The following is a 70,547-nucleotide window of genomic DNA, read 5'->3' as shown; positions in this document are numbered from 1 at the left end:
CGCGCGATGTACGATCGCATCGCGGAGTATATCGAAGATGTCCGAACATCCCTCCGTATCGACGTCTCCGACAGCGTCTACGCTCGCTGTATGGATGAGTTGCGCTCCCTCCGCGAAGGAAGGTTTGAGCGCGTAACTCAGTCCTTGGAGAACCTGCGCGCTCTCGTCGACCAGCTACAGTCCCGTTTGGTACTGCTCGAAGAGGCGCGCATCGATTCCCCCGCCATGGACGTTGCGGGTCGACCCGCGAGTGCAAACTCCGGGGTTCGACGCGACCCGCAACCCTTCCCATCAGCCGAACAGATGGGAGCGTTCGCGCACATGGCGGCGGAGCTCAACTCAACGCGCCGCCGTGCCCGTGAGATGGAACAGACCTCGGCCGAGAGGCCGCCCGGAGCCCCCTCGAGTGGGCCCGGTGCCACTGTTCCTCCGGGCGCATCCGGAGCGCAGGAGTGGCCCCCGACTGGAGCCGTCACCAGTCGGAGGGCGGAGGACATCAAGCCGACGGCGGACGCGAACTTCGCGCCCGAGACTCAAGCCCTGCCGTATGAACCCGGAAGCATGCGGCAGTCCCGACGGGTACCGGACGAACCCGACCGTGGCCGTGGAGGAGTCGCCCGCGGATCAGGGGAACCGATTCTCCCCTTCGATCCTCGCTGGGGCGGCTACCAGCCAGCGGATCTTACCGCGCATCCCGGCCCCGTCGACGTCCGAACGTTGCCCGTCACGCCGTTCGGAACGTTGGGCCCCGCCGAACCCGGGCTCGAGCCCGTCCACACCATGATACAGGAGTTCAGCGCCGTCGCGAACTACCGCATGTATCGGTTGGACAACACCTCGAGGCTCGTTACCTCGGGTGACGCGGGACGGATCGCGAAGTACGTCCAACGCTGCCGTGGGCTCCGTCCCACGATGAAGAGCTTCGACGGTACTGACGCGATTCAGTTGCTCCCGTTTCTGAAGGATATCCGGATAACCTTCAATGCCCAGCACCTGACCGAAGGTGTGGCAATCCGTGTCTTCGCTCACTTCCTCGAGCGGGACGCGGAGCGGTTGTATACGAGTTACACCATGCGCGGCCTCCGCGCCGGCCAGCTCCACGACGACACGAGCTGGCCTGGCCTCGTCAACCAATTTATCAAACGCTACCTAACCGACGACGTGTTGGGGGAAGCGTTTGACGCTGTCGCGTCGGCGCGACAGCTTCCTCACGAAACCGAGAACACGTTCGCAGACCGGCTGGAATCCGCCGCGTTCCGATGCACGGCCGTGTTCTCAGAACAAGCTCTCGCGCATTACTTCGTGCGCGGGCTGTCCACTGCGACCCGGGCCGGAGTGGCAGAGACGATGCAAAGGTTGCCCGGACAACAGAAGACCGAACTCTCAACGATTCGCCGTATCGCAACGGCCGAGGGTACAACCTACCGCGCTCGTCGCGGGTTGCCGCTGCCGGACCCGAAGCCGGCAGCGAAGGGAGTCCGAACTCCAAGGTCGCACGGAACAAGTTCGCCGGCGACCGCCCTCCACATTGGAGAAGATGAGTGGCAGGCCGACCCTGTCCTCATCACGCAAGGCTTCGAACGGGCAGGGGGCCGACCCCCTACGCCAGCTTCTACCGGTTCGACCGGAAGCTTCGCAACGGCGTTCGCACACACGCCGAGGGCCATGGGTGGTCCGAACCACAACATGGCCGAGCTGGATATCTCCCGTCGAGAAGGAGACCGCGGGCTGCCTAACGTGCCTCGACTCACCGATGAGGAGGCACGCCACGCGGCGACTTTCGCGTCGACCGATGGCAGCGCGTACATTTGTTGGCTGTGCCGGACGTACGGCCACGCCATGTACGCGTGCCCGTTCCTGTCTCCTGAACAACGTCAGTTCACGGCGTACAGGAACTACCGCTATCAGATGGAGACGCGCCCCGGAATGCGCAATCTCATCCAGCAGTCTACGCGGGCAGACCGAGGCCCGCGTCGAGGTGACCCGAGCCGATCGGGTGGGGGCGTCCGTTTTGCCCCTCGTGAAGGCGGGTACCGATACCCGGGGACCGATCAAAGGGATCGACGTGACCCTCGTCGGCTGGATACGCGATATCCCCGTCGAGATGGGCGAGGCGACCGGGGCCGACCCCCGTTGCCCCAAGGGGTACAGAACGCCATCATGTACCTCCAAGACTGGGCTGGTGAGACGCACCCCCAGCCCACGGAAGGAGGCGGAGGGGAGCCCGTTCTCTCCGCCCCTCGAATATTGCAACGGCCGGACGTTGCAATCCAAGGCCACGAAGTATCCGATTACTTCGTAGAAGATGCCCAGTCGGAGTGGGGAAACCGTCCCCATCCGCGCGGCCAGGGGCCCGTCGACGCGCTAGCTAACGATAGCCAAGCGAATAGCACTGACAGCTCGGGTAGTTCGAAAAACCCGTAAAGACGGTTACGTTCGCGCGGTCGCGTGAACCGTCTTGTCAAACCAACCTTGACCCGCCCCTATTTGTCCCCGGCGGGGGAGGGGAATGTTTACCGATATTATTCCCCTCAACCCCGCACAAGCGCACCGAGACACCCGTAAGCTCGGTGCGAAAGGACGAAGACGCTGAGGCAACCGTGAGCCCGGCGCACATGAAGGAAGGCACTGTGGCAACCGTGAGCCAAGTGCCTAACAAGAAGCGCATCGAACGCGCCAGCGGCCCGACCCAGGGGGACCCGGGGCCGCCAGAAGAATTCAAGCCGCGTACGAACGCGACTTGTCGCGGGGACGCGGCCGACCGAAGGGCGCCCCGAGACCAAGGCCGAAGGACGCGGAAGAGAAGTCGGAACCGGCGCCGGCGGCCCAGGCGGAACGATCTCGCCGAGCCGGGCACGCCGAAGGTAGTCGACGGCGTCATTTGCCTTATGACGTCGAAGATTTACAACGTCCTCGGCTCGATAGCCACGGAGGGAAATGCCTTCAAGCCCCGCACGATCGCCGTTGATACGTGCTCAGGGTACAATCTGGTGAGGAAGGCGGACCTTCCTCCCGATTGGTCGCGGTACGTCATCCGCGACGCGCCACTGCCCCGATTGGCAGGCGCGAATAGCAACCCGCTTAAGCTCTCGGCCGTCGTACGCCTGGCCGTGCGGTTGAGGAACACGACGTTCCGAATTCCGTTCGTCGTGGCGGACCAGCTCGCCGTGCCGGTCCTCCTTGGTACGGCCTTCATCGATACACACGTACGAAGTATCGACATCGAAGCTCAACGGTTGGAGCTCCGCCAAGGTGGCTCCGTTGCCATCGTCGACGGGAAGGGGGAGCCGACTCCCCCAACCAGGCGGCACGGACGTCAGACAAGCCGGGCTGACGCACGCGAAGCCCCGCAGGCGATCCGAATCGCCCGCTGGGTTACCATTCCCGCGAGGTCGCAGGCCCGTGTGCGCGTTACTACGACGGGGAGGGGACTCGTGTTTATAGAGCCGAAGCCGTCACTCCAACACCGACATGGAGTGAGGCTGACGAACGGCGTCGTCGAGGTCCTGCCGAACCAGACCTTCGACGTCATCGTCGCGAACTTTTCGCGACAGGAAAGGCGGCTTCCGAAGCACACCGTCGTGGGATACGCGAAGCGCAACCCCCTCGCGATCTTGACGCCCGAACGTCGCATCGCCGAGGGGATCGCGCACGCGCTACACCTCACCGACTTGACCGATCAAGTCGGAACGGCAGGAGCTGGTCGACCAGGCTCCGCCCAGGGGGCAACCGTTGAGAAGAGAGGAGCCGGTACGGACGGCCGACCGGCGAAGTGTCCGCCGCCGGAAGGGGGCACCGCACCCGCCTCTGAAAAGGATCCCGAAAATCCGCCGGAGGATTGGGAAAAAGAAATCGACTTGTCATACATCGATGATGACAAGTTCCGGGGCCACGTGCTCGAGATGCTCCGTAAGCACTCGAGTCTGTGGAGCGGGGCGCTCGGAACGATCCGAGCGACCGAACACCGCATTCCCCTCGAACCGGGTACGAAGCCGATACGTTCAATGCCCTACCGAAAGGGGCCGGCTATGCGGGAGATGGTCGCCAAGGAAGTCAACAAAATGTTGAACGCAGGGGTAATCGAACCTGCGAGCACCGAGTGGGCGTCCCCCGTGGTGCTCGTACCGAAGAAAGACGGCTCTCTTCGGTTCTGCGTGGACTACCGGCGTCTCAACGCAAAGACAGCAGCGGATTCGTATCCGCTGCCCCGGATGGACGACTGCATCGATTCGCTCGGAGATGCAGCCGTCTTTACGACGTTGGACTGCAATTCCGGTTATTGGCAGATCCCCGTCGCTCCGGACGACCGGGACAAGACCACGTTCACTACGCATATGGGAACGTTTCGCCCTTTGCGTATGCCGTTCGGGCTAAAAGGGGCACCGGCCACCTTCCAACGTGCCCTCGACATCATCCTATCTGGCGTCCGATGGCAGATATGCCTCGTCTACCTGGATGATGTCATCGTGTTCTCCCGTACGCACGGAGAACACGCGAAGCATCTCGACACTGTCTTGAGCTTGTTGAGAAGCGCCGGAATCTCCCCCAAGCTCAAGAAGTGTAGCTTCTTCCAACCGAAGGTGCACTACCTGGGGCACGTCATTTCCCCAGGTAAGCTGAGCGTCGCCGAAGCGGCGGCGGACGCCTTCAAGACGTTCACCTTTCCGAGGACGTTGAGGCAGGTGCGCTCGTACCTCGGAGCGTGCAACGTCTACCGCCGCTTCGTGAAGGGGTTCGCGAAGATTGCGCGCCCATTAACGGACATGACGCGCAAGGACGCGGACCCCAACTTCGACGACCCGACCGAGCTACAACTTCAAGCGTTCGAAGCGTTGAAGGAGCGGATGATTTCCCCGCCGATCCTAGCATTGCCGCGGTACGGTCGGCCGTACATGATCGACACGGATGCTAGTGCCTACCAACTGGGCTGTACGTTGCTCCAGGAACACGAAGGCGCCAACGACTGGCGCCCCGTGGGGTATTGGTCGTACTCACTGTCCGATAGTGAGCGCAACTACAGCGCTACGGAGCGCGAATGCTTTGCCGTAGTGTGGGCCGTCCGCACACTACGGCCGTACATCGAAGGTACCAAGTTCATCGTCCGGACGGACCATGATGCCCTCCGATGGCTTATGTCCCTCACGGAGAGTTCCGGAAGGCTTACCCGGTGGCGACTGCGGTTGGCGGAATACGACTTCACCATCCAGTACCGCCCCGGGCGCGTGCACCAGGTGTCCGATGCCCTGTCACGCCTCGTGTCGCCAAGGGTCACCGACGAACCTCGCCCAGTCGTCGAAGTGGATGACGACATTCCCACCTTCGATGCGGGTACGACCGTCCGTGACATGTCGGACGAGCTCGCGGACCACGTCTGTACCGCGAGCTGCGATCACAAGGCCGTCCATGTCTTCGTGACAACAAGGAACCAAGCCAGATCGCGAAGAGGGTCGCGCGTCCGTACGCGCGACGAGCCGAGGGGCGACGACGAGGCCCCCGCTCTTGAAGGACCCACCTCGTTCTGGGAGGAGAACGACGAATTCGACGCTGTCGACATCGAGCGCGCCGAACAACCCGAAGTTGGCGCGCCCGCCTCCACGGTCGCCCCTCCGCAGGACGACCTTCCGGCCCCTCTTACGTTAGAGGAGATAGCCGAAGAGCAACGCGTGGATGACTTCTGCCAGACCGTACTGGCGCGACAGTCAGAGTCCCGGGACTCCGCGTTCTTCGAGGACCACCACGGGGTGCTCAAACGGAGACCCTGACATCGTGCAGGTCGTGGTGCCACGGACGCTACGGGCTCGGCTTCTCCAGCTCTGCCACACACCAACCATCGCGGGGCACCCGGGCCAGAACCGTATGTACTTCGCGCTCCGTCGCGAGTACTACTGGCCCCATCTCGCTGCAGATGTCGCAGCTACGGTGCGAGGGTGCCGAACATGCGCGATGAACCGTGTCAAGTTGCGGAAACACCTCAACCGTTTGAAGTTGTTTCCGGCAACACGGCCGCTTGAGAGCCTCGCCATCGACATCTTGGGACCGCTACCCAAGACGAAGGCAGGGAAACGGTTCCTTCTCGTAATTACGGACCGTTTCACCAAGCTGACTCAAGTTGTGGCACTGCGGACCGTAACCGCGTACACGGTAGCCGTCGCGTTCTGCGACGCGTGGGTATTTAAATACGGCGTCCCACGCTCGCTACTGTCGGATAACGGACCGCAGTTTAACGCGAAGTTCTTCCACAGCACGTGCCGTGTCCTGGGAGTGACCAACTTGTACACTTCGGCGTACCACCCCCAGACGAACGGGCAGGTCGAGCGGTACAACCGGACGATCGCTTCGATGTTACGCAATTACGTCGGCGAACATCAGGACGACTGGGACGTGTACGTGGGGCCGCTCACGTACGCGTACAACTCCCACGTACATCGTACGACGAGTACCACGCCCTTCGAGCTCGTCCTCAGCCGACCCCCGCCGGAGTTCTCTCTACGTAGAGCCGACGGTGACGCGCCCCCGTCCGATAGGGGCAACGCGCGCGCTGAGTTCCTCAAGACGTTGGACGACACGATCCAGAAGGCGTACGGGAGCCTGCGCCGGACGCAGGCTCGGTACAAGCGCGACTTCGATAAGCGCGTCAGACGGCTCAACGCACGTATCAAGCCAGGTAATTACGTCTACCTGAACCCCACCGATGGGGCAAAGACGTCTAACAAACTCGCGTCGCCCGCCGTTGGGCCATACCAGGTACTCGCCAACGACCGGCGAACCATCACGATCGATCGTGATCGTGTTACCGAGCGCGTTTCCGCAGACCGCTGCGTGTACGCCCCACCACCGACGGGCGCGGCGCGGGCGAGCACGACAACCCCAAGTGACCTTGCCGACAAGGTCACCAAGGGCACGCAGTACGCGGTCAAACGACTACTCCGGCATCGAGCCTTGGAGGACGGACCTACGGAGTTCCTCATCAAGTGGGCGGATTACGACACGCCCACCTGGACCGCGCGGACTCACGTCCCGGAGGAGTTGGTGTCTCGTTACGCCCAACGCCTCCGGAGACGCACCGGCAGAGACCTCGTCTCAGACGCGAACGCGGACGCTCGCGCTTAAGGAGGGGGCCCTCCACCGCTCTGCTCCGTTGCAGTTAAAGGCGGCCCCTCGCGGTATGACAGAAACCTTAAGAATGGAAGGACAGGTGTCTCGAGAGGCACCAGCGAACTCGCGAGGATGTGAAGACGTCGAGGCGCACCGGCGGTCAAGCCATCCGACAGCCGCCGCCGGCAAGAGGGAGGAGGACAGACAGTACGTACGGCAAAATAGCACACCCGCCGAACCGCCGGCAAGGTGCGGGATGCCCTGGTCTCACCAGGGCCGTCAACCCGCAGGCGAGCCGGTACACCCGACGGAAGACCGGATCATCGTCCGGTCGCTGTGCGCAGTGTACGAGGAGACGTGCGACACATGCAGACGGAGGTTATGCAGCATAGGGCCGCATTCGGTGGAGCGCGCCACAAGACAGTTGCCAAAGGGGGATCGGGCAAGAGCAACCCGATCGGAGGGTCAGTGTTATACCCCCACGGACTCGAGACACCTCGAAACAGCCACCGACGCGTGCCTCATGATACGGAAAATGACGAAAAGAGGAGAACGTTACACGTGAGCGGCGCTCGGCGATGCACGACACGCGCCAACCACGCTTGCGCCGTCACCAAATCACCGCCTCCCCCAGCTTGCGAAATTAGCAAAAAATAATTAAGGGGAGGAAATTACACTGGCACGTGCCTTGCGCGCATGGGCACGGTAGCACCTCCACCGACGACCGGTAACAAGGTGAACGACGCCGCCCCATGGGTACACACGTCCGCCCCCGGTCCGAATACCGGACGGACACCGCAACACCATACGCGCGCGCCCTTGCCCCGAGTGGCGAGGGACGCGCGACAGGTAAAGACCTCCGTTCGGCACTGCGCCCTCGCCCCCGACTGGCGAGGGGCGCGGGGCCTCAGACATACCCCGCCGCGCACGCCCTCGCCGCCGACGGCGAGAGGCCTCAAGAAGGACGAACGGCGCACGCGCAGTTCCCCCGCCACCGATGGAGGACGTCGCACGAAGAAGAAAACGTACGTCCACGCGTTCGCCCCCTCGCCCCGATGGCGGGGAGGGCACGCACAAAGAAGAATAAGTACGTCCACGCCCTCGCCCCGATGGCGAAGGCGCGTGCGCGGGCAAGAAGCCGGAGCGCGAGGAGCGCCGGAAAAAGTCCTCGGGGAGCGCCGCGGGCCGAGCTTGCGAGGCCCAGGCGCTGCCACGAGGACTTTTCCGCCGCACCGCAGCGCGAAGGCCTCGCGCCGCGCCCTCGCCACCGAGGCGAGGGCCGGCAAATATAAGGAACGTCGCTGCGCGTCGCCTCGCGCCGCGCCCTCGCCACCGAGGCGAGGGCCGGCAAATATAAGGAACGTCGCTGCGCGTCGCCTCGCGCCGCGCCCTCGCCACCGAGGCGAGGGCCGGCAAATATAAGGAACGTCGCTGCGCGTCGCCTCGCGCCGCGCCCTCGCCACCGAGGCGAGGGCCGGCAAATATAAGGAACGTCGCTGCGCGTCGCCTCGCGCCGCGCCCTCGCCCTTACGGCGAGAGGCACCATGGAGACAAACCGGCGCACGCCGTGCCCCGGCATGCCGGACGGTCCGTTCTGTCACGAGTCCTGTCGGGCCGGCCCGCTTCAAAGATCGAGGACACCAATGACGACACGCCCCCTGTCCTGGAGTCTACGACGGACCTCGTCCCCTATCTCCGGGAACGAGCCGTGAGCAGCCACGAATGAGGAGCTCACCGTGGACGCCTACGCCGCTCTCGGTCCACGACAAACGGCGAGGGATCATCAGCGGAGCGTCGCCTGAACCTCCCGCGGCTCGAAGGAAGGCGGGAGAGGGGGCGCGCAAGCGCACGCATCAGTACGAGGACAATTGCGTTTACTGTGGCAAGAGGCCAAGACAGTCCTTACCCTACCTCTGTCTCTCTTATCGACGGAGGCCCGCGGCCGCGTAGTGGACTAGCCATCCGAGCGGTTAGCGGTTAGCGTCATTCGGGGTCACGCGGGACCCCGATTCGTAGTAATGCGGAGGACAGTACCCCGGATACGAAGGGGCTTCGACGTCCACCTCCGTGAGGCTGGGCATCGCGAGGCGGACGTCCTGGGCGCCGACGCGCGCCGTCTCGTCGCGAAGATCGTAGCCCCGAGACGAAGGAGGGTCGGTCCCGTAGTTCGCATACGGGTCGCGGACTACGGGCGCGATCGGACCGCGAAGAAAAGCACTCCCCGCTGGCGAGGGCATTGACCGAGACGCACGAAGACTATTGCGCTCGCGGCGGTAGCGCTCAAGGTCGTGCCGCGCGCGTTCGTACGCCGCCCGCAGGGACGACGACTCGTGATGTAACCGCTGTAGTTCCGCCGTCCTCGCCTCCAAGTCGCGACGAAGGCCCCGCGCCTCGTCGCTCCGAGCCAGAAACCAGGCCCCTAGGGTGCTGATAACCCCACCCACGGTCCACGAACGATGGATGGCCGCACCCAGAGCTCGCGTTAATTCGGGAATGGCTGCCAGCTCCTCCTGGGGGAGTACGAGGGCGCGCACGACGCGCGCATGGACAGGTTCTTGCCTCACTAAGTCAAGAGGCGGGACAGGGAGTACGACTTGCGTGGGCGTGACGCCCTCTGAGGACCCGGGAGTATTGGAAAAGGGGGTCACAGGAAAGGGATTCGGGACGGAGCCAACGACATCCGGGCCCACCGCATCGAGGTCCTTGTAGCGCTTTCGTCGGCCACGTCGGCTTTCGGAACCGACGCCTCCCCTCTTCCCCGTATTCCCGACGACAGGGGGATTTGGGGAGGAGCGCGCGACAAAAGCATCACCGGTCGGTTCGTACGAGAGGTAGGAGCTCCGTGTCCCCGTGGTGTAGTCTAGCCACGCCCGATGGTGACGCGCGCTGACTTCCCCGGCGCGAGACATGAGCGCAACCGCGTGACCAAACGTCCACGGGACATGACCCGAGCCGTGCTCCGAAGGGTGACGGGCCACCTCGGGAAGAGTGGACGCGACCCGCCCCACGAACGTGATGACTGGGCCCGGCTGGAGAAACACCCGCGCGTGCGCATGCACCTCAGCCATAAAGCCGCAGCACACGGACCACGCCCACTCGCGTCGGTAATTGTACGCGAGCCGTGAGTGGGCTGGGTGCTGCCGATCCGCGCACGGCATAACCGAAATGTTTCAACACGGGAGGCAGTAGCGGATGTATGCCCAAGGAGGGAAAAGCGTCCACTACATCGAGGAGGAGCGGGGGGAAATCCTCGGACGACAATCCGGACGCAAAAGACGCCGAACGAACGACACGGCCGTCAGTCTCATCCCTCCCCCGATACGCAGCCCAATCGTAATGGGCGAATCCCACTCCATGAAGGCGCATAAGGGAACAGGACGATTTCTGCAGAGCGACCAACGGCTGTGTGTACGCGAACGGGCGAGGGGAGACGTACAGCGCGGACACTTCGGGTAGTAAGAATCGTCGCGGATCGAACTGCCCCGGACCGGCCAGGTACGAACCCATCCGGTCCACGTACGTCACCTCGGCGACACTGTACGCAAACGAACGATCGCCGGGCAACTCGTCGGGCAGCTGGTATCCGGAACCGCCGCCCTCCTCCATCAGCCGATTCAAGGACGCGGACGCCTCCTCGGCGCCACCAGTCTCGTAGACCTTCAGGACACGGGCTAAGTCCGGTCGAAGCCATGCCCGCGCCACCACCTCCTCGATAGCCACCCCCGAGCGACCCTGACGCCGCCACGGGTACTGGAGGTCGCTGACGGGAAGCAGCGCTAGGTCTACCGATGGCGACCCCAACCACTGGGTCGTGGACTCGCCCTCCCCATTTCCCACGTCGGCAACAGCTGTTGCCCTGGGGTAGGGCATGGTCGACCGTGCTGGGGACCGGCGAGTCGGACGAGCGGTTCCCTCCGAACCTAGGGCCGCTGGCACTGGCGCAGCAGCCGTGTCCCGCGCAATCGCGCCCGCTGTAGCAGGACGTACAGCACCACCAGCGGACGACGCTTGGGCAGGCCGAAAAGACAAGACGGGTCTCCCGGAATCTGAGGCCGGGGTCACGAGCTCGACAGAGACAGTAGACGACCGGCTCCTCGTCCTTTGAAAAGGCGGGCGTGTCGTAGTCTCTGCGACGCTCTCGGTACCGCCGGACGCCACGACGGTCGACGGCGACCCCGCCAATACCACAGGAGCAGAGGCCACGGCCGGAGGTCCGGGCACGGCCGCCGCGACGACAAGCGGCGGCAACGGCAACGGCGGCGGAGATGGGCCCGGAGTTGGGTCGCCCATGCCTATACCAGGGGACGCGGAGAGTCGAGCGAAGAGGACGGTGCTGGACGAGCAAATGGGAGCGGCAGGGAAGCGAACAAGTGGAAAGCGGCGAGCCACACGGGCAAAGCGAGAGCAGCGACACGGGGAGTGAAGGGGGCACAGGTCACCACGGAGGGACACGAGCGAGTGTGACCACCGTCGGGACAGGACAGGCGGAAGAGAAGGAACACGATCTACAAGCCCAGGAGTGAACGCGGACGTTCACCCTTGAGAGGGGGGTGATGTGGAATAACCCCAAACGGGAGTTCGGAAATTAGATTAGGATTAGATCAGCGACAGTAAGGCACGAGCCTTACAGCTACGCGCGCACACACGTGTCCTCCACGTGTACGGGACGCGTACTACACGTGGACTGTCAGCCCCGACGGCTGACAGCGTTACAGTGTCGGTCGACCGGCACTACTGTAGAGTTATGATAGACTACAATGTACATTAAATATGAGCGGACCGCCGGCGGTGGAGGACGACAAGCACGGACTTGTCAAGGATCCTCCACCTTGGTCCGCCCGCTTACTTTTAGGTACTTCCGTCCGTTTTACCTAGAAGCAGCACCGCGCGCGGGTTGAGGACGCGCGTAGCACGCCCTCGAGCCGGCTCCGCCTCCGCCCGTCGGTACTGGAACGTCACCCAGTACCGCTCCGGGGCGTCGAGGCGTAGAACCGCTCGCGCGTGCGCGCGTCCTCCCCGATCCCGCTCTACCACCGCTACCTCGAGCCCGTGCTCGGTACCGTGGGTGGGCCGTGCTTCTGTCTTCCCGCCGATCGGGGTCTTTCCGAACTGTCAGTACTCACCCCCCTCGTCGTTGGGGGTGATTATACTACAGGGATAACACAGATAGATTCAACACATACCCTTGTTTACCATTTTACTTTCGTGCCTGCTTACCGATCTCTATCAGAAGCATCAACATCAATAATGTCAACCACCGTTTCATTATTTTTTAAGCCTTGAACGTTCCTTATATCTTTGCCACTCGTTTAGATTTTCAAAAACAACGTCGAGATAGTTTTGCCCAGGACAAGATCCTGTGTCACTTCCTTGCCGGAAATTAACACAAATTCTTGTGATGACATTCTGACTTTCTTCATTAGACAGCTCAAAATCCCAATTAGGGCATGGAATGCTGGCATTGCATTTCAACTTTCATTGTCAGATATCTAAGCTTTCCCATCTGTACAAGTAAGGAAATACGCTCTTCTAGATATGTTTCCCATGTCTTAGGGACTGGTCGCCATTTTTGCACTATCCCTGGGGCTCCTTGTGATGCAGTCGGAGTCCTGATGTATTGACAATACTCACTGCTGATTTGTTTGCAATGAGAAGAACAAATGCCGTGCGAAACGCTTGGCAGACTGCTTTGTAAAGGCACTAACATCCCTTTATTCCCTCCTTTCGGAAAGATGCTGCTCAAACGTTTCACTATTTCCGTGGCTTGTCCTACTAAATGAAGATGGTACCAGCGCACTATTTGAATCCGAGGCCTTTGTATCACCGCTTTGCATGATTTTCCTGTTCTCCAGAAAGGGAACGCCCCCATCCTATTTTTCGTTAGCTTTGAAGCGATAAACCATTTTATTTAATTCCTGACGACTTTTCGGACCGCAGATTACATGCAGAACGCCATTCTCACTTGTTTCAAGCATGAAAATATCGAGAGAACTATGATATTGCAGGCTCTCTGTCATTATTCTTAAACAAACATCGTACATGACACACGAACGGAGACCATCTCACAATCCCACTGACAAAATTCTTTGGAAGCCACTTGGTCTCCTTCACGTCCATCACGGAATATGTTTGTGACTTGTCATGAAATGATGATGACAGTGTATGAATTCTAACATCAAAAGGAAAATATGAGACTCTGGTCTTCTTTTTGGAAAGTATGTGGATCAGTAAGATTAATGACTTCCTCTAGCTCATTCGCTGTTCCGGAATTGTTAATGATCATCTTGTTCGATCCGCAAAAAGCTGACTTTACAAATCAGTGAGACTACAAGTTTCTGAAGATAGGGATTCAAATGTAAATCTTCTCCGCATCTAAGTAGTTCTCGTAACCAAAAAACATATTAAAATGCTCTCAATGAAACGGCTACAATTAACCAAGAACCACAAAACGTAATGTCACAGGTGAGTACATGAACTGTCTATTCTACGGTCAAGAGTTCAGACTCAGAATGAGAATTCTCTCAAAGCAAATGCATACTGCGCATGCTTCGAGATCATCATCATTCCCCTTAGCCGCCTCTTAGGGGCTCCTTAGCGTCGGAGAAGGTACTGTACTGTGCCTACGTAATGTATTCTCATTTTAAGTTTGGAGTACCAAAAAAATGGGACTCGAAACTCATTATGAGATTCGAACCCCCCAAAAAAGAGACTCGAAACTCAAAATGAGAATTGCGTCGAGGCATGGCCAGGGGGGCGCTTCAGGGGCGGAGCAGGTACTGTACTGGGCATATGTACAGTATTCTCATTTTGAGTTTCGAGTACGAAAAAAATGGGACTCGAAACTCATTATGAGTTTCGAACCCCCAAAAAAGGGGACTCGAAACTCAAAATGAGAATGGCGTCGAGGCATGGCCAAGGGGGCGCTTCCGGGGCGGAGCAGGTACTGTACTGTGCATACGTACAGTGTTCTCATTTTGAGTTTCGAGTACCAAAAAAACCGGACTCGAAACTCAAAATGAGTTGGGACCACTCCCATGCAATTGACTCTGAGTACTTGCAAACCCCCAGACCCAGACGTCCTAGACCCAGACGTCCTAGACCCACCTCCTAGGGTATGCTTATCCATTCCATACGCGGTCATCCACCGCTCTGACAGTCTACCCTCTCCTCCGTCGCCTCCCAACTCACCCCCGCCATGGAGCGCTTCGCCCATCCCTTTCGACATTATCCCGATCTCTCCTCTTCTAGCTCCTCCTCGACCTGGCTTCCTCCCAAGCGTGCCGCCTCACGTTTGGCATTTCCCCTCCCGTCCCACTTGTCCTCACGCCCGGCAACGGCAAAGCGTCCCATTCGCTCACCTTCCGCCTCTGCGCCACACCCAACTCCGATCTCAACTCTATCGACCTCAACTCACCCATCATCATCTCTTCTAACCGCACACTGCGTGCCACCGTATTTATCTACCCCGAATTCGTCTCCATCGCTACATCCCTGTGCTCCAGTTTTTTGATGCCCAAATCATTTTTCGCTCCAATTTGGGCACGGCAGATCTAACCTTTTCAGTCTCCCCCGATTGCATGTAAACCTTCCCAGTTTTTATAGCGGGCGCCGCCGCGGTCTCCTTGCCAAGCCGCGCTCGCATCACCGCTCCAGACTCTGCCCCGCTCGTCCTTGCTCTGCCTCGCTATGAACCTGCCAAGGCCTTTCTGTCTGTCACCGTTGTGTCGCCGAGCAGCGATAGAGTCACGGGTGTACGACGCCGCCAAGCTTGTTACAGTCGACGTCACTAAGGACCTACCAGATGTTCAACATTTGGTAGGTCCTTAGTGACGAGGCGAACGACAACTTGTCGGTCGCCTCGCCAGCGAGCAACGCCCTACCGCCCGTAGAAACTTGCTCATCCAAGCGAACACTGATCAGTCTGACGCCCCAAGACCGCCGTTCCAGTTTGGCTTTGTGCTCCGTGCCACCTCGACCAACACGTCCACTTCAATTTTTGATGACCTGAGGCGCGAAGGAAATCTATTAACGTACATAGGTAGTTCGGCCTTGCTCCTTCAGTTGGGCAAGTGTTTCACAGAGAGTCTGGGTCGACCCGAAAATGGTACAGCCGAGGAAGACGACCCCGGCAGTTTTGAAGTCGTTTTGAAGGGTGTTACCAGATTCGCGCGAGAACCTGAACCTCTCCGCAAACTCGACCAGTCTTCCGTGGAGAGCTTGCTTGCTGCTGCACTCAATGCTATGCTTCCACAAGCCGTCGTCGGCGTAGAATACTGGAATCAAGTGAGGCGAGGGGTTAATTTAATGATTTTCAAAGTGCTGGAGTCATGCAATCGGATTATTGCTATACACAACCATGATTAATCTTCTACTCGAGAATATCAAGGAAATGCAGCAGCACTCGGGGTCTGCACGAATGTCACGTTCACTGGCAAAGTCGTCCATATGTATCAAGTCGATCGCGAAAGTACCGGAGCGGGGGCTCGCAGATTGTAGGATGGACGCGCTGCTCAGAGATATTCATCTACTTTAGTGGAAAGTCCTGTGCGCAGAGATGGGAACCCACCCGCGGAAGACCAAATCTTTGCGATGCGGATATGGAAGACGGTTGTGAATGCGATAATTGACGTAATGAGAAAGGATATTCGTTCCCATATCAGTTTAATTCCCCAAGCGGAAGGTTCGCAGTTGGTTCACGACATTGATATGACTCCAGGTGGCCGGGATGAATCTTTGGAAAGCAGTGAAGCTGCACAGCAACTTGGGTCGGTGGGTGATCGAAAGGACAGCGGAGCTGTGATCACATGGTGTCCTTCGAACATCGACAAGGGTATGAAGTCAGATTCAATTCTACAGCAATTACAAAATGAGCTTGAAAGAAGCGGTGTTATTGCGTTGGATGCGCACTTGGCACAGTACGATCAAGACATGCAGGTCTTTGTCAGGAACGGATTGGATATATTGAGTCGCGAGGAGTCTCAAAGGGACATTGTAAGTAGACCCGACAGAGGAACATCGCAACAAGCCTTTGGCAACGGCTACAGGGATGCTTCGGTTCCAATTCGTCCCTCCATTCCGGGGGCGATAGGAGACATGGAAATGCCGTCCGCTGGTGACATTTCAGGGCATAGCGCTGGGCAGGTATATCTTAAACGGCTCCAGGAAATACAGTTACGCTACGGTCTGCAAACAGGAGATCGTACTCAGGTGGATGGTGCTGCAGGAACGGAAAAGGAAAACGGAACTGTGGAGAGAGTACTGTCTGCGGAAGACACAAGGGACAAGGCATCGACGTTGCGGGAACGTATGGCGCGGATACGGCAGTTGCAAAGTTCTTCCAAAGACTGATTTTGGAGGACTAGATTGGTCTAGTAGGTAGCTTTTAGTGCCTTCGCGCTTTGGCTAAAGATGGAGAAACGGCCAACAGTTTCGGTTACGGGATTCCGTCCATGTGCTTCATTTACAAGAACGAGAGCCTCCGGCTTCGAACGATAGTAGCCTTCGTGTGTAAGGACAAGCAGGTGCCGTTTTGGCAAAGGCTACTTTTTCTTCTTGAAGACATTATCTAGCTGCTTCTTCGCCCACTCCACAAAAGGTAGTGCCATCTCCTTCGAGACCAGCTTCGTCGGCTGCTCATCGAGGCCGATAGCCGTGACCCTGTACCCAAACTCGAGCTGCTTTGTGTATTTTTCAGCTGCGGGTACATGCGAACGGCACTTTGAACAAACTTGTCCCCGCCCTTACCGTACACCGTCTGTGCAATGCCCTTGTCCAATGCGTTGGCATACATGCCCTTTGCGAAGCCGCCCTTGAGTGCATTGACGAGATTTTTGGAGCGATCATCGTCTTGGACGGCGCCCATTGGATACCAAAGCTTCGCGCGCGGGGTACGGACAAAGATGGCGAAGACAGGGGTGCCGTCCTCGGGAAGCGACATCTGGTCTTGCGCGCGGCGCGGTTGCAGCGGCTGGCGGGAGCGGCCTTTCTTCATCTGGATTGGGGTGTAGGTCGGGCGGGCGCGGGCAGGGAGCGAGGTTAGTGAGATGAGGGCGCGGCCAGCGAAGTGCGAGCATTTTGAAGATGCCGTTGTTGGATGCGGTCTATGGGTGAAGCGGGCCGCAGCGCTGGCAGCGCTACGATACAAAGCCTGGTGTTGACATAGTTGTTGTCAGGAAGGGGGAGGGCGGGGGGAACAAGGGAAGGCGGTCTTGGAGAAAGAGAGAAGTGTGCCGCTGCGCAAGTGTGCCGCTGCGCAAGAGTGGCTGGAAAGTGATGGCGATGGGCTCCCAAAGGTAACGGCGTGATGGTCATCTGGCGAAAAAAGATAGGTGAGGGTGTGTCTTAACAAGCGCGTTCTTGCCCGTGCTTGCCCGTGCTTGCCCGAAAAGAAACACTGAGAGCGGGGAGATACGGTGACCGCAGCGATGACCTTGGCGGGTGCCTCTTCGCAGGCAAGCCTCTTCTGTATGGCCAAGTGGACGAACCGCTGATGCCAGGGAGTATCTCTGATATCTCGTGTCGCTTCATGCTGTAAGGGTGAGATTACAGTGAATGACTGTTGTTGGTGGATAAGTCTGCAACGTACAGTACAGAGCTAGGGATCCCCGGGATTGCCAGCGGATCAATTCGTGCTCATCCTCCTTTTCCATTGTTTCGTTTCGTCTCCTCACGAAGGAGCCCAGGTCACGTTCCTTGCGGCCCGTGAAACCGAAACATGAACCTTACCTCGTCTCCATCTGGAGCATCAACCTTCGACCGCTCCGTCAAACCATGACAACAACAAGCACTCAAACTCCAACCGCTCCGTCGCATTCCGACGATGAAGCCGTCCTAATCTCCAAAGCCCAAACAATCCTAGCCGCGCGCGGCGCCGCCTCCATCCTAGAAGAGCTCTCCCGCCCCGTCATCGGCTCCTTCCCGCCGGCCCTGCTCCCCTACCTCTCCACCGCGGCCCTGGAAGCTCAGGGCCTGTCTGCCCCCGTCTTCCGCCCCTTCCACTCTTTCCTCCAATCCCCCATCACCTTCTCCACTTCCTGCGTCTCCCTGGACCGCCTTCTCAGGGGCGGAATCCCGCTCGGCACCGCCTCCATCGTCGAGCTCAGCGGCGTCGCCGGCGCGGGCAAAACCCAGATTCTCCTTCAGCTCTCGCTCATGGCCGGCGCCCCGGTCGAGCACGGCGGCGCTGCCACCGGCGCCATCGTTGCCTTCACGGAAGGGACGCCCCACATCGCCCGCATGCACCAGATCGAGGCTCACCTTTGCGACGCCCGCGGCCTACCCGCGGGCACACTACTGAAAAAACTCGTGGTCGAGCAAGTCCAAAATTACAAAATGCCATTCAACATGACGATCCGGCAGTTGGTCGACTGAGCGTATTCCGTCAGCCTTCCTTCCCCTTCTTGCATCACTGTCCCAAGCGCGCCGGAAAGGATACGAGAATCGCTCCTTGTGCGTGGCGGTATTCTCTCTATGTTCGTAGTAGCTAAGTGCGCATCTCGTAGCGACTTGGCCTTATGAAACAGGAGGTATTTGTATGGTATAATCAAAGCGTAGGCCCCTCGGCGAGCGCAGAGGGACGCTTGTCGGCCGATTGGGAACCATCCTGGGTTGGCAAAATTCACAGCCTCGGCGATATTAAAACCGCAGTTGAATCCATCATGATAAGCATGAGGTGCTGTCAATACAAAGGAACCTGGCTTGTGCTGAATACGATCTCATTCAATCCCTCAGCTTTTCAGTTCCCTCTGATCGAAGATGGTTGTGTTGCACATCAGAGATCTTTGTGCAGGAGGCTAGTCCTAGGCTAACCGACCATTGAAAACATTCCCGGCAGCACATGTCTCGAAGGTCTCTGCGTATTTCTGGGGTATAGCGTACCCAGTCTTGTCAGCGCTTCCGCTGTGAAGGTGGGAAACTGAATTCAAAAAGGCCTCCGTGTGCCAACAAAATCGCGTAAACATGTGACCGACGTAGAACATTGAATGGTTCACACCTGGCATACGCAGCATGTGACTCAAAAGACCCTCCATGTTGAGATTGCCGACATGGCCCTTGGGGCCGAGAAAGTCGGCAAAAGAGGTTTCTACTTTTCGCTTTCGTTTCTTGCATTGCTGTGTAGAGGGCTTTCCAATATTCGAACGCTATCTCTCATCATCATCGATCGTGTCTTCTGTTTTGGCTGGGGCGCCGGTCACAGTGGCTTCAGCCTTGGAGACTTCCTTCTTGCCTCCCGGTACAGGGTTCTTCTCCTTTTTAATAGTACGATCGGAATCATCCATGCCGTACCATTTCATAAATGACTCGCCCTTGTATGCCCCCTCACCCTCTTCGTCAACACCGTAATTCATCCCTATTAAATTCCCATCAATGCCCTTGTGTAGAATCTCCCAGATGAACCGGTCCAACAAAGCGCGGTTCCTTGTCCAATCCTCCTCTGCTTCCTCTTCAATAAGACGCAGTGCCTCCTTTTTCACACGCTTGACATGAACGAGAGCCTTTCGCATACGCCATTACCACCTCGCCGACCCTCTTCACCATCCCGACAAAACCCATGCCCGGCCCCCTTGACCACCACGACCAGCCTGCCGCTCACCTTTCCGACCTCCCACGCGCCCTCTACGGGAATCGTGTCATCCATCACCCCATGTGCAACCAGCACCTCCCCGTCAGCGCCTCCACACTCCACCACCTCCCTCTTCCCGGTTTCCTCCTTGCCGACCTCGAACCGTACGTTCTTCCTCTCACCGCCCCTGGCATCGCTCGCGCTGGACCTCATCGCCGCCCTCTCCAATTGCCCATGGGGCGCACCGCCTCTTCCCCAAACCTCCCCCTGATGCCCCTCCCCATCTCCAACCACGCTCACCACCTTCACCACACTCACGTACTCACGCGCGCATATCAACGCAGCGCTGGTCCCGTTGCAGTTCCCGACGAGCCCGCCCACGCACAGCCCCGAGCCACCCAGCCCCACGCGGCGGAGCCGTGTCACCACCGCGCGAACTTTGTCCCTCTCTGGCCCGTACACCGCGTATCGGCACCGCCCCTGAGACTCCCGGTTTCTCGCGAAGTCGAACCAAGCCACGCGTGCCCCGCCGCCATCTGCGCCAAGACGTCTGCCTCCAGCGTCGTCACGAACGCGCCGCGCTTGCTCGATGCGAACTCGTGACAAAGCAGCACTACCCCGGCCCCCGGCGCCAGCGCCGTGCGGAGCTGAGCAGCCGGCACAGGCGCTCCGCGCGCTTGTTCCCCTGGAGAAACGGCGTCTTGGTCTCTATGCGCGCGGGCGTGCTACGTCGGGGGAATGGCGCTCGCCGAGCGGAGCCGGTCGGACCGATTTTTTCATCGTAATTCGAAACACTTTGCTTTGCTTGTCGCGTTGTGAGGAAGCCGTAGACGAAGCCTGAGAGCCGGGAAGTATTAGAACGGGAGTTGGCTTCAAATGCCACGAGGGGATTGCACGATTTGGCTGAGAAACTGCAGCGGCGTGACCGAATGGCGCAGGATTGAGGAGGTGACAGGCAGTGGCCGCCCGAAGGAATGTGCTGCTCCCAAATATGGACCAGATTGTATCGCCTTTCCAGATAGCTCGACGCTAAAAAGTGGAGTTGGGCTCTCACTCGGTATGTTCACTTTAGCAGTCAGGCAAATTGTGCGATTCTCATCCTTGCGTGGCCCCATTGGCGTGCTTCGAACGCTTGTCTGCAAAGACTTCTGTACGTTTGAAAGAGCGCCTTCCATGGCGTGTTTTGGCACGGAATTCTGTGGTCGCTGGGTGCAATTTGGCACGGATTTCTGTGGTCCCTGTGTGCAATGAAAGGCAGCGTCATGCTTGCGGAGCCCTAGGGCTTGTGGTCGTTGGTTGTAGGCAAAAGCGGCGTCAGGCTTGTAAAGCCCTGGTGACTCCCTCTTCGATTGCGACTGTTTCGTGGGCACCAGGGTCAATCCGTTGACGACAGCTGGGAGCCCGTGTTTGGTTGTTGGTAGCTCGGGGATGGGCGCGTTCGGGAAAGCCCCCAGGCTCAACCTTGAAGCCGTGTGAGGAATGTTGGGTGTGGAACGGGGGACGGGCGGCAAGTGGGGTCCCGCTCTTATCGGCTGACCATTCTGCGGCTCTTGACCAAGACGTTGCTGTCGTACTTGTGGGACTGGGGATGGTAATGGTATTTGTAGGTGAATTCGTAAGAAGAGCGGTTGCTGCGCGGGGACTTGATGTGGTACAGGAATGGAGCAGGCGATGGGAGCGTGGGACTGCGGAGCAACAACTTGGGTGAGGATGTCTTGCCCTGCTGTTTGAAGTTTCGTTTTGGGAGGGAACGCAGACTGTGGCTGTGACGTGGTCTGCGGACTCTCGCTTGCGGCGATAATAACACTTGGCAGCGCGGCTGACTGTACTTGTGCCGTAACGGGCACGGCTGCGACTGTCGTGCTAGAACCGGCATGGGCCGCCACAGGGGCCCGGGTGGCAGTGGGTGCGTGTGGTGAATTGGGGGTCACGGCAGTCGGTGGCTCCGCAGAGGTAGCAACAGACTAGCCGACGGGGCCACCGTCTGAGGGATGGCCGACGAAGTCGATAACGGCGTTGCCAGAAGACACGACAGTCGGGGCATCGTTCGCGTCGTGGCCGTCACAACAATTGACGGGGAGATATCTCCAGGCATGCGCAGCAGCTCTGCCCCTCTTCAAGACTTGTCTGACGACGACGACGCCGTCCTTTTCATCGCCCAATTGCGCTTGCATGTGCTGGCGCTTGCTGTCAGAGGGAGTGCAGGCATGTAGTCGTGGTCTGGCGGCCCCAAGGCGACGAAGGGAGCCTCCGAGAGATACTGTACTAATCACATGTACTGTACCCTTCGGGTACAGTATTCTCATTTTGAGATTGGAACCCCAGAAAAGGGGACTCCAAACTCATAATGAGTTTCGAGTCCCTTTTTTTGGGGGTTCGAAACTCATAATGAGTTTCGAGTCCCGTTTTTTTGGTACTCGAAACTCAAAATGAGAATACTGTACGTATGCGCAGTGCAGTACCTGCTCCACCCCTGAAGCGCCCCCTGGCCATGCCTCGCGGCAATTCTCATTTTGAGTTTCGAGTCCCTCTATTTTGGTACTCAAAGCTCAAAAATGAGACTTTGAACAATAGCGCGTTAGGTAAAGCATGCTCATAATAGGAGCATGCCTTACATACAGCGCGATTTTCATAGGGTTTGCACACAGCGAACAAACAAATTTACTACTATTCGGTATGTTAGAAATACACTTCTGCGTTCATGATACGCATAGTTTCGATATCCTTGTAACTAGTTTCTCCAGTCGCATCGCAGCTAATCGTTCGTGCATTCAAAGGCATATTTCAGCGGATATTTGATCTTGTCAAATTCAAAATAAGGGTCAAGCTATTTTATCGTTTAAGTGATCATTGCTTACTTCCACTTAATAGAAAAATCGGCATGGCGTCCTTCACATGCAATCTACTTGCGATGTGTGGCGCCCCCAACGGCGACGTTTTGTTTCACTGGGGAATCGAAATTTGGAGAGGGATTGAAACGTAGCCGTGCTTATATATTATCTGCTGCAGCAGCTGTGCGCACGAAGATATTTCGCTTCTACGGTTTGCCAGATTTGAAAAGGCAGTGACTTCGGCTACGAAGGGCGATTGCGCTTCAAAAACGCAGGGGGTGACTGGCGGACCTTCGGATCGTTATTGGCGTCACCTTGGACACCATGTTCAAGCCCAAAGATGTTCCCGCTCGCTGTCGGTGATGACGATCCTTAAACGTGACCCACTCCGTCGCTCGAACCGAAAGCCCCAGCGGGCTCATCCGCAGCTTGAGAAGTCCGCATTCGCAAGAACAGTGCCTATAGCCCCGCGAGAGACAGATTGCCTCTTGGCTGTGGATCCGTTGAGTGGTAGTCCCTGTCCTCTCTACGCCGGCGCACGCAGATCGTTATTCCTTTTTCCCTCTGCACCTGTTGATGAAACACAATTCGGAGGCTAAAAAAGTCAGTTCAAGTATCAGATCCGGGATTGTCGCTCTAGAAACGAGACGGAGAGCGATACATACCACAACACCCAAATTCTGGACAACAACAGTCGTGAAAGTGGATGAGAACGATCGCGCGACGACACCAAAAGGGACAATTTGCAAATTGCTTCCGGGAGTCCCGTCTCGTTTTCTGTCATGAGGGTCAGCGCCCGATAACAAAAATATTCGGGTTTGCTTTTATATGTATGCTAAAAATCTAACTTTTCGCAGCAATACGAGAGGAGTGTTCCGGTTTCGCGCGCTTTTTTCCGTAAGTAAAGGTTAACCTGGTTGCGAGTTAATGTTTACTCGGTAAAATTCTGGAGTAAACATTTACTGGCAACGTTCAACTCGACATCGAGTGAATGTTAACCTGCTTGCGAGTAAATGTTTACTCGGTAAAATTCTGGAGTAAACATTTACTGGCAACGTTCAACTCGACATCGAGTGAATGTTAACCTGCTTGCGAGTAAATGTTTACTCGGGAATTTTACGGAGTAAACATTTACTGGCAACGTTCAACTCGACATCGAGTGAATGTTAACCTGCTTGCGAGTAAATGTTTACTCGGGAATTTTACGGAGTAAACATTTACTGTAAGTGGCGTTATAACTGTAAGCTGTCTTTTGTTTTAATTTAACGTCTCTTTACTTACACCATCGGTGTATGCCGGTGTATGCCGTTTGTTTAACATAATGTGTACCTTATCATATACCTTACATCTTTATTTACAACAGAGCTAAGACCCTGTTAAGACACACCCTCAGGGTGTGTCTTAACATGCCCCGTTTACGGCGCACTGTCTGGCGCCGTTACGCGCGGCGGTGCACCTTGGCCCGTGTCGGAGATATTTTTCAAAATATTTTGCATGTCCGATCTTTTTGTCACTGTCCGACAATTGCAGCACCCCCCCCCCCCCCTTTACGTACAGTGCTGGCCAAAATGATAGGGACACAGGCTATTCGCACTGTGGCATCCCCCTTTTGCTCCAATGATAAATGAGACGAGGCTCTGCACACGTATTGGGAGAGCTAAACGTGATAGAAAAAACGGTTTTATAGAACAAAAAACAGCTTCGGAACTATAGGGCAAAACGTGTTTACGGCATGGCCATAATGATAGGGACAAGACCTCTACCCCATTATCTGGACCCCATGTATGCGCAATACTCACCTCAGTACTTTGTAGCACCTCCCTTGGTAAGATAACAGTCCCTGCAGCGTCGTTGCATGGACCCCAAAAGAGATTTCAGTGTGTCCGTTGTGATGTTATCCCAGGCTTCCCAAACGGCCTCTTTAAGCTCTTCGACGTTGTCAAATTGACGACAACCAGCGTATACAGCACGTGCTAACAGACCCCAGAGATTCTCTATAGGATTGAAGTCCGGGGACTTTGCCGGCCAGTCCATAACCGGCACCTCTTCCTCCTCAAAAAACTGCCTGACCCTATGTGCCCTGTGAATAGAAGCTCCGTCATGCATGTATAGCCATCCTGCGTCCAGCTCCTGATCAATGAACGGTAGCAAATAACTTTCTAATGTCTGTATGTAGTCCTCTGCGTTCTGATTTCCTTCGAGCAACACCAATTCGCATTTCTTCGTCCCACAAAAAGCCCCCCAAAACATGACAGAATTCCCACCTCCTTGCCTTCTCGAGAATATGCGCTTGTCCTTCCTCAGGTCGTGCCAATAGAAGGCGAAGCCATCTGGTCCGTCGAGATTGAACTTTTTCTCGTCGGACCAGATGACTTTATACCAATCTGCAGGACACCATGTCAGCTTCTCGCTCGCAAAATTTTCACGAGCGACGAGATGACGGGGCAGCATCATTGGAGCCGACACCATCTTCTTGAATTGGAAGTTCGGGTCGTTGTGCAGCGTGCGGCGGATTGACCGTGAGGCAACAGAGAGTCCCAGCTCCTGACGAAGCGTGTTAGAGCCTTTTGTTTCATTTGAAGCAGCCCGAAGTAACCTTCTCTTGTCGGTCGGAGATAGCTTTTGCGGTCTTCCTGGCGATTTTTTTCTCCCATATTCCAACGGCGCGCGCAGGAAGTTAGAAACTACGTTCTTGGAGCGCTGCACACGAGCAGCGATGTCTCGAATGGTTCTACCGCCTTGAGAAAGACCAGCGATAAGCCCCCTTTCGTGCTCGCTCAGGACTTTGCCTCTTCCCATTTCTCCAAGCTACCAACCGTCTGTTTTCTGCACAACCGTCTGCAAATCCCTCGAGTGTAGCCTTAGCATGGCCTTTACGCCTTTCGGCGGAACGCAGTTTGCGTTTTGCACCAAAATGCGAGTTAGTTCCTGGTGTCCCTATCATTATGGCCATGCCGTAAACACGTTTTTGCGTTATAGCTCCAAGGCTTTTTTTTATTCTATAAAACCGTCTTTTCCATCACGTTTAGCTCGCCCAATACGTATACAGAGCCTCTTCTCTTTTATCATTGGAGCAAAAGGGGGCTGCCACAGTGCGAATAGCCTGTGTCCCTATCATTTTGGCTAGCACTGTACGTAACACTCCTTTCATACCGTACAGCACAATCTGTGCAATTCCCCTTCTTGGTACGCAGAGATATCGGGACGAAAACCATACTTGCCGTTGATGATGCGGGACATGACAGCTTGAGCAGGAGGTTTGGAAAGGGAAAACTGTACTGAGGCCCACTTCGCAAGGGCGCTTTGTGACGTCTGCTCCTTGCTCTTTTTGCGCCGTTGGAACTCTGCACACATTTGTTGCTTTTGGGCGAGGTTAAGCTCAGAGCGCTTCATCGACGATTGTCGCTTGACGGGGGCAGATGGCTACGGTGCTGACAACACGCAATGTTTGCGATCAGAGGAGATTTATTGGGGGAGGACCAACAGGAGTATATGCTAGAAAGATGTTTTTGTCGAGAACGATGATAATTGCGAAGCCTCAGACGGGGATTGGAATTTATTGAGCAGATTGTGAAGGGATCGATCAAGAATGAACGGTTATGGGGTAATTTGTGCCTTGGCCGCTCAAAAGTAACCTTAAAATACGTTTTTAAGTAGGAGGGGTCTGTATGATATGCTTATTTCACATTGAACGCGATATCCAATTGAGGAATAATCCACAGACATTGTTTTTTGGTAAAAAGTTGTAAGGTACGGAGTACGTCGCTCGACTTTTTATCCGTTTACGGAGGATATCCATATGGAGAATGATCCTTATCGGGAGGGTTCACTGTACAGAATTCAGGATCTGCAGTATGATCTGAATCATGCAATCGATGAATCTCCTCTCCGGTCATTGACAACCCTCTTTCACACTTCCCTGTATAGCTACTCTGCCCGGTCTGGCCATCTTTGCGTATGTTTTTGGCATTCATAGTTCGGCAAAAGCCTGTCCCAATTCCGCAAAGAACTTGCTTGAATGAGATGAGGGCATTTGTTTCACCGTCGTGGCGTTTCCCATGCTCTTTCGGTAACCGCAGGGCCGCGATTTGCTCTCGACGACCATCATCCGGAAGAATTCGCCACCCTCCTCGATGTTGCTCCAGGGCCATGCAAAGCACGACATATGCCGAAGACCTTCGCACACTGGCAAACGACATAGATCCTTCGTCCACAGATGCTCTCACATCGTCTGTGAATGAAATGATGCAGGCTGGAGACCGACCATCGCAACAACAGCTCGAGGCAATGGTAATCCATTTAGCCGATGCTCGAGGGATGGCGCGTTTGGGGCTGGTGGAGGCGTTCGGTAAAATTGGAAGTGTAGCTGTCCCGCCGCTGTTGGAGGGTCTGTCATGTTGCCCAAATCCCGTTGTGCGGCGAAGTTGTGGGAAAGCGCTGGCGAAGATTGGAGATTCTACAGCGACTGGCCCGCTCCTCCTTGCATTGGTGCACGATGAGGATACTGTCGCAAGGTCGTCTGCAGCAGGGGCGTTGGCGAGGATGGGCAGTGTGGCAGTAACTCAATTGCTTGACTTAATTTCAAACCCGGATGTTGGCATGACAGCCAAGGGGCACGCGGCGTGGGCGATAGCGTACATGCAAGGGGATGCCAGCGAAACGTTGTTTGAAAGTCTACGCCATCCGAATACAGACGTCCGCATAGCTGTCGTTTCTGCGTTAGGTGCCGTTGCCATTGGAGACGCACTTCCAATGATGGGAGCTACTTCAGATGACGACTGGAGCGAAGGCGACGCAGAAAAGGCCGGGATGAGGGAGCGCGCCTTAAAAGCCATCAGCCTTGCTCTTAACGACGAGAGTCCGGAGGTGCGTGCAGAAGCTGCCACTGCCTTGGCCAATGCCGGTTGTGTAAATGAGGTGAAGAGGATAGCGATCATGCTCACAGATGACGACAGCGAGCTGCGTCGATGCGCAGCATTAGCTCTCATGAAACTCGGCGATATATCCGTGATTGAGCATCTTAGAGAACGGGAAATGGACAAGTCTGAAGTAGATTCCGTCAGAAGCGTAGCAAGGTTAGCTGCGAATACGCTGGAGCGGTCTACAATCGATGATGACTGGGCTTAGACACTACAACAAGTCGTTCTCTTTTCAGGAGACACTTGCCATGGGAGTACTTCAACGAGATATCGCTGCCCTCAGGGCACAGTTGAAGAAGGAACGCATTTATCGGCACATGTGTTTACTCAAGCTTCGTAGACTCTGTAAGGGCGCGGTAGTTCAGGACCTGGCTCAGGCGACACATCGACTTCGGAATGAGCCGTCTAGGGACAAGGTCCTGACTGTTGACTACCAGTCTTGAGCGCGGCTGAAAAGGTCGCGGTAGAATCTCACATTCAGTATTGGGGATGCAAACAGCAGCAATCGCATGCCGGCTGTTATGCCCCATAAAGACTTTTTAGATCTTTTGGGTCCGTTTTTTTCCCGCTTCCTCGTCAGCTTGCCGGATGATGCGTTCCGCAAACAAAAAACGTGCACCTTCCTCCTCCTTCACTGGTTCTGTATCGCGATTTCTTAGAATCATTCCAGTATCGCAAATCGCATCGGAATCAAGCAGACCTATGCGTCCTAGCTCAGTGAGATGTCGCAAAAATGTAACCTCGAGATTGAACTTCTGAATGATACGCCGGTATTCTTAATGGCTCGCACAATACATATTCGCAATGTCAGCTAATGTCTTCCGTCCGAAATGCAGCAAGCCAACCGCACAATGGGGTGCAAACCTGGAAATAATTGAAAACAGAACTTACTCTTAGCAAAAGCGTTGCAAGCCGGGGCCACCCTGTGATCAGCGTACGCGTGATAATCCATGACCAAAAACTGATTCCATAGATTCATCAACAGCTTTTCAACCGGGAGAGTGTCCTCAAACTCTTCGACTTCATCGTCAGCGAGGTGCAGTCTCCACTCATATTCCTCCTCCCTGTCCTCATCCGAATCATCTTCAGCCTGAAACTCTTCCAGAGAAACCGGATGCTGCAAAATTGAATGCCACAACCTCTTCTCCTTCACAGCGTGTGCCGCATTCTTGTAAGCGGGAGTAGCCTTCTCTACTTTCACGGATGCGCTCCGAGTTTTCGTCGGTTTTGTCTTGCTTCTACTTTGCTGGGCTGGTACTGAACGGCTGGAAGGCTTCCTTAGTTCCTCAGGCATCTTTGCATCCTCGGTTCTCTTCGCATCCACTGGGATTTTAGCGTCTTCAGACTTCGGCGTCGTTGTGACACACGCTCGAGACGGGCGCTGCCGCTTGGGTGTCTGTAACTCGTCGTATGACGAAGATGTTCGCTTGGTCTTTGCTCTAGTAGAAGAAGATTTTTTTAGTCGACGGCCATACTTGGCTGGGTTGATGTAAACATCATCTTCTCCTGCCTCAGTAATTAGGTCGGCAGACGTTGACGACAGTCTCGATGGATCATCCCGCAAGCTCATCTGTAATACACAATCATACATGCCAGTTGGTTAACTCTCCTATGCCCGCTTGTCTCATGTCAAGGGCTAGTGTCGCACTTATCAAAGTGCGCGCCGTCCTCGCATGTGAACTCTACTACATTCTCCACGGAATGCAATTTTGGTGACATAGATATACGTACATATACAATGGTTTCGGTGTGTGACTTTGAGCCCGTGGGTTTCTTCTTCTCGAATTCGTACTTGAAGCGGCCGTGACAGGTCTGGAGATGTTGCATGAGTTCAGTGTCATCAGCAAAGCGATAGACACGTCGGGCGCACCAAAGGCATCGCATCTTTGAGATTTTCCTCCACCAATTGATGCTGTCATCCGCTGCAACGTAACGAACTGTAGGAAGTGCTTGCACATTTGTACGCCTGGGACTAGGAACATCGCGCCGCAATGTACGATACAGAAAAGGAGCGGAGCGGGTGAAACGCCAGGTTAAGGTGGAGTATAGACTGAGACAAGCCTTTGAGAATGTTAGATGGCGGGTGAGTAATGTATCAAGCAAACGAAAGCATGGTTGGCAGTTCGTGCATATAGCCTACCGTAAATTCCGCTTTCGCGTCGTTCGTGGGCGGGTCCACACTGCGTCTGCTCTGGCGACGCGATGATGACTCCGCCATCGCCACGACACGCGAGGAGTCAGTTGCGAAGATGTGGTGGGGAGTGTAGCAGAGAGACTTGAAAACGATTTAGGCCGTTTCGCTCCACCAGGGATCAGAGATGATTGTCTTATTTACGTGTAGTGGTGATAAATTTGTATGATACAGTAGGTTCCCCTCAATAGTTCGCCCCCGTGCCAGGACCCACAGATACGAACTATTGGCAGAACGAACTATTATGCTCGCCTTGCTGATGTCAGCCTAAAGCTGTCAACAGTTTTAGGGAGGGCGGTGGCGACCACAACAGTCTAGACCAGTACACGTGTACCCGTGTGAGAAGGCGTGACATCGTCCGAAAAGCGAACTTTTTGACCAAGCGAACTATTGGCTTGCGAACTATTGAGGAGCCCCTCCCCCCCCCCCTGTACCTGTATTTTTATATGCGCGCCAGAAAGTACGGTAAAGGGGGGGCACCCCAATTTTTGAACAGTGACCTAATGTTTTAAACACCAATATTATTCGAAAAAAGTGTCATTTTCCGGGCCCGGGCCCGCAAAAGACCAATCTCCTGGAGCTATCACGTCTCCATGTTGTAAACGACGTGGATCAATTTCAAAACAAATATGTCAATTAGTTTCAGCAATGACTTCTACTCTACTGTCAAGAAAATCAAAGAAAGGGCGGACAAACTTGAGCTGCTATTAGAGCATCTCCACCGCATGGGCAAATTGTTTCTATATTTGGACACTTGTCAGGCTCCCACATGGGCATTCGTTTTGCGCATTCCGTTTGCGAAAGTACCACAAATCGCCGTTGCGCAAATCGCGTCGCGGTCTCCACCGCGCACTGCGTCGCACCCGCCCCCGATCCGCGCCCAGACTTCCCGCGCCCCGACTTCTGGGCCGCCCCCCACCCCGACCAGCAGGACACAAAGCCGAGGTCCAGTTCGTCGACGCTGACCTCTTCCACCCAGACTTGTCCTCGCCGCCCGAAGCGTACCCGGCCGCGTCGCTACTCACGCCTTTGCCAGATGGTCGAGTTCAGTTAGCCCCCATCCACGCCCGCGGACTCCCATAATAAATGAGTGTTAACGCGTGCACAATGTCTGCATGCGGGTGGATGCGGGCATGTGCAGTGCGAGCATAGACCGTCCACTGCGCATTTAGCATGCTCAGACGTTTTGGGCGGGTCAGGTGTACCCGTGGCTTCCCGCGTTCTTGCTGTTTCGGTGTCTAAAAGTAACAAAAAATCAGCCCGTTCAAGCAGAGGATTGTTGCCAAAAAATGGGATTTGTGAGGGTGACCCCACCGCCAACAAAATTTCTGTCCTAAAATTCCAACCACTAAAGTTTGGACCGATGGACTAAAGTTCGGACCGATGGTAGAAATTTTGAACCCCACCGCGCCACCATTTGTCCTAAAGTTTAGAATTTGGGAGGGATTCTTTTCCAAACCAAAATTGTTTGGTCGAGATTTTTGTCCAAAGCGCCGTTTGGGCGAGCTTCGTTCTATAGTAACGGTACAGAAAACATCTGAATTTCATGTGCTTACGGCTCTACCAAAGCTCTTCCAAATGGCATTGGGGCTGTTTTGACTGAAGTCCCATCAGTAGTGTGGGACGCAAAAAGGAGTGTTGTGCAGCCTTCGCTCGTGGACATTTCCCATCTTCTCCCTCCTTCTCGTCTTCTGAGAAGTGCAGGCAATGGCTGAGGTGGTTACTAGGACTGATGACTCGGCAGTAAGAGTGAGGAAAAAGAGTAAGGGACTGGGGTGGTCAGACGAGGAGAATCTTGCCCTGTGCGTTGCTGAGAGCGCAGTTCCAGAGTCCATAATAGGAATTCAAAGCGTGGTGTACTTGCCGAGTTGATAATTCCCAAACAGGAGCCTACATATTATGGAGAGCGGGCAAGTGACGAGCAAGAGTTGCCGCCAATTGTGGAACAGACGCGTGCAGTAGCTTGCTTCTTTGCGCCAAATGTATTTCTACGACATACTTGTAGCCTAATTGGGGTGACCCTGAATATGAATAGATGTATCGTGTTACAGGCGCGATGGGGTTCATCTCTGAATCACCACCTCCCCCAAACCGCGGCTTGATTAAAAGATAGTAGATCCAATTACCGGAGGACAACTGTCTGCTTTTTGCGATTTTGGGCAAGGCGCGGTGGGGTCACCCTGACGTGACGCGCCACAAAATCAAAAAATATGTGTGCCGTCAAGACACAAATCCTATTTATCATACGATTTGTGAAACAGATTTGTGTGCAGATTTGCGCGGTGGAGACCAAACTCATGCCTGAGTCGCCATATTTTAGAAATGGCCACAATTTGCCTGCGCGGTGGAGATGCTCTTAGAGAGTTTTTGAAGCCGAAGTGGTGACTAAAAAATCGTTATTTCGCACACGTGGCAGGACAGCTGTTCTATAGCGACAAAAATTTTGCGTTCCTTAGTCACAAGTCGCAATACTGTATCAATTAAAATAGCGAATTTAAAAAGGACGCCATATGGAAGGGTACCTTACACCTCGTGTCCACCTCTCGTTCCCCCGCCAAAAATTGCATCTAGCAAACCCATTGAGCCGCGAGACCCATCATACCTACAGAGGAAACCCTCACGCGCCTGCCCGTCTTGTTCCAGAACACTATCTGTGGTACGGGCGTTGCCTCCCTTCCCCTTCAAATGGCAACGTTGCCGTCCACACCTTCCCCACAACAACTTTCACCGACTAGACCCTCTCTTCCCATTCAAATCCAACTAGAAACAAACCCGCAACGACCACCTCCGCCATCATCACCTCACTACATCCCTTTCTCACCCGTATTCACATCCCCCATCACCATCATCGCCCTCACCCGTTCTGTCCTCCTCCGCCACATGTGCTCCCACCCGAGCGCCCCTCCCGGCGGCAACGGGCAGGTCACAAAGCGGTTCAGGTTTACTGAACAGCTCTACATTGGTCTTCTGAAAGCTATGATGGTTGTGGCCCCTATACCGGAAGTCCTGGAGACAGCGGAGGTCGGAATAAATGTTGAAGTTGAACGACATACAACTTACAGCGATCGTCAATCTTATGAGTTTGGTTAGATCTATGCGAAGTAGTCGGCGCTTGCGGGCAAAATAAAATAATATAGAGCGTGTGCGACATGCTACCATGGACAGGCGAAGGCGCCTTGTGGTCGAGCGCATTTTGGCTGCAATAGCTCGTTTGTTGTACGATTTTTGACGCATTGTGGGTTTGGGCGACGAAGATATGGGGAGAGGGCTGTAGCACTCAGTAAGAGGTTGGAAGGGGTTCAGTTAGTCACGACTTTGCAATGGTTCAAAAAATCTCCGTCCGCGCAAACCTCGCTAAATGTGACAAAGAATTGCCAATCGGATAGCCACCACAATTTACCAATTTTTTGTTTTCAAAAACTCTCTATTCCAATTCTTGGAACGTGCTTAAGGGTTTTTGTATTGCATAGGTAAATGATACGCTTTCATGAAGTCCTATACGTCCACCAACGGAGCTGTCCAAAGTCTCGGGACTCCACAACTGATTTTTTGGCATGAAAGGCGCTACAGCTGCATGTCGTAATCAACAAAACGTTCACAATGCACTTTCCGTTGTCCGTGCTGGCGCAACGTACCGTTACGCAGCTTCTAAATTCCATGTCCCTATATCTACGCTTTATTACCGGGTAATGCGGGATTGACCGCTTCTCAGTCGCACAACCGTCTTTCCAGGACGGCTTCCAGCTTTCATTGAGAATGAAGAACAATTTGTTGTAGACAGGCTCTGTCGGTACGCAGAACTAGGAGTGACTCTCAGACGCCAACATGTGCAAGAAGCTGTATGCCAACTTGCATCCTCTCTAAAATGCTACTATCGTTTGTACACGCACGTCTTGGAGCAAAATTTTTACGTTTGTTTATCAAGCGTCATGGTGACAAACTCAAACTCGGCCTTCCTGTACGTCAAGAAGCTGCTCGATATGCAGCATGTAACGCAAGAACTTTAACCAAGCGCTTTGCAACGTTGGAGAAAGTAATCAAGGACAGCAATATTCAGGCAAAGTGCATATGAATCTCGACGAAACTGGTGCAACTCCCGGGAGAGACTGCAATGGTGTGTCTGATAGTCATTTTTATCTGACGAGTGCAGGGGAAATGGATGAGAAAGTGGTTCATTTTTTAGATTTGAATCGTCTCACGATGATGACCGCTGTAAGTGCTGCCTGAGATGCCATGAAGCCCTTGTTTGTATTTAAGGGAAAGTGTCTGTCTTATCATCAAGTCGTGAGAGATGGTAATATGACGACAGAAAGTGTAGCTGACGTCCTCCCACAACAAGTATTCCTGTCGTGCCGTCAAAAAATGGAGGTGTCAACAGAGAGATAATCTACAACTGGGCTGTTCAGTTTGTCGATCATGTGCGAACGATCACTGTAGGCAGCCTGCAGGTACTTCTATTCTATGACGGATATCATTCGCACGTGTCTTTGAAGGTTCTCAATTTTCTACATCACAACAATGTAATAGTGTACACTTTACTAGAACATACGTCTGGAAAGACACAGCTACTAGATGTCGTACTTTTCGCGCCTTTCAAGAAGCATCTTAGAGATTCGATGACTTTCGTGGCTTCGCGTGGCGGCATGGACTATTTCGACATGTTTGACTTTTGCGGTATGCTGCTACATGCGTATGGAAAAGCTTTCAGCAGGCAGGACATTGTAATCTCCTTCCGTAAAACAGGAATCTGGCCAATGAATCCAACGCAGCTGCTCTGTGTTCCGTTGCTGGCAGGATACAACAATTTGGAAGAAGTAATGGATGTGAACAGGCAGTGCGATCTAATGGAAAAGAAATGAATGGACATATGGGTCAGTATTGTAGTACAATTCCGTACCACGACCCCCGGGGAGATGATAACCGCGCGGGAGGGCGGGTGCTACTGTAGCGAGCGGGCGTACACGCGCCCGCCACCGTGTACAGAAGTACCCCAAGGGTCCGGCGTGGGACAGCCGGTAGCAGCGGTCGTGGCGACAGGTCACACGTGGTACAACCGTCGTGGGACAGCCGGTAACAGCGGGCGTGGCCACGGGTAACACGTGGTACAACCGTCGGCCGGGATCGTGGCCACGGGCACTCGTGAATAATCCGTACGGTGGCTAACTAGTAAGTAGTAGTTAATGGCACAAATTAAGTAATTGTGTACAGTTGCTGGTACACAGTAAGTGGCAGCTAATGTAGCGGGACAGGTTTCCTGGCGTCCCACTTAGGGGTTAAGACCGGGGAAACCTGCCCGTCCCAGTCAAGAGGAGGCAGATTCGCCTCCCTTCCCTTTACGGCTAATTGCCATCCTGTTCCGGTTTCCCATTTAGTCTCAAGCTTCTAACCCGTGACCGGCCGTCCGGTTATAAAACCACCGTCTGGCTGCGCGTCACCGGCCACGTGAGCCTTCCCTCTTTTCGAGTCCATCCGCACGGTTTGCATTCGCGCGTGAGTAACCCAGCGGCGCGCGCTCCCTTACCTCTAACCCCCCTCGTCTCCGAGTGGTCGGGACGAAGGTAGTTATACCACATTTTCGTACTCTTGTGGAGAGTATAACTACAGAGGTTGAGCCCGCACTGGATCACCAGCGCGAGAAATTACCGATCGGATTGAAAGAGGTCGAATATCACCGCGTCGATCGCCAGTGATCATCGACGATAAACCGTGCGGATTCCGCCAGAGAAGATACCGCCTCCGGGCGAGCAAGTACCTGGAGTGGCAGAGGCGCACAGCGCCCCCGGATCGACAATCCGGAAGCCCTGCTACGCCCGCCGTCTACCAGGGGCCAGAGGACCCCTTCCGTTTCGGACATTTCCGCCGGGCTACCGGCTGGCGGGGGGAACCGCGTACAAGTACTGTACGACGCGTTACTCCCGCGACTACAAACCTGGATGGAGGATTTCCTCGCTGCGGAATTACCTCAGGTCGTCAAGGTTTGCCTCGACTGAACGGCACCAAGACTGGTGGCGGAGCATGTGGACACCGCGTTTCGCGCCCTTCTAGACTAGAAGATCGCCCCCATTGTACCCGACAAGGTGGTGGCAGCGCTCGCAGCGGAGGAGGACGAATCTCCGACCGCATTGGCTCTAAAGAGAGCTATTAGCTCCGCCGTGGCCATCCTTCTGGCCACTACATTTACCGAAACAGGAGGCGCGGTACCGCCGCCGGCACCGTGCCGTGATACCGTTCCGGACTCAAGCTTTAATATCGCTGATCCGATCGGCGCCGTACCGGGGATTGATAGGATGGACCCTCACCCGGAGGGCAGAGCCATCTATCTCCCAACCGTTCACGGTGCTACAGGGAGGACCACAGAAAATGTCCTGCGCATACTCGCCGGTACGGGCGACCCCCGCGGGACAGACAACCGCCTGGGGCTCCCAGAGACAGAGAATCGAGACCCGCACCGGTTGAGCAGACGTGCACCCGGCACGCACAGGACCAAAGCGGAATACACCCGGTATTCCGACGCAGAAGACCCCCGTCACAGGACGGACGAAAACCACGACGAACGCCGCTGGCGATATCGCGATAACCGCGAGGCACGCCACGGGCGATACCGCGATGCCGGAGGGGGAGGATACCCCTCCGGTGATGACCAATCTGGTTCGGAAGACTCTCGCAGGCGGGGCCACTGGGCACGCCGCGATAGAAGCCGAGACCGGCACCGGCACGACCCGTCCGACTCGGAAGACTACCACACCGAGTCGGATGGGGAGCGTCGTCGCTCGAGCAGACACCACCGGGCTGCCCCGAAGAGCGACGAGCGACGGCCCACGGTAGTCAGGCCCCTGAATGACCTGTTTACCAAGGCCGTCAACTACAAGACCTACCGCCTGGAACGGCGCAACGAATCTACTGTAACGCGGCACATTAACCGTTACCGGAAAAACTGGACGTGCTGATGAGGTCCCACACGTTCAGCAGTCAAGATCCGATTGCGGTATTGGGATTCCTCGCACGCCTCAAGATGGCGTGCAACCACAACGGGATTACCGAGGGAGCCGCCGTGTGGTGCTTCCAATCCTACCTGACCGGGCAGGCTCACGCTTTACTCCAGTCCTGTCTCAATGGAAACACCATGGCGGTTGACGTGGAGTGGCGCGAGCTGCTCCGAACATACCCGCAGGTGGTCAACTTTCTGTTGCGCACCTATGCTACCGAGGAGGTAATCTCCGAAGCGGTTGGGGATGTGACCTCCTTCCGTCAGAGTTCAAACATGACGGAGGAGGTCTACAGTAACCACCTCTGGGACAAGGCACTCCCCTGCGGTACGGTATTCTCCGACAGGCGGCTGAAGTCCCTGTTCGTCGAGGGGTTACTGCCCGCCACGTGCTCGCAGGTCCATAATTACCTCGCCACGCACCCAGATGTGGATTACCAATCCGTCGCTCGCTATGCACAAGCGATCGGGGCGGCCCATCGTGCTTCCCGTCGACAAGGGATGTCAGCCATGGCGCACCGAGAGCCGTCCGGAGCGGCCAGAAGATTTGACCGCACCGCAAGGACGAGGCCCGTGCTGTCGGTTGAGTCGACATCCGGCATCCCGACGGCCGGGAGATTTGCTGAAGAAGCAACACTGGCCGTGACGGACCAAACCGCCACGCCGACCTCGACGAGCTCGCCGCGGACCACTTATTATCCGTCGCGGGCAGCGTCGACGGCGAGCGCCCCGGTTGCGCCTGCCAACTCTGGCGACGTGCGCACAGAACCGTACGGGAGACAGGGACAGGATCCATGCGTCCGGTTCTCCGGCGGGAGGTTTCCCGGACCGCCACCGTGCCGGTTCTGCCTCGAAACCACGCACCGACAAGAGGAGTGCCCCGTCGTTGCCGATGCGGGCCCGCGGGCCAAGCTTCTGGAGGCACGAGAGGCCAACTACCAGACGCTACGCATCCGGCAAGGCCTCCTCCCGGGATCGCCGTTCAACCGCCAGGGGCCATCCGCTTGGCGAAACCAGTGTCAAACGGCCCCCGCGGGCGTCAACGTGGTCGAGGAACCGCACCCCGACCATGCTGAAGACCACGTCGCGAAAGCCGCGGATGAAACCCGCGAGGACTTGCTGCTGACGGGGGAAGCCGGGGAGGACGCGTAGAGGCGACGACGTCTCTCCCCGTGCCCAGCCTCAGAAGCTTAGCCACTCCCCATCCGGCTGCGCCAGTGGAAGCGCAGCCAGGTAACTGAACGGAAGTCCAGGCCTTCTGCTTCTTCAAGAAGCAGAATTACAAGATCTCCGCTACAGTTGGTCAGAAGCAGGCGTTGATGGTCCCCATCACGCCAGTGCTTGATTCAGGAGCAGGCCGGAACCTCATCCATTTACAGTGTGTTGCCGAGTCGTGGCGACCATCGATGAAACCGGTTCTGAGTCCAGCGCTCATCGACGCGTCAAACCGAGCGATGAAGGCGCTAGGGTAAATCCCCTTGCTCGTCCGATCGGTGAGTTTGTGGCACGCGTCCCGTTCCTGGTAGTCAGGAGCCTCTCCGTGGACTGTATCCTCGGTACGACCTTTCTGGATCCCCAAGTCAAGGCGATCCTTCCACCGCAACGGAAGGTCCTGTTCCGCGACGCGCCACCCGTGCGTTAGTGGGAACAGCCTCCTCGAGGCAGGACCGCAAGATGGCTTCGAGGAGCACCGCGCAACAACTACCACCGTCGGATTAACCCGAACGGAGGCAAGTGGCGTTCCCCGCCAACACACCGTCACGGAAGATTCGCCTCGTCAGAGGGGTGACAATTCCCCCGATGACCTAGGCCATGGTGAGGGTCGCCACGCCGGTGGGGGGATTATGTTTTTTACAGAACTCCACAAAAACCGCGCACAAGAATTTGACCCTCATGGCACAGGGGGTCATGGATGTTGTCCCCGAAAACCCGTTCTCGGTAATGCTCAGCAATTTTGGGCACCGCTCGGTTCACATCCCGAAGCATACCGTAGTCAGACTGGCTCTTCCGTCGCCCACTCACATCCTGACCCTTGTCAAGTCGGCCGCGGAAGCGGCCGAGGCTAAGGAGGGGGGAGGGATATTGAATTCCAACCCCTCGACAGCAAAGGATGGCGCCGAAAAAGCCGCCGACAACCGTACGGACAAAGGGCGGTGCTAAACAAGCCACGCCGCCCAAGGCGCCCCTCGGGGTGGTTGGAACGGATGAACCCGAAGACACGGCCGCCCCTGAGGAGGACCCCGACGCCTGGCAGGAGGACGTCCGCATCGGTGCTGAGGACGAGGAGGTACGCTCGGGGGTCCTCAAGGTACTGTCCGAATTCAAGGGGATGTGGACCGGCCAGCTGGGAAAAATCGGGGCCACGAAGCACTGCATTGAGCTCAAGCCCGGTTCTCGCCCGATTTACCAGGCGCCGTATCTCGCCGGACCAACCGCACGGGAAAATGAAAAAACGGAGATCGACCGTATACTCTGGGCAGGGGTAATCGAACCCGCCACGGCCGAATGGGCAAGCCCGGTGGTATTCGTCCCTAAAAAGGATGGTACTATGCGGTTCTGTGTCGACTACAGAAAGCTCAACGCAGTCACTGTTCTGGATTCCTATCCGTTGCCGAGGATGGACGAGTGCATCGATTCCCTCGTCGATGCTACTGCCTTTATCAAACTGGATTCAACAGCGGGTATTGGCAAATAGAAATCGCCGAGGAGGACCGCGACAAGACGACGTTCGCGTCGCACTGCGGGTTGTAACGTTTCCTCCGCATGCCGTTCTGTTTGAAGAATTCCTACGCTACCTTCCAGCGGGCCGTCGACATTATACTGTCGCGTGTAAAATGGGAAACCGCACTGGTCTACCTGAATGATTTGATCATCTACTCCAAGACCGTAAGGGAACACTTCGCGCACGTCCGCAAGGTTTTGCGCCTACTGCGGGACGCGGGCGTGTCGCTGAAGTTGTCGAAGTGCGCCTTCTTCGACACGTCGGTCACCTACCTGGGGCACGTGATCCGACTAGGTAGGTTGGAAGTCGAGCGCCGCAACGTGATCGCCATCGAGCGCGCTCGACCTCCCCAGAACCAGACGGGATTTCGATCTTTCTTAGGAATGTGCAACGTGTACCGTCGGTTCGTGAAGGGCTTCGCAAAAATAGCAGCTCCGCTAAGCCGGAATACGGGAAAAATCAACCCTTGGAGTTCGAGGTTCTTACCGATGAGGAATACGAGGCGTTCGTAGAACTCAAGAAGCGCCTCGTGTCCCCACCGATCCTCGCTCTACCCCGTTACGAAAAAAATACACCGTGGATACGGACGCTTACGCGTACCAGGTCGGCTGTGCCCTGTTACAGGAGCAGCCGAGCAGTGACCGCCTACAAATCGGATATTGGAGTCGGGCTCTAACCGACGACGAGAATAATTACACCACCACTGAGAAAGAATGACTTGCTGTCGTGTGGAGCATCCTCACGCTTCGACCATATCTGTATGGGAACACGTCTGACCTCCGTACGGATCATGAGGCCCTCCGATGGGTCCTCAACCTGGTGGATAGCTCCGGCCGGCTAGCGCGCTGTCGTCTCCGCCTTGCCGAGTACGATTACGACGTACAGTACCGACCGGGTATTAAGCACCAACTCGCGGATGGTGTGTCACGACTCTGAGTTGACGGCGCAACCTCCGAACCGATTGACTACGAGGTCCCGTGTTTCGCGATACAATGGCCAGAAGAGGAGCATAACCCCCTCCAAGGTACTGTCAACTGGGAAACCCTCGTTGACCCGTGGAAGCTGAGCACGCGTTCGCAGTTACATCCGAAGAACGAGATGTCTCATCCGTGACAGTAGAAGAATTCCTTCCGGAACAGGCCGACGACCCCCTCTGTAGGGCGGCCGCCGAGACCGTAGGGAACCCCGACTCACGCTACGACGTCGACCGATACGGGTTTCTCGTCCGCAAGTCCCCCCTTGACGGGACCCTCCAGCGGGTTGTACCGAAACGACTCAGGGCGAAGATATTGTACCTCGCCCATCATCCCCGCCTGGCAGGACACCCAGGCGGTACGAGGATGTATTAGACCTTCCGGCGAGAATATTATTGCCCTCATATGGCCAATAACGCCTTCGGTACCGTACGGAATTGCGCGTCGTGCTCCGCCACCCGGGGAACCCTGGTGCGGCACCAGAAGGACCTCAAGCTGTTCCCAGCGGCAGGGCCGCTGGATTTCGTCTCAATGGACCTGCTGGATCCTTTACCGAAGACGGCGCACGGGAATCGCCACGTGCTCGTCATGACCGACCGGTTTACGAAGCTGACGCGCATCATTCCGTTACGGGCAACCACTGCGTCGGTTGTGGCAAACGCCTTCCTGGAAAATTGGGTCTACGTATACGGCGCACCTCGTTACGTGCCAACCGATAACTGTAGCATAAACACGACTAAACGGATAGGGGTGTATGCTTAGTCCTGGAAGACCCGTACGTACGAGAAGACGGGGGAAGTCGGATCAGCTAACGAAACCGGAGCACGGGCCCGGGTAGCGTGGTAGAGCGGGATCGGGGGGAGGACGCGCATAAGTGCGGGCCGATCTACGCCTCGACGCTCCGGAGCAGCGCTGGGTTACGTTCCAGCGCTGACGGGCGGAGGTGGATCTAGGCTCGCTGGCGTGCTCGCGCGTCCTCCACCCGCGCTCTGTCTCGCCTTAAGGTAGTTAACGGAAGCTTCCTTAGGATAAGCTGGAAGTCAAACCTAGGCGGTAGGTCGTGGACAAGTCCGTGCTTGTCCCCCTACGCTGCCGCGGGTCCGCTCCGTTATTTAATGTACAATTAGTCTATCGTAACTTAGTACAGTACGTACTGTACTATGCGGCACTACTGTAGTCGGCCCTGTCAATCGACGGGGCTGACTGTATACGTGTCGTACACGTATAGTACACGTGGGGGCGCGTGCCCCCGTACACATGTGGTACCGGCTGTCTGTAAGGTTCGTGACTTACAGAGCCGGATCCAATTTCTAATCTAATTCTTTTGTAGTTATACTACACCACCCCCCCTCCAGCGTGGACGTGCGCGTCTACATGTGCTTGAGGGGAACGGAAATGTCCGAGCTTGTAGTCGTGTCGAGCTCTCCGCGCACCTCTCGCGATCGCGTCCCATCGTCACGGCCCTCTTTTCCCGGACGCTGGCCTATGCGGGTGTTGGCCGGTCCCCTTCTCTTCTCCACCTCCCGTGCTGACCCTTATTTCCGCTTGACCCCTCTTCGCGTGTGATTTCTCTGATTATCGTATGCGCAACCGGGTCTGTCGGCTCCCCCCTCCGTGTCCGCATGGCAGGTTCCCCGCCGAGTTCGGCCCTAGCGGGTACAGACCCCTTGCGCGGTGAGCCGTCTCGCCTCGCAATCGTTACGCCGGCTATCGAAGGGCCGGTCCGTCCGCAACGGTCCGCTGCAAGGCAAGAGGCATCCTCGCTCCAAGACGCGTCGATTGCACCCGTGGTCTCCTCTCTTCCGCCGCTTCAGCAAGGGCGGCGATCCAGTGAGACTACGTTGTCCATGGAGTTGTGTGCCGCCCCTGCAGCGGCTTCCGTCGCCGCTGCACAGTCCAACACGCCGGTGGCCGGGGTGGTCGAAGGCGGGGTTTCGGGTGACTCGTACGGAGGGACGTCACCAGCCCGGCACGAGTCCGGAGACGTGGGGGTGAAGCGGAGTGGTGAGGCCCCGTCCTTAGGGCGCGGGAGCGCGGCGTACGAGCCCGCGGAGAGGTCGTATGGCGCTTATGGGAGCTGTCGGCGCCCCGGGGCACCGCCCGAGGCGTCTCGGGATATCGGTTGTATAGCCCAAGAAGCCGCGGCAACCACGACGCAGTGGCTGGGCGTACCCCTCGAGCGGTCGACGCCACTTCCTCTTGGTCGTCTAAGGTACGCATGGCGTCGTTACGCTCGATCAGGGATCACCGTCGGTGAGATCCTCTCGTAGGGTCGGGTACGTCCCGACCTGTTGCGTATCCGTCTCATATACGCGGAGGGCCTGACCGAAGAGGCCTCGCTTGCCTTGGGACGTTTGCTGGCCGAGGGGATCGGTGCCCCATACCAGCTACCCGATGAAATCCCCAGTGACAGAACATTCGTATACAGTATAGAAGAGGCGGAGTATGTTGATCGCGTGGCGACGAATATGTTCCACCCCGGCCCCGGGGTCCTCAACGGTTTGTACTTGCGGATGTGGCGGGACTGTACGTGAGCCCCGGCCATATGCGTACTCGAGAACGCGTGCGGCACTGCAGAAGTCTCCTGTTCCTTAATGAGACTCCATTCGATTGCCCTATCCCCGCATGATTGGTTTGCTTATCGCCAAGCGGGCGAGGCGGACAGCCGCGTTTTGCGGTCGGCGTCATTCGAACGTGGGTTGTCGACGGACGACTTCCCTGAGTTACCCAAGTCGATACGGGAGGCTTTTCCTTCCTTGGGAGTACACGTCTTACTCCCCTATGCCCTCAAGCATTTCGGCTATGCTTGCTCGGACCGACACCACCCCGCTCACGAGGTCCTCCTCTATAACGTGGAGCGGGAGTGGGCTTGGTCGGTCGGAAACGCTTTTATGAACGAAGTTTCCATCAACGGGAGGGTCTTCGTACAGCCCGGTTCCGTACTCTCTTTTCTTGGCAGGGTCGCTTCGGAGCTCCCTGACGTCGCGTTGCATCCACTTGAACACGGTACGCAGCACGTGTCGTGGTCCTACGCCTTTGTCCTGGACCTGATGCACCGCTCCTTGGACGTGCCGGAACGCAACCACCGTCCCTGGACGGACTATACGACCAACGTGCGCAGCACGGTTCTAGCATACGACCGTCGTGCGGACGCCTTCGTGGCACGCCCCAATCCGCCCGCCAGCGGGACGTACCGCGGCGGGGCGGGAGTTCGATCGGCTGTGCGGGAAGCCCGGAGGAAACGTTACAGGGACTTAGATGGCGCGCCGACCACCCTCTTACTCGTGGGGGCGAACCCCTTACACGCCCCTACCACGTCCGATGCGATTCAAGGCGTCAAGGTGGGGTCTCCCATTCCGTCACTTCCTCCTCTCAACATCCCCGGCGGCGCCTCACTTCAGCATTTCACATTAACAAGAGAAGAAATCAGGGCTGTCCCTGATCTCGTGCAGGCCTTGAGAAGCTCGGTGGATCGAACTTGGCGCGTACGTAGCCTCCTCAATACGCTGTCGGGTTGGTATCTGGCTCGTAGCGCGGAGGCCTGCCGTCTTGGGGCTGAACGCGGCGCCTTTTCTTCTCAGCTACGTCAGCTGCAGAGTGAACTGGGGGATTTACGGGAGTCCTCCCTTCGTCAGGAGAGCGCTTTGGAACATGTGGTTACTGAGCGAGATCGCTACCGTCGTGAGCGAGACACTCTCCGATCTCTCTCTCTGCTCCGTCAGCCACGCACCCTTCGTCAGGTTCCGTGCCACGTCCGAGGATTCCGGACCCTTATGAGGGGAGGGGGTACGTTCCCCCTGCGATCGGCGGGAGTTTTGCACCCGTAGCTCCCCCGCGCCCTTGGCCTCTTCACGTCGAGGTGGCGATGCCCCTCGCGATGAGGTAGCGACGGAGACGCCTCGTCATCCTAGCTACTGTCCTCTGGGTACTTATGGATCCGAGCTTGGCGCGCCTCCTACCGGCTCTAATGGTTGAGCCGGGGGTCCGCGCCCTCCGTGCCGTCCTCGATCCAATTCCCTTCTTCGTAATAAAGCCAATAGGGCCGTCCGGTTCCTTCGTAAAACACTCTGAGCTCGTCCGACCAGCTGGTATTGAGCAGTTCTCGCCCCTCCCGACGGGTGAGGTTCGCCCGAAGTCGCGTACAGGACGTAACGTTCGCACGGCGGGGCACTCAAGCGCGCGGGCACGGGCCCACGTCCCAAGGAGGGGGTAATTTTTGCTATAATTTTAGCATGCGGCGGAGGCGGACTGACGCTGCAGTGCAACAAGCCCTATAGGGCCCGTGCTCCCTGTCTTGCGCGTGAGCGGCGTACAGTAAAGGGGGGTGCCCCAATTATTGAACAGTACCCTAATGTTCGAAACATCCATTTTAATTGAAAAAAGTGTCATTTTCCGGGCCCGGGCCAGCAGAAGACCTCTCTCCTCACCCTATTATACCTCAATGCGGTAAACGACGTGGATCAATTTAAAAACAAATGTGCTCATTGGCTTCAGTGGTGTCTGGTACCCTATTGTCAAGAACGTCACAGAAAGGGCGGCAAATTCGAGCTGATATTCGGATTCATGTCTCGAAGACACGAAGTTACCGCTCTTTTCTGCACCGAGCTTAAGTTCATGATCCATATGCTTTCATGCATTAAGTCCTTTGCGCCTGCTAACGGCGCATTCCCACGTCTCGAGACTCCGCACCCTCTCTCCTGCCATGAAGGGCGCCACAGCTGCACGTCGCAATCAACGGAACATTGAACATGCACTGTCTGCGGTCCGGGCTGGCTCAACGTACCGCTATGCAGCTGCGAAACACCGTATACCCATGACCACACTTTATTATCGAGCAATGCAAGACGGGCCGCTTCTCAATCGCACCAAAATCGGCCCAGGACGACGCCCGGCATTGACAGAGTTCGAAGAACAACTTGTTGTAGAAATGATATGTCGGTACGCAGAACAAGGACTACGGCTCCGACGCCAGCATGTTCAGGAAGCTGTTAGTCAACTCATCAGTCGCATGCCCTCCTCTCGAAAAATGCTGCCACTTTTTGTCAATGCACGTCCTGGCCCGAAATGTTTGCGCCTTTTTATCAAACGTCATGGTGATAAACTGAAATTGGGGCGTCCATTACGTCAAGAGGCAGTTCGGTATGCGGCGTGTAACGCAATGACTTTGACAAATCATTTCGCAACGTTAGAGAAAAAATTATCAAGAACAACAACATTCAGGCGAGGTGCGTATGGAACCTCGACGAAACTGGGGCAACTCCGGCAAGAGATTGCAAGGGGGTTTCTGATGCTAATTTTTATTTGACTCGTGCAGGGACAAGGGATGCAAAAGTTGGGTATTTTGTGAATGTCAATCGTGTCACGATGATGCCCGCAATATGTGCAAATGGACATGCCATGAAGCCCTTGTTCGTATTCAAGGGAAGTCGCTTACCTTTTCGTCAGGTTGTGCGAGATGGGATTACTACGACTGGTAGTGTAGCAGACTTCTTACCATCCGAATCCCTCCTGGCGTGTCGTCAAGAAAATGGGGGAGTCAATAATGAGACATTCTACAACTGGGCCATTCACTTTGTGCAACATGTCCAACAGCACACGCCAAACGGTCATAAGACACTGCTAATCTTTGACGGGTATCGTTCCCATATGTCGCTTAAGGTCATCAATTATTTACATCATAACAACGTAATCGTTTACGCACTACCAGCGCATACCAGTGGAAAGACACAGCCACTAGATGTCGTTCTGTTCTCGCCTTTCAAAAAGTATCTTAGGGATTCAATGGATTTGGTGGTGTCGCGCGACAGCATAGACAAATTTGACGTATTCGACTTTTGCGGCATGCTGCGACATGCCTACGAAAAATCGTTCAGCAGGAAAAACATCATCACTTCTTTCCGTAAGTCAGGGATCTGGCCAATGAATCCGAGGCAGCTTCTGTCTGCTCCCAGGCCAGCAGGGCGTGATAATTTGGAAGAGGTAATGGACGTGGAACGGATGTGTCGGCTAATGGAGGCAAAGCGGATGGAGATAAGGGACACTGTCATCGGGGCCAACGCCAAGATTTTACATTCTGGCTATCTAGACACTACAGAGGGCCTCGTTCTGACGTCAGCCAATGCTTTGGCACTGGCGCAAGAAAAGTGGGCTCGTGTCGCTTTGAAGAAAGTAGTTTCTGAGGAGAGAGGAAATCGCGGAGCCATGGATCGTGCCCGGCGGAGTACTAAGAGCAAGAAGGAATTTGACCGCTGCCGCAGTGCGGCGTTGCAGCGAAGGGCTCGCTTGGCAGGATTATCTGTAGAAGCGTTCAATGCGAACGTTCGTTCAATCGAAGAGAGACGTGCAGTTGCGCGCAGGCGCACTTTGAACAAGAAGGCAATTGGGATTCGGAGGCAGTTTGAGCCGTTTCTCGGTTTGCAGCAGGCTTAAACTGGTGACGTGGCAGTCGATTTTTTTACATACAGTGTCCGTTTTTGATATAACATTTTTTGTTTGTTCGATCTTTGGGGCACATTTGACACGTAGAAAACCTGTGATTGCCTGCGTGTCCGTGACAACTTTGTAGCTTTCTGTGTCATCGGCGGCATTGCGGTGCAACGTTGTGGTGAAGAACACACCGCACGGAGTCCGTAGAAAAAAAGATCGTCAAACCGAGCTCAGGAGGGTCTTTTTTTAATTAAATAAGTTCGTTTTGTTCAATAATTGGGGCACCCCCCCCTTTACCTGTGCGCTTGCTAAAATCACCTCCCAAATTTTGGACAATTTTCCCGCGAAAATAATTTCCGCAAAAATTAAATCACCCTCCGTGATTGGTGCGCTGTCATACGCCTCCCATTATTTTGAGTGTACAGTAGCGGACTGGCGCTGCAGTGCAACGAGCCCTATAGGGCCCGTGCTCCCGGCCGTTCGTCCGAACCCTCCATCTCTCGCCTACGCGTACTCTCACGTACCGGCGCGCATCTCTCGCGTACCGGCGCGCATCTTCGAGCCCATTGTGCGAGTCCTCTCGGTGAGGGCTTCGTCTGCGTTCTTGCCACTAACAGAGACTGCTCTTTCGTTCCTTCGGATATTACGTGAACCATTCCGCCCTAGGTCGTCGTCGCCTGCCATGTTTTCGTAAGACAGTACGTACTGTCTAGTCCCTATGCACGCAGGGACAAGCGAAGCGCCTTGGTCTCCGTGGCGTCCTTCGTACTGCATCCTCCTTCGACGGTTGTGGAGTGAAGTTCGTAACCCTGACCTTGCTTGTCAATACGTATTAACTTTCTTTTGATACGCCTCGCGTTTGTCGGCGATCGTCCGTGGGCCTATCCTTCCTTACGTTCCTTGTCTTCCAATTGCGAGAGACTTATATAACCGTAACTAAACGTTTTCGTTTACCCGAAACGGTTGCGTTTAGCCGTGCCGGAACGGTTGAGGGCCCCTTCCTCAAGACTGAACGTCCGCGTTCAGGTCCGAAGTGAGGTCCCTACCGGTGCGCGCTCGAAGTCGTTTCGCGTAGCGAGACACGAGGTCTTCTGGGACGTGAGTCCGCGTGGTCCAGGTGGGCGTGTCGTAATCCGCCCACTTGATGAGGAACTCCATAGTTCCATCCTCCATGACCCGGTGCTTGAGCAGCCGTTCTACGGCGAACTGCGTCCCCTCCCTGACCTTGACGGCAAGGTCACTGAGTGTAGTCGTGCTCGCCCGAGGCTCGTTCGCCGGTGGGGGTGAGTACACGCAGCGGTCTGCGGAGACGCGCTCGGTCACACCATCGCGGTCGATCGTGATGGTGCGTTTGTCATTCGCGAGCACTCGTTACGGTCCGACTGCCGGTGATGCGAGTTTGTTCGACGTCTTCCCCCCATCGGAGGGGTTCAGGTACACATAATTCCCGGGCTTAAGACGTGCGTTAATTCTTCGAACGCGCTTGTCGAAGTCGCGTTTGTATCGTGCTTGGGTCCGACGCAAGCTTCCGTAGGCTTTTTGTATCGTATCGTCCAGCGTTTTTAGGAACTCAGCTCGCTGATTCCCCCTGTCGACAGGGGGAACGCCATCGTCGACTATTCGAAGGGAGAACTCTGGCGGTGGTCTGCTGAGTACGAGCTCGAAGGGCGTCGTCCGTGTCGTGCGATGTACGTGGGAATTGTACGCATACGTGAGCGGCCCCACGTACACGTCCCGGTCATCTTGGTGCTCGCCTACGTAGTTGCGCAGCATTGAGGCGATCGTCCGGTTGTATCGCTCGACTTGTCCGTTCGTCTGCGGATGGTATGCCGACTTATATTGGTTTCTAATCCCCAGAACCCGGCACGTGCTGCGGAAGAACTTGTTGTTGAACTGCGGTCCGTTATCCGACAGTAACGTGCGCGGGACGCCGTACTTAAATACCTAGGCGTCGCAGAACGCGGCTGCGGCGGCGTATGCGGTAATCGTACGTAACGCGACGACCTGCGTAAGCTTAGTGAAGCGGTCGGTAATTACGAGCAGGAACCGTTTTTCTGCCTTCGTCTTGGGGGGCGGACCCAGAATGTCGATAGCCAGGCTCTCGAGCGGCCGAGTTTCCGGGAACAACCTCAAATGTTTGAGGTGTTTCCGCAACTTAACCCAGTTCATCGCGCACGTCCGACACCCCGCACCGTAGCGGTGACATCTGCGGCGAGATGGGGCCAGTAGTACTCGCGACGTAGCGCGTAGTACATACGGTTCTGCCCTGGGTGTCCCGCGATGGCCGGGTTGTGGCACATGCGAAGGAGCCTGGCGCGGAACGTCGGAGGTACCACCACCTGTACGACATCAGGGTCGAAGGGGTGTCTCCGCTTGAGCACCCCTTGGTGGTCCTCGAAGAACGTGGAGTCCCGGGACTCTGACTTTCGTGCCAAAACGGTTTGGCAGAAGTCATCCACGCGTTGCTCCTCGGCGATCTCCTCTAACGTAAGAGGGGCCGGTAGGTCGTCCTGTGGAGGAGCGACCGTGGAGGCGGGCGCCCCGACGTCGGGTTCCTCGGCGTGCTCGAGATCAACGGCGTCGAACTCGTCGTTCTCCTCCCAGAACAGACTCGGTCCTTGGAGAGCGGGGGCTTCGTCGACGCCCCTTGGTTCGTCCCGCATTCGGACGCGCGACGTTCTTCGTGGTCCAGCTTGGCTTGGCATCGTCGCGAAGACGTGTTCGACCTCGTGGTCTCAATTTTCGGTACAGACGTGCTCCTCGAGCTCGTTCGATACGTTTCGAACGATCGTACCCGCGTCGAAGGTGGGAATGTCGTCATCCACTTCGACGGGCGGGCGGGGGTCGCCGGCGACTCTTAGCGACACGAGGCGTGACAAGGCGTTCGGTACTTGGTTCACGCGCCCGGGGCGGTACTGGATAGTGAAATCGTATTCAGCCAGACGTAGCCGCCACCGGGTGAGCCTTCCAGAACTTTCCGTGAGGGACATGAGCCACCTCAGCGCGTCGTGATCCGTCCGGACGGTGAACTTCGTGCCTTCAACGTACGGTCGTAGTGTGCGGACGGCCCACACTACGGCAAAGCACTCACGCTCCGTAGCGCTGTAGTTACGCTCACTATCGGACAGTGAGTACGATCAATACCCAACGGATCGCCAATCGTTTGGCTGGTCGTGCTCTTGGAGCAACGTACAGCCCAACTGGTAGTCGCTCGCATCCGTGTCGATCATGTACGGACGGCCATACCGCGGAGGGGCGAGGATCGGCGGAGCGATCATGGACTTTTTGAGGTTCTCGAACGCCTCCCGTTGCGCCTCCATAGGGTTGTAGAAGTCAGGATCCGAACCCTTACGCGTCATGTCGGTCAGAGGACGGGCTATCTTCGCGAACCCCTTAACGAATCGGCTGTATACGTTTCACGACCCGAGGAACGAGCGCACTTGCGTCAGCGTCCTCACGAACGTGAAAGTCTTGAAGGCGTCGGCCGCCGTTTCGGCCACACTTAACTTACCTGGGGAAATGACGTGCCCCAGGTAGTGTAACTTCGGTTGAAAGAAGCTACACTTCTTGAGCTTGAGGGAGATTCCAGCACTCCACAGCAAGCCCAAGACAATGTCGAGATGCTTCGCGTGTTCTCCATGCGTACGTGAGAACACGATGACATCATCCAAGTACACGAGGCATATTTGCCAACGTACGCCAGATAGGATGATGTCGAGTGCGCGTTGGAAGGTGGCCCGTGCCCCTTTTAGCCCGAACGGCATGCGCAAGTGGCGAAACGTGCCCATGTGCGTAGTAAACGTGGTCTTATCCCGGTCCTCCGGAGCGACCCGGATCTGCCAATTACCGGAATTGCAGTCCGACGTGGAAAAGACGGCTGCGTCTCCAAGCGAGTCGATGCAGTCGTCCATCCGAGGCAGCGGATACGAATCCGCTGCAGTCTTCGCGTTGAAACGCCGGTAGTCCACGCAGAACCGAAGAGATCCGTCTTTCTTCGGTACGAGCACCACCGGAGACGCCCACTCAGTGCTCGCAGGTTCGATAACCGCTGCGTTCAACATCTTGTTGACCTCCTTCGCGACCATTTCGCGCATCGCAGGCCCCTTACGGTAAGGCATCGAACGTAGCGGCTTCGTAACCGGTTCGAGGGGAATGCGGTGTTCCGTCGCTCGTATAGTTCCGAGCGCACCGCTCCACAGGCTCGAGTGGTTACGGAACATCTCGAGTGCGTGGCCACGGAGCTTGTCATCGTCGATGTATGACAAGTCGATTTCTTTTTCCTAATCCATCGGTGGATTGTCGGGATCCTTTTTCTGCGGAGGTACAGTACCCCCCGCCGTCGTTTGGACTTGATGTGGCCTTTCGTCCGTGACCACCTCTTTCTTCACAACGGTCGTTCGTTCGTCGGAGCTCGGTCGTCCAGCTCCTGCCTTCCCGACTTGATCGGTCAAGTCGGTCAGGTGTAGCGCGTGCGCGATCCCCTCGGCGACCCTCCGTTCGGGCGTGAGAATCTCGAGGGGGTTGCGCCTCGCGTATCCCACGGCGGTGTGCTTCGGAAGCCGTCTTTCCCGTCGCGAAAACTTCGCGACGATGACGGCGAAGGTCTGATTCGGCAGAACCTCGACGACGCCATTCGTCAACCTCACTCCATGTCTGTGTTGGAGTGAGGGCTTTGGTTCCAGGAACACGAGGCCCTTCCCCGCGGTGGTGACGCGCACTCGGGCTTGCGACAACGCGGGGATGGTAACCCAGCGGGCGATTCGGATCGCCTGCGGGGCCTCATCCCATACATCCGGCCGGCTCGTTTGGCGTTCGTGTCGTCTTGTAGGGGGAGTCGGCTCCCCCTTTCCGTCAACGATGGCTACGGAGCCACCGTGTCGAAGTTCGAGCTTCTGTCCGTCGATGTCGATGCTACGTACGTGAGTATCGATGAACGCTGTGCCGAGAAGAACGGGAACGGCAAGCTGTTCCGCCACCACGAACGGTATGCGGAACGTCGTGTTCCGCAAACGAACTGCAAGGCGGACGACCACCGTAAGTCGAAGCGAGTTACTGTTCGCGCCAGCCAGTCGGGGTAATGGCGCGTCCCGTATTACGAAGCGGGTCCAGTCGGGAGGGAGGTCGGCCTTCCTCACTAAGTTGTAGCCCGAACACGTATCGACGGCGATCGTGTGGGGCTTGAACGCGTTACCTTCGGTGGCCACGGAGCCAAGGACGATATATATCTTGGACGTCATGAGGCATACGATGCCGTCGACCATGTCGGGCGCGACCCGTTCGGCGAGATCGTTCCGCCGAGGTCGTTGCCTTCGGTTCTGACCCCTCCTGCGTTTCCCTCTGCCCGAGTCGTGGGGCGTCCGCGTCTCAGTGATACCCCCTCGGTGCTTGAGTCCGTACGTGGCGGACATTTCGTCGGCTCCCTTCGCCTCACAGGAGTCTGGAGGTCGACCGGTTCTTTTCGTTCGTCCATACTCCCGTCCTTTTTGACCCATCACCGGGACTACGGGCGTCCCAGTGCTGTCCTCTTCTAACGTCGGGCTTACAGAGGCCTCGACGTTCGCTCCCCCCTGTATCAGCATTGCAGGGGCTTTCGTGCTCGCTTCCGGTGGCGAGGAGTGTATTATCGGACAATACCCCCCGTGACCTAGGCGAGCACGTGGGGACCGGTCGAGTTCGTGGGGACCGGTCGAGTTCGTGGGGACAAGACGGCTCACGCGACTGCGTGGACGTAACCGTCTTTGCCCTTTTTTCGAACTACCGGTGCTATCGGAGCTACCTTCCTGGCTATCGGCGGCCAGGTCTTCTTCCGGTCCTCGGCTGCGTGGGTTGGGACGTCCTACCCACTGCGGTACTACCTCATCGGCGAAGTATTCGGGTACTTCTAGACCTTGACCTGCGACGTCCGGACGTCGCACGATATGGGGGAAGGGGAGAACCAGCTCTCCTTCGTGACCCGTGGGTAGGGGACGCGGATCCTCTACCCAATCTTGCAGGTACATGATCGCATTCTGTACCTGTTGAGGTAACCGAGAACGGTCTCGGTCCCCTCTCCCTCCTTGACGGAGATACCTTGTGTCCGACGGGCCGTAATCCGGTCGATCACGACGATCGAGTTCGTTACGACGATACCCGCCTCCGCGTGGGGCGAAGCGTGTGCCCCTACCCGAACGATTCGGGAAACCTTGACGCGGGGGACGGCCCTCGCCGACCGACTGCCGGAGGAGGTTACGCGCACTGGGGCGTGTCTCCATCTGGTAGCGGTAGTTCCTGTACGCCGTGAACATAAGGTGTTCCGGCGACAGGAATGGGCAGGCGTACATGGCGTGTCCGTACGTACGGCACAGCCAGCACATGTACGCGCTGCCATCCGTTGAGGCGAAGGTCGCGGCGAGGCGGGCTTCCTCATCGGTGAGGAGGGCACCCGAGGGGCTCCGCCTCCTGCATCTCGGTTCGAGATGTCGAGCTCTGCGACCCGGGGGTCCGTACCCCTTGCCACTCTTGGGGTGGGCGCGAAGGCGGTCGCATAACTCGATGTCGTTCCGGTCGACATGGGCGTGGGAGGTCGTCCTCCCACGGGCCCCGTTCCTTGCGTAATGAGGACAGGGTCAGCCTGCCACTCATCCCCCCGATGTGGAGAGTCGAGGCGGGCGAACTTGTTACAGCGGACTTCGTAGTCCTGCCAGCCCTCCCTGCCGGTTTTGTATCCGGCAGGGGTAAACCGCGCTGAGCGCGGTACGTCGTGCCTTCCGCCGTGGCGATACGGCAGATGGTTAGAAGATCGGTCTTCTGGCGGCTCGGGAGCCTCTGAACAGTCTCGGAGACTGCGGCACGGGTCGCAGGAGCGAGTCCCCGCACGAAGTAGTACGCGAGGAACTGTTCGGAGAACACTGCCGTGCACCGGAACGCGGCAGTTTCGAGCCGGTCCGCAAAGGTGCTCTCCGTTTCGTGGGGTTTCTGTCGCGCCGTAGCGACATCGTCGTACGCTTCACTTAACACGTCGTCCGTGAGGTATCGTTTTGGGAATTGATTCAGGAGCCCCGGCCAGCTCATGTCGTCGTGGAGCTGACCGGCGCGGAGGCCACGCATCGTATAACTCGTATACAGGCGCTCCGCGTCGCGCTCTAAGAACTGCGCGAGGACTCGTACCGCGACACCTTCCGTGAAGGGTTGCGAGTTGAAGGTTATCTGGATATCCTTCAAGAATGGCAGTAGCTGGATCGGGTCCGTACCGTCGAAGCTACGCATCGTGGGACGGATCCCACGACAGCGTTTTACGTACTTCGCGATCCGTCCCGCATCACCCGAGGTAACGAGCCTCGAGGTGTTATCCAAGCGGTACATACGATAGTCAGCGACGGCGCTGAACTCTTGGATCGTCGTATGTACCGGCTCGAGTCCGGGTTCAGCCGGACCCAGCATGCCGATCGGGGTAACGGGTAGCGTACGGACGTCTACCGGACCGGGTCGCGCGGTGTGGTCCACCGGCGGGTAGCCGCCCCAGCGGGGATCGACGGAGAACATGGGTTCTCCGGATCCGCGAGCGGCTACTCCACGGTCCGGGTCGTTACGATACGGCACCCGTCCCGTCTCCCACATGTTTCCGGGGGCATGTGGCAGAGCTTGGGACTCGGACGCGACGTTGGCGTCCATCGGAAGTCGTCTTTCTCCTGCGTCCCGACTGAGGTCGGCCACAGTTGGGCGCCATTCTTGCGGGGCGGCAGAGTCCGGAGGTACAGCACCACCGGGCCCTCTCGAAGGGGCACTGGGCAGCCTTGCGGCCATGGTACGTTCCAGGTCACGGGCACGCTGCCGCGTGGACTCCAGCTCAGCGGTGAGGTGCGCGAGGGCACCAAGTTGCTCCGCCGAGGGGGGCTGACGAGCGTCAGGACGTCTCGACGAGGTCGGCCTCGTGGGACGACCTTCCCCATACGTAGCGGGGTTCTGGAGACGCGAGTCTTCGACGAGCACCAGTCGCGAGTGCAACTGGTCGACCAGTGCTCGGAGATTCTCCAGCGACTGGGTGACGCGGTCGAACCTCCCCTCGCGGATGGATCGGAGCTCATCCTTGCAGCGCGAGTAGACGGCGTCCGTAACCTCGATGCGGAGGGAAGTACGGACTTCCTCTATGTAGTATGCGATGCGGTCGAACATCGCCGCCGCTTGTCCTTCGGGGGACTCAGGCGACGGTTCGCGGTCTCGGAGACCACCGTCGCCGTCGCCGAACGGCGGTGATGGGGCGTGCATAGCGGCCGCCCTCGGATCCGCTGGTTCGGAGCGGGTCGAGGGGGCGTATTCTTGACTCATCTCGGCGCGTACGGACGCGGAGGAAAAGAAAAGTCTTCTCGGAAAGATGTCGGGTTCTTCCAGGTGGGTAGACCACTGTAGCATAAACACCCCTAAACGGATAGGGGTGTATGCTTAGTCCTGGAAGACCCGTACGTACGAGAAGACGGGGGAAGTCGGACCAGCTAACGAAACCGGAGCACGGGCCCGGGTAGCGTGGTAGAGCGAGATCGGGTGGAGGACGCGCATAAGCGCGGGCCGATCTACGCCTCGACGCCCCGGAGCAGCGCTGGGTTACGTTCCAGCGCTGACGGGCGGAGGTGGATCTAGGCTCGCTCGCGTGCTCGCGCGTCCTGTACCCGCGCTCGGTCTCGCCTTAAGGTAGCTAACGGAAGCTTCCTTAGGATAAGCTGGAAGTCAGACCTAGGCGGTAGGTCGTGGACAAGTCCGTGCTTGTCCCCCTTCGCCGTCGCCGGTCCGCTCCGTTATTTAATGTACAATTAGTCTATCGTAACTTAGTACAGTACGTACTGTACTATGCGGCACTACTGTAGTCGGCCCTGTCAGCCGACGGGGCTGACTGTATACGTGTCGTACACGTATAGTACACGTGGGGGCGCGTGCCCCCGTACACATGTGGAACCGGCTGTCTGTAAGGTTCGTTCCTTACAGAGCCGGATCCAATTTCTAATCTAATTCTTTTGTAGTTATACTACAATAACGGACCACAATTTGCCCCCAAGTTCTTCGACGCGGTGTGCGCCTTGCTGGGGGTGAGGCACTACCTGACGACCGCCTATCACTCCCAGACAAATGGGAGAACTGAACGGTTCAATCGCACCCTGGTGCAGCGCCTCCGACACTATGTCGAAGAACATCAGAGGGACTGGGACGAGTACATCCAGCCCCTGATCTTCGCGTATAACACGCAGGTCCACCGGTCCACGGAGACAGCCCCGTTCGACCTGGTGCTGACGCGACCACCGTCTGGATTGCCACTGCCCGGTACTGTACCGCAGGACGCCGGATCCCACACGGAAGACCCGCAGACCCCAGTACAGTACAAGCGCGCAACATTGCGGAAGCTCTGGGATGCCCTCGAGCGCACGCCGGTGAAACTAACCGTGGCGCAGAGGCGGTACAAAACCGACTTCGACAAGAAGGTGCGCTTCCGTCCGGTCATCGCAGTGGGAGACTTTGTGTATGTGGACCGTCCACCGCGACTTTTTACGAGCACCGAACGGGGAGACCTGCCAAGTGACGGAGGAGGACCCTCCGTCCAGCTTTTACCGAAGACGGAAGGTCCGTTTCGGGTACGAGCCGCCACGGAGACCACAGTGGTCCTCGACCAAGACGGGTCTCAAACTGCGTGAGCATGGATCGGGTAACCAAGATGCCGCGGGGACCCCGCGACGCCACTGTGGCCGTACCGACGACGGACCCGCCGGCGGGAACAACCGAACCGCCAGCGAAATACGTGGTTGATCACCTGGTCGCCAACCGGGAGGCCCGCTGCGGCAGCCAGTACAAGGTCCGCTGGTACGGTTACACACCAGCGGACGATACTTGGGAACCCGCCGAAGGCCTCTTGTCACCCTTCATCGACCGCTTCTGGCGCGCGCGGGCAACTGCACGTCACCGCCAAAACCGCACCGGATGGATCCGCCGCGGATGGGATGGACCCGCCGACGGGGTGACCCGACGCGGCCTTGGTCAAGGAAACCCTCGGGCGGGATACGTCTCACCCCCCCTCGGGGTGGATAAAAATTGTAGCCCCCTTCCGAGCCCAGGATAACACCCGGGAGACCAAACCTAACGGGGGGGTACCGCCGAAGAAATACTGTCATGGCGAGCCCTCGCCGGGGGCTCAACAGCGGCGTGAACCACGGCCGAGCGAATGGCAGGACCGTTCCCCGGCGTATGCGGCCAGCAGAGCGGCGGTGGCGGATCGAGACGCCTCCGATTTAGGAGAACACCCAATCGGAGCGCGTCAAAACGCCCAAAGAGCCACCCGCCGCAAGGAAAACACTGGCAGAAATTACGAGGAGAAAGGCCGACCTTCCCCGCGAGCCGCTGGCGGGGATGCACACCGGGTATTGCGGGGAGAACGGAAGCCCGGCCCCGCAATGATCCATCACGACGACCAGGCGGTCCCTCGCCCCGCGAGACGCGACGCGGGCCGGCCCTTAAGACCGACAGGGAAGCTCGGGGAAAAACTCGCAGCGGTACCCACGACCCAGCCGCCGCGACGATCTCACCGCCGCGGAAGACCCCGGGTTGGCGTGCCACAGGCCGCCCCTAAGCGCTAACCCGCTATTGCATAGCGCGCGGGTGACCGCGCGTTACCGCTGCCCCGCCTCGGATTAAACCGGCGAAAGGGCCCTGGACGACAAGGAGGCGACTCCAGTCACGGGCTTTAATTAAGCCCAAAAGGGGGCCACGTTTTTCCTCCTAGAAGGGTGGGAAAAAAGCGTAGCCCCCTCCCGTTAACAGCATTGCACTCCCCGGGTCCGCCCGCGTCCGGGCGTGCCACGTTGGAAAATCAGCCCATATGGACCGTCAGGGAGGTTTGGGGACGGGGACAGTCACGCCCCACCTCGACCAGAGCGGGATACAGCACCACCGTTATTTGGAAACTCCCGTTTCCAAAAGGATGGCCCCTTTTTAAATACGTGGGAAGGGGGTATCGTACCTCCGCACAGGGGGGTACCGTGCTCCCGTGCCGGGGTGAAGCCCCGCGGCGAACGCGGACTGGCCACGACCGCCGTAGGGATCACGTTGGGACAACAGCGGGTTCCTCTACCGCAATCCGCAGGGCCGACGGACTACAGCATCGATATCGGCGAGAAGGGAAGAAATTCGGGGAAACCCGTAGGGGCCAGGAGAAGAAGAACGCGAACGCGAGCGACAAGGTCAAGGAAGGAGCCAGGAGAAGAAGGACTGCTTTACTGAGATGAAGGTACTTGGTCCCTGGAGGCCGTTCGCTACTCTCCCCGCCTCCGTTACCGGCCGTAGTCGCGACGCTGGCGCTTGGCGGAGGGCTCCGTCCCCTGCGTCGTGCCCGCGGGGTCGACATCGACCGAACCGTACGGTCTCTTGGCAGCCACATGCTCGCTCAACACCGCGAGGTGGTCCTGAGCAGCATGGATACGCGCCATCGTCTCACTACGCCGAAGGTCCCCGCCGGTGTCGCGCTGGCGGATAGCGAATTGGAGGCCCGCCACCCGCGCCTTGAGCTGGGTCACCTCAACCAGCCAAGCGCTCGCGGACGTCGAACCCGCTGCGAGGGTGAGCGGTACGGGTACACTCGCATATCCGCACTCCACTTGCAGAGCGCGCAGGGCAGCCTGAGCGTCCGGAACCGTAGCGGGAGGCTCTCCATCCAGCCCACCCTTCGGGGCTCCATCAGCCACCACGGAAGGGGTCTGAGTCCCCGTCCCGGTCCTATCGCTGACGGGGAAAGCGGCGGAGTCTGGTGCCGTCACGGGCTCCTCCTCCATGGCTCGCGGAGAACCCGCAGACACCGGCACGTACACTTCGGGCGGCGTCGACGGACCGACTGGAGGACCCTCCGTGGTTCCGGTTGTACCCGGAATCGGCGAGGAGCCGCCATAACCGGCAACGACTCGGTTGAGGGGTCGACGGGGGCCCTGGCGGAGGTGACCGCCGCGCCCCACCCGTCGCCCGAAGAAATGACGTCGCCGTATGACGCGGTGTCCACGTCCGGCAGGGGCTCGTACCAGTTGGCGGCCTACGCCGAGTTTCCATCCCAATGCAGCATCCGCAAGGAGCACCCGCGGGCCCAACTGTACCAGACGCAGTTGCCCCGCTCGGGGAGGGACCAGTCCAACCGTTCGGAGAAGTCGAGGATGGCCTCGGCGCCAACCGGGTCGAAGGACGTGCCCTCGAAGATGTTCGCCACCCCGACCGACCGGAAGAGCTGCAAAAGCCCCGGCGATAACCGGAAGACCGAGCCCCGCTCGCCGGGGTCATTCGCATTCCGGCTCGCCAAGCGGGGGTCCGGGCACCTCGTGAAGAACGGGAGGCCGTCCCGGGCAGCGTGAAGGAAACACAGCAACGCCAGGACGGGCCCACTCGGACAGTATAATCGCGTCGATCAGCCGGCGAGTCTCCGGCGACGCCTCCCGACCGAACGGACGCACCAGCATCCAGCGTGCGGTGACGTACGCTAGCGCGCTGGGCGTGGGGACGCAGATGTACTGTGGATCCTCGAGGTCACTCCATCCACCCGGGAGGGCTGGGTATAACCGACCCCGGGCCGACAGGGGGACCGCGAAGAATTCCGTCGTAGGCCACATGTGGAAATCAGCATCCGCGGGGCACCACCGCCGTTGGCCCTCCTTGGCGGAATTCTCACCCCACCGAATGCGGTGGGCCACACTGTACCACCGGTCGAACGGGCGGGGGAAGGCCCCACCTGAGGGACGTGAGGCCTGTAGTTCGTATCCTCTCCGAACTGCTCGAAGAGGCCGAACAACCGGGCGTGGTATTGCTCCTCACCCGCACAGCGGATATACTGGAGATGCGAGCGGGAGTCGGCTATCGCCCGATGCGGCACGTGGAGCCAACGAGTCCTCCATGCAGCCGTGCGGTTTTCTTGACGAACACGACCGCGAGGGGAGGGCGTGCGGATGCCCCTCCGCCTCGGTATGGCCTCAAACCGGGCGGAGTCCGGGAAAGCCGTACCGATGTAAGCGTCGACGGTCATCAGCGGTTGGCCGTGCGAGGGGTTCCGACCACCCCGTGACGCCCGGTGGTCCAAGTCGTTCCATGTCAACATGGACCGGACGGTGCGCATCTCAGCGCGGATCCAGCCCGTCAGCGGCGTCGCCGCCACCTCGGGTGTAACCGCGTACAGATCAAGGCCGCGCCGGCCGAGTTCCTCCTTCGGTTGCCGGGTGTCGCACAGCTGTGACCCAGTCGGGAGACCGCCTCAGTACGGTCATCTCTCCGACCTGGGGAGCCGGGGCTGATCTTAGGGGACGCGGCAAGGGCCCGCGCTCGTCGGGGGAAGGACCCCGAGTCGGGAGGCGGCCGGTACTGGCGGGCTGCGCTGGGCGGTCAGAGGGACCTGTAGCGAGTTGGTCCCCGGCGCTCGAAGACCGCGCCGGATGGAAAGAAAGCGCCGGCGCGGGTGCCGCCGAGGGAGGCCGCTCGCGTGGGGGCTGTCCCTGCTCCGCGCGGTGATCCGCCATCTGTTTGGCCGGAGGAAAAAGGGGAGAAGATGCGTGAGGGAGAGCGTAGATAACGTTGATTATGGAGTGAGTCGTGGGGTGTGCTTTGGAGTGAGTTGAGGGTGCGTTGTGGGGGAAAAGGGAAGCGTGAGGAAACCCGCAACCGCACCGGAGGAATCGCCACGGTTAAATACCAAAAACTTCATAGGCTCCCCTATGGAGTCGACCGCAGCACGACCGCGCTCCCGCAGTCGGCCCGGGGTTTTCCGTACGGTGGGCGCCCCCGGCAAGCCAGTCATTGCAGACATTGGCCGCGACGGGGACGTGTTGCGAAGTAAGGAAGGGGGTCTGTAGTACAATTCCGTACCACGACCCCCCGGGGAGATGATAACCGCGCGTGACGGCGGGTGCTACCGTAGCGCGCGGGCGTACATGCGCCCGCCACCGTGTACAGTAGTACCCCAAGGGTCCGGCGTGGGACAGCCGGTAGCAGCGGTCGTGGCGACAGGTCACACGTGGTACAACCGTCGTGGGACAGCCGGTAACAGCGGGCGTGGCCACGGGTAACACGTGGTACAACCGTCGGCCAGGATCGTGGCCACAGGCACTCGTGTATAATCCGTACGGTGGTTAACTAGTAAGTAGTAGTTAATGGCACAAATTAAGTAATTGTGTACAGTAGCTGGTACACAGTAAGTGGCAGCTAATGTAGCGGGACAGGTGTCCTGGCGTCCCACTTAGGGGTTAAGACCGGGGAAACCTGCCCGTCCCAGTAAAGAGGAGGCAGACTCGCCTCCCTTCCCTTTACGGCTAATTGCCATCCTGTTCCGGTTTCCCTTTTAGTCTCAGGCTTCTAACCCGTGACCGGCCGTCCGGTTATAACGCCACCGTCTGGCTGAGCGTCATCGGCCACGTGAGCCTTCCCTCTTTTCGAGTCCATCCGCACGGTTTGCATTCGCGCGTGGGTAACCCAGCGGCGCGCGCTCCCTTACCTCTAACCCCCCTCGTCTCCGAGTGGTCGGGACGAAGGTATTTATACCACAAGTATCATCGGGGCCTACGCAAAGATTTTACATCCTGGCTATTTGGATACTACAGAAGGCCTTATATTGCCCTCTGCCAATGCTCTTGCGTTAGCGCAAGAAAATCGGGCTGCGGACGTGTCGAAGAAAGTATTTGAAGAGGGGAAAGAGCAAACCGTTTGGCTGTGGAGCGTGCCCGTCGGAATGCCAAAGCAAAGCTGAATTTGACTGCCGCCGTTATGCAGCGCTGCGTCGAAGGGCTTGCATCGCAGGACTATCTGTCGAGGCTTTCGAAGTGAGCGTTCGTTCGATCGAAGAGAGACGTGCAGTTGCGCGCAGGCGCATCTCGATGAAGAAGGCAATCAGAGTTCAGAGGCAGTTCAATGCTTCTTTCCGTTCGCAGATGCCATGAACTGGTGACGTGGCAGTCGATTTCCATTCATATATTGGCTGTTTTTGATATATATTTTTTTGTTTGTTCGATCTTTAGGGCGATTTGTACACGTCGAAATTTCGTGATTGCTCTCGCGTCCGCGGCGACTTGGTACTTTTCTGTGTCCATAACGGCATTGTTGTGCAATTGTGTGGTAAATAACATATCGTACTGAGTTCGTGCGTAGAATTATACCTCACACCGAGCTCAGGAAGATCTCTTTTAATTAAATACTGTAGTGCAATGTGGCAATGTGTCTGGCAGGCCGCGAACACAGTCTGACGGTCAAACAAAAGAAGAAAAACAGCAACAGAAACAACCACTGCCGATTGCACGCGCTACGGAGCGTTCGAGACTCCCTTTCCCCTTGTGTGGGCTTGCGGCCCACAGTAGCTCAACTCCGACGGGGGGCTAAGGAAAGATGCCCGGCCCGGGAGGATAATGGTGGTAGAGACTTGTGAAGACTTGAGTGCTCGGCGAGTGCGGGTTGGGGTTGTCTACGAGAATGTAACCGCGGTTCGCTGGGTTGTAAGGCCAATGCTCGACGAGCGTCTTCAGCACCTTGGGTATAATTCAAGGTCTTCGACGGGGGCTTGTTCAGCACTACCCGACGGGATCGTAACCGTGTAGCAACGCTACTACCGACGTGTTGCCCGATGGCTAAAACACCCTCACCAGCGCGATCGCGATCGCGGTTGGTGGTACCAACTCTGTCTTATACAGTAAGACCTTCGACGGAGGCGTCGTTGCAACAGCCTTCCTACGGAACTTGGAACAGTAGCAGCGCTACACAACGTGTTGCCCGATGGCTAAACACCTACACCGGATCGGTCGCAACCAATGCCGATGGCACCAACAGATAGAAAGGATAGAGGCAGAAATAGAAATGGATAGGGAATAGAGATAGAAATAGGATGGTAAAGGATAAGGAAAAGGAATGGGACCCCGAGCAATAGAGGATGTCGTTAGCATCGTAGAAGTGAAGCCCGTCGCGTGAACGGAAGCCGTCTTCGACGAAGGCGAGATCTAACTCTGGCAATTCGGGTTAATTTTACTCACTTGGGTTGGTAACTGGACTATGCTATCCCCGCCGGGGCGAGTACAGTGGCTCCCGGCTCTAGATTCTAGATCTAATTTGTAAATAGAATTAAATAATTAAAATAATCGTGCGCATCGTTGCACACGTGTGTCCTCCAGCCCGGACCACAGTATCCAATTATTTTCCTTTTCTCACTTCCTTTCACCCCCCTACTCGAGACGGGTATTGCACTACATATCCCCCTTCTGGGCGCTCTTGCGCATCGGCTTCACTCCCTTGCTTCCCAACTTCTTTTTCCCTTCCGACCGACGGTTGCCGCGTACGGAAGAGCAAGACGAAAATATGCCCCGTTCTCCGTCGGAGCGCTCGGACGAGAGCCCCGCTCGTAAGCGTCCGATTGTAGGCTTTTCTCGCAAGCCTAATATGTCCAGGGGCCTTCCATCCATACCCCGTCTACCCCCTGTTATTTTCAACTTCCTCCTCTTCTTTCTGCGTACCTTCACTGCGGTCGTGTTATTTCGGAGCCCACGGCCCCCCCTCAACAGCGGAGCCCCTGGCTCCCTCGTCCTCTGTTCCGTGCCCTGACGGCACTGTAGACGTCCCCTGCGACTTTCCTCGTCTTCATTCCTCAATTTCCTCTTCTTTTCTATTGCGTTCTCTTCCTCCCATCCTCGATGTGCGTCCCCCTCTTCCTCCTCTTCATTCCTCATTTTCCTCTTCTTTCTCGCACATCGGGCATCCTCGAAAACGTCATCAACACCACCTACCACCGCTGCTTCGCAGCCTATTTACATCCTTGTTGACAGCACCAACCAATTCCATAGCAGGGGTCCTGACTCCTCATGAATCACCAGACCGGTGAACTGTGTCGACCGGTTCCTGGTCTAATGTCCTGTGCGTGTATACACATCGTCATTCAACATCTTCTCCCATTAGAGGACTCCGTAGCTCCCCCTCAGTCCGTGCTTCCGTTTTCAGGCAGTAGCCGTACACCAAAAAAATTGCAAGAGCCGCGAATACGGTCAACAACTCAATCCGTTTTGCTTTTCGTCTATTTCGGCTGTCGGGGCGGTGATCAACCTAAATTTTTGGTCTTCCACGATGTGGAAGATGGATGTGGAAGAAGGCCCTTCCTTCTTTCAACCCGTCCTACAATTCCTTCCTCTGCATAATGACGAAGTCCATCCCTCCTCGGTGCTCTTTAGTGGGAAGATCATTGTCAATTAAATCTGACAAGACGAGGGGGATTCTTGTACGTGGAGCGACTTCGTCATGTCGGCACTTAATGATGATCCCCTCATTCCTGTCGCTGCCTTGGAATGTTGTTGACAAGTGTCGACGCTTGTCGATCTCACGAGCCATTGACACCTTGGTCTGGGTGATCCCTGCATCGTTGGTACAGTTGCGAAACCGTCCACTCCGGTAACAATTATGGTCTTAGCTGTCTTCGTTTTCCCGTTGCTTCTGCCATTGTTTGGCGAAGCTCCGATGTAAGGTCGTGCCCTCGACCAACCCAAAAAAGTAAAAGGTAGGGAGGAGAAGGAGAAGAAGGCAGCGCCTTCATTATGCGCAACAGCGCGCACGCGCACTCGGTCAGGAGACCTTCCTGAAAGGCGCCGGGCTAGGACCTCGTCCTTTCTTTTCCGTGGACGCCCTTCTCCTCGGAGTACGTCCGTAATCCTCATAATTAAGCACTCGCAAGAATGGCGAGTGCCACGTGGGCTAGAAAAAGGGAGGGGTCTTTGTCGAGCTCCTCCCTTTTTGGGTACTGTGATTTGTCGGGGGATCGGCGGCTGTGGCTTGTGCCAACAAACAGGCATGGTATCTTGCGGCGACCATGATTTCCCTAATTTTTGTTACTATTTTCAAATGGTGCTTCGCACCTCCTTTCTCGTGCTTTGGCATGTCGCGCGCTCTCGGTACCAAGTCAAAGTGGCGTCTCAGTTCTCATTTCATCATCATTTGTTTGGTGTTCTTTTCTCGAGTGTGAGGTTCCAGAATTGATTCTCGTTATCGACGGTGCGTCGACCTTCTTCTTGGGGTCTTCATCCAAGCTCTCCTTCCCGTGACTTCCTACCGTCCCTTTCATATCCTCGATCGATACAATCCATCAAGTACGCACTCACTACACAGCATGTGACCTTCTTTTTGCGTAGGCCAGAGGGCGTGTATTGCCAATGGGGTCCATGATTCCGGTGAGGAGTGCTCCTCTGGGGACCGTCACAGAGGCGGAGTGCATACGCTTTCCTTAAGGATTGTCATAATTTTCCCATTGGGATCCCGCGCAGACGCGCTTGCTTCCGATCCCCTGGTGACAGAGGGGAGATGCGAGGACAGAAAAAAATAACACCCATAGGGGCTGTGTCGGTACGCTTTTTTCAAGCCAATATCGAGGGTCTCAATGAAACCCGCACCAGGCCCTCGTCCGAGTTTCGAACTCCCTTTCTCAGATCTGAGTCCTTCTCCCAAGGAGCTGACGATACCATTCGTCTCACGTAGAGTAACCCCAAAACAAAACAAAAAAATTGACAGAGACACAGTAGCCTGTTCGCGTATACGGTGAACCTTGCTCCGACCTGTCTCCATCAGTTGGGAGCTTCACCCCATAGGGCTATTAGGATTAGGTGTCTTTTCAGTGCCTTCTGCTCGGCAAAGGAAAAAAAAGTAAAGAGAATCGTCACGAAAGTAAATTCGTGTACAAGGTCGGAGGACATCCTTCATGATCTCCGACGCATCCTTCCGCGACATGGGCCATACTGTCCGCTTGGTGTTCTTCGGGTCTTGTACGACCCTCGCTCGTCCTTCGCGCCTCATTGCGCGCATCCCCACGGGGGGTTCTTCTCTGTTCTTAATGGAACGCCTTGTTTCGAATAGTGGGTCTACTGTAGAGTTTGTAGTGCAATGTGCCTGTCAGGTCGGAACCAGGGTCCAACGGTCCAGCAACAACACAACCAACAAACAACAACCAACAAGAGTTGCCGACGGCACAGCCCTACGGAGTGTCCGATTCTCCCTTTCCCTTTAAGTGGGTTTGCGGCCCACAGTAGCTCAAATCCCTGACAGGGGGTGCAAAAGGAAGATGCCCGGCCCAGGATGAATAGTGGCAGAGTCTTGCACAGGCAGTTGCTCGGCGAGTTCGGGGCGATAATTAAGAAGCCGGGCCCGATGGGTCGTTAAGCCAATGCTCGCTGAGCGCCTGGTACACCTTATACCCTTGATAAGGTCTTCAACGAGGGCGTCGCAATGCAGCCCGACGGGAATTAGCAAACACGTAGCAGCGCTACACCTCCGTACTGTCCGATGGGAAAGTCCCAACACCGGAACAGTCGCAACCTGTATCCGATGGAACCAACACTGTCCTGTATACACAACAGGACCTTCGAGGGAGACGCCGTTGCAACAGCCTCCGTCGGGGGACGTAAACAAGTAGCTGCGCTACACCCACGTGTCGCCCGATGGCTAAGACACCTACACCGGTCCGGTCGCAACCAAAACCGATGGCACCAACAACAAACAAAAGAACCAACACAAGAGCCCGATGACTCCAGTCGTCACAATGCGGATCGCAATCAGGCACTGTGGAACCAACACAAGGTAAGGGAATAGAAGTAGGGATAGAAATAGAAATGCATAGGTGAAATAAAGGAAAAGGAAAGGGAACCCCCGAGCGCAAAGGATAATGTAATCTGGGGTAAAGGGGAGCGTCTTGGGAAAGACGGACTTCGACCAAGGCGATATTCAACTCTGGCAACTCGGGTTACCTTTACTGACTTGCTCGTCAGAGGGCTAAGGTATATATCGCCCGGCCGGAGCCACTACAGTAGCTCTCGGCGCTAGATCCTAGATCTAATCTAATGTTAAATAACTAATATGCAACTAATTAAAATTAACAATTAAAATAATAAAGTGAAATAATTCTCACTTGTCACCCCCCCACTTTGTCATACCCCTCAATTCCTTTTCTTTTCACCCCCTCACGATGTAGTCGATTATTGCACTACATATCCCCCTTCCGAATGCTCTTGTACGCCGCTCCGCCATCGTATAATCTCCTCGCCATTTCTCTCATAACCCTACACCGCCGTATCCGGTAATCGGTGAAAGTGCAAGAGCAAGACGGACCTCATGTTTCCTTCATCCCCGAGCCATTCGAGTGGTGGTACCAAACGCAAGCGCTACGGCACGGGCTTTCTTCCACTTCCCTCGACCCTCTAGGTCTTCCTTCCATCCCTCCATTACCCCCTGATTCCCAACATGCTGGCCCTGTTGGCCACATCGATTCCGATCATAACGCTCCGTCCTCGCTTCGATACCCTGCTGCGTCGGAGCTCCACGATAAGGCCATGCGCATTAATCCTGTGCTTTTTGCTTCCGCTAAATGGTTCTCTGTGATCGGTGTATGCGCTTCGATGACATTGCTTACTCGTTCGCCGACGGCGCCGGTATGCTTCCAGGACACATCCCCCTTCAAGCAATCCGGTCTTACGATTGGTTGGCTCGCATCGCCATTCCTCCCTCCTGCTTTAGGCTCACTTCATACAACCTCCCTCGTACGCTTGGTCGCATTCGGCTCTTTTTCCAGCAATTGGTATCACGTCATCGCCTACAATGGCCATGAGTGTTACACTCCATCATTCCCTCTTTCCTACTTCCGTCGCATGTGTTCCCTCTGTTTTCCAAACTTCCTCCTCTTTGAGCGAGGAGCAAGATATCTTCACAAAGTCCACATCCCTCGGATTTTCCTAATTTCTACAACCGCAAAACGTTGCGAAAAGAACTGGTGTTGACATAGAACATTCTATCTGCTAGACGCAGAAGGCTCAGAGTTCCAAATTATCTCGTAGGGGGGCCGCGACAGACTGCTCCGGTCCTGACCGGTATGACACAACATTGGTGGTGTCGGCGACGTCGACTTGTGCATGTCTCCCATTTGAGAAATGGCCTTTCTCCTGCTTCGATGTTCTCGTTGGTCCACGGCAAAAAGAGGTCGGGGGGTTAAGGGGGAATCTCAAAAACTTCTTCCTTACTTCCTTTCTTGTGACCCTCCTCCTCGATGTAGTTCTACGAATGCGTGGACGACGGCGTGGCCGTAATCGTGATCCGAGGTCTCTTGTGTCGGTTCCCCGTCGGGGTGTGTTCCGAAACAAACATTCTGAAGGGTACCTGGGGCAGTGAGGAAGGGCGTTGGTCAAGCTCGTTCCCGCTTGTAATTTCCGATATCGTGGGAAACGCGCCTGTGGCTTGTGCCAACGAACAGGCATCATATCTTGCGACGACTATGGTTTCCCTAAATGTCGATAATTTTTTCAAATGATGCTTCGCACCTCCTTTCTCGTTTGTTGGCATGCCGCGCACTCCTGGTACCAAGTCAAAGTAGCGTCTCAGGTCTCAGGTCTCTCCCTTCGTATCCTCGATCGATCCGATCCGTCAAGAGCGTACTCACTACACAGCGCGCGACCCCTCTTTTTTTGCGTAGGTCGGAATGCGTGTATCACCACTTGGGTCCGTGATTCCGGGGAGGAGTGCTTCTCAGGGAACCGTCACGGAGGCGGAGTGCATACGTGTTCCTTGAGGACAGTCATAATTTTCCCGAAGGGGTCCCGCGCAGACGCGTTTGCAATCGATCCCCAATGACAGAGTGGAAATGCGAGCACGACAACAAAATACAGCCGTTGTAGGATAAGGTCGATGATCATTTCGCGGACTAACTGATGCGTTGTTCTGCTTGGGGCTCGTCCCGAACGCAACTGAGCACGAGCATTGATCTTATGCTCTCACTGTACACACCCAGTTGAGGCTGCGTCTGTTCGCTTTTTAACGCAACTATCAGGGGTCTCGGTGAAACCTGCACCAAGCCCTCGTCGGTCCGTCGTGTGGATCAAGCATTTGCGGATCGCGTTAAAGCTTCTTAGGTCGCCGTTCCTATTTTTCTTTCTTCTCGATTATCCTCTTCCTTGGTCTTTGCTAACCCTTGGGGACTTGCAGATCGGTGTACATCGTACCGATACGCTGCGTCACGTCGTGTCGTCGACATCAGAAACTAAAAAAAATAAAAGCAAAAACAAAACAGAGATTGAAACCGAATCCGACTACACAACTGGAATACAATCGGTTGACCTCCTTGATGGCGGCGTCGAGCAGATTTTCGGTATCGACGTAGAGAAAAGAAAAACAAACGATTCGCCCACTCCGGGCAGTGTATGTCCGCTTGCGTTTTCTCGATGAGTGACTTACGGAGCGGCGTCCGCTGTACGGGGTCATGCTCCTGTCTTCACATAAAAAATAAATAAAACGAGGCAGAAGAAAATAGAAACCGAAGGGAGTGAAACACCCGAGGAAACAAACGACGGTCCGTCATGAGTCAGGGGGTGAGTCGCTTTCGCGCAGGGGACATGGGAAAGGAGTGAGGTCGATCGGTGTTGACCGGGCGACGGCTGCAACCTCGGTCAGCAGCCATCTTCGTAACTCCGGATCTGTCGTCGACAGTAATTCTTCTCCGCTCGACGAGCGTTAGTCCGTCGGTTTGTGGGGTGTAGTCAGCGTCCTGCCCGGGTGACCGGGCTTGAGTGCGGATAGACTTCGGTGTTTGTATCTGTAGTGCAATACCCGTCTCGGGTAGGGGGGTGAAAGGAAGTGAGAAAAGGAAAAAAATTGGATACTGTAGTCCGGGCTGGAGGATACACGTGTGCAACGATGCGCACGATTATTTTAATTATTTAATTCTATTTACAAATTAGATCTAGAATCTAGAGCCGGGAGCTACTGTACTCGCCCCGGCGGGGCTATATAGCATAGTCCCGTTACCAACCCAAGTGAGTAAAGGTAACCCGAGTTGCCAGAGTTTGATATCGCCTTGGTCGAAGTCCGTCTTTTACAAGACATTCCCTTCTACTCTAGCCTACGGTATCCTTTGCGCTCGGGGGCCCCCTTTTTCCTTATCAATTTTCCTTTATTTCCCTATCCTAATTTCCCTTAATCTTGAGTTGGTCCCACCTTGTAGGATTGCGATCCGCAACGTGACGTCATTAGCCATCGGGCTTCTGTGTTGGTGCACCAGTGGTGCTTTTCTCAGAGTTGGTTCCATCGGAATCTGGTTGCGACCGATCCGGTGTTGGTACTTTGCCATCGGGCAGTACGACGGTGTAGCGCTGCTACGTTTTCTTCTTTCCCGACGGGCTACGTTGCGACATCCCCGTCGAAGACCTTATCAAGGGTATAAGGTGTACAAGGCGCTCTACGAGCATTGGATTTACGACCCATCGGACCAGGTTTACCTAGACAACCCTCCGAACTCGTCGAGCAGTTGCCTTTACAAGACTCTACCACCAGTTACCGATCCCGGGCTGGGCCCTTCTCTTTGCCCTCCCTATCAGGGATCCGAGATACTGCGGGCCGCAAACCGGCTTAAAGAGGACAGGGAGCTTCGAACACTCCGTAGCGCTGTGCCGTTGGCAGTTGTTGTTTTTGTTGTTGTTGTTGTTTGTGTAGGACCATCGGACCTGGATCTCTGCCTGACAGGCGCATTGCACTACAAAAGTGGTCTCTGGACCTAGAATCTGTTTTGTCTACGACAAGGAAGTTGGTCTTGGTCACGGAGTCTTTCTTAATTTCTTTTTGTTTGTAACTTTTTTTGTGTAGGTTTGCTCGTACGGGCGATGTCGACAAGCGCACCCGGGGACGTCGGTCCCGGGGCAAGCAGGAGCGGATCGGCACGGGCGTCGAGGATCCCGAGGGGTCCTCGCACCCGGAGCCAGGCCAATACGGCCACGGATCCCGGAGATCAAGAATCTCCTACGGGGATTGCCGCTGACAAGACTGACCTCGACGAGAAGTTGGAGAAGATGAGCAGCGAAATTCGCAAAGAAGCGAA

At 56.5% G+C, this 70,547-nt stretch overlaps 4 protein-coding genes; 1 reads left to right on the top strand and 3 right to left on the bottom strand.

The window, feature by feature from the left end:
• The first annotated feature begins 26,637 nt into the window (after positions 1-26,637).
• Positions 26,638-27,615, top strand: CHC_T00008560001 (Possible phycoerythrobilin phycoerythrin lyase, MpeU/V family). Its single transcript, XM_005710652.1, has one exon. It carries the CDS (start codon positions 26,638-26,640, stop codon positions 27,613-27,615), a length of 978 nt encoding a protein of 325 aa, XP_005710709.1.
• A 101-nt stretch (positions 27,616-27,716) lies between these two features.
• CHC_T00007191001 (hypothetical protein) lies at positions 27,717-28,977 on the bottom strand. XM_005710651.1 is given in 3 exon segments: positions 27,717-27,946; positions 27,947-28,182; positions 28,299-28,977. The coding sequence occupies 2 exon segments, from the start codon at positions 28,975-28,977 to the stop codon at positions 27,947-27,949; spliced, it is 915 nt and encodes a 304-aa protein (XP_005710708.1). The 3' UTR covers positions 27,717-27,946.
• Positions 28,978-29,036: 59 nt separating this feature from the next.
• Positions 29,037-29,681, bottom strand: CHC_T00007190001 (hypothetical protein). XM_005710650.1 is given in 3 exon segments: positions 29,037-29,468; positions 29,548-29,625; positions 29,626-29,681. The coding sequence occupies 2 exon segments, from the start codon at positions 29,623-29,625 to the stop codon at positions 29,037-29,039; spliced, it is 510 nt and encodes a 169-aa protein (XP_005710707.1). The 5' UTR covers positions 29,626-29,681.
• Positions 29,682-31,488: 1,807 nt separating this feature from the next.
• Positions 31,489-31,665, bottom strand: CHC_T00007189001 (hypothetical protein). Its single transcript, XM_005710649.1, has one exon. It carries the CDS (start codon positions 31,663-31,665, stop codon positions 31,489-31,491), a length of 177 nt encoding a protein of 58 aa, XP_005710706.1.
• Between the last annotated feature and the right edge of the window lie 38,882 nt (positions 31,666-70,547).

Source organism: Chondrus crispus, genomic scaffold (assembly GCF_000350225.1).
Source record: "Chondrus crispus Stackhouse genomic scaffold, scaffold_64, whole genome shotgun sequence".
In the NCBI taxonomy this organism is placed as follows: domain Eukaryota; phylum Rhodophyta; class Florideophyceae; order Gigartinales; family Gigartinaceae; genus Chondrus; species Chondrus crispus.
The sequence above is the reverse complement of the archived record's forward strand: the minus strand, read 5'-3'. Positions and strand labels throughout refer to the sequence as shown.

Coding starts and splice junctions, on each gene's coding strand:
- CHC_T00007189001 (XM_005710649.1), bottom strand. CDS start 31,665: ATGAACCCCATCGCGCCTGTAACACGATACATCTATTCATATTCAGGG.
- CHC_T00007190001 (XM_005710650.1), bottom strand. CDS start 29,625: ATGGCGGAGTCATCATCGCGTCGCCAGAGCAGACGCAGTGTGGACCCG. Junction 29,469..29,547: donor ACGCGAAAGCGGAATTTACG/GTAGGCTATATG, acceptor ACATTCTCAAAG/GCTTGTCTCAGTCTATACTC.
- CHC_T00007191001 (XM_005710651.1), bottom strand. CDS start 28,977: ATGAGCTTGCGGGATGATCCATCGAGACTGTCGTCAACGTCTGCCGAC. Junction 28,183..28,298: donor TTGCAACGCTTTTGCTAAGA/GTAAGTTCTGTT, acceptor CGAGCCATTAAG/AATACCGGCGTATCATTCAG.
- CHC_T00008560001 (XM_005710652.1), top strand. CDS start 26,638: ATGCAAAGCACGACATATGCCGAAGACCTTCGCACACTGGCAAACGAC.